This window comes from Miniopterus natalensis, chromosome 1 (assembly GCF_054644295.1).
Source record: "Miniopterus natalensis isolate mMinNat1 chromosome 1, mMinNat1.hap1, whole genome shotgun sequence".
NCBI lineage: Eukaryota > Metazoa > Chordata > Mammalia > Chiroptera > Miniopteridae > Miniopterus > Miniopterus natalensis.
In genome coordinates, this window is record NC_142081.1 from 186,243,094 (window position 1) to 186,315,182 (window position 72,089).

Genomic DNA, 72,089 nt, shown 5'->3' on the forward strand with positions numbered 1-72,089 from the left:
CTTCCTAAATTCAGCTGAGTTTCTCCTGAACCGAGTGAACTGAGAAAGGTATTTTCTACGTTGGGCAAATAGTACAGTAGCTCTGTGAAGTGACTTCCTTATTTTTTTAATTCATCTTTTCTGAATACCCTTCACTAAATATTTACTAGAAACTGATGGCAAATTCTATTCTATTGTAATAGAAAGGAGGCAGGAAAGCCTGGATATAAGGTTTTACTATTCAGGCAGAATAGATTTAATATGTTTTTCATCTATTTATGCTATGAGTGGCTATTGATATTAGTGATACAATATGAGAAAACGTATACCCGACAATGTTGTTTATTGTCTACAGGCATTTACCTGTCTTCCTGGCTGACCCTTTCATTTGTATGTCCCACTTGCTACTATATAACTCAGGAAAGGTAAGCTCTGTTCCTGGTCCACGGGTCAAGCGTGCTTAACCTAAGTTTAAGCCAATCACCGTGGTTCCATTCGATTTACTGGTAATGAGTAATTGGCCTTGTTGTGGTTAATGTAACATGAGGGGAATTCAGTAGAAAAACTTCTAGGAGATTTTCATTTAAAAGGCAGAGGGGGGAAGGAAGGAAGGAAGGGAGGGAGGAAGGGAGGGAGGGAGGGAAAATGTCATCACTGTTTCTCAATCTTAATGTGATTCACACTTACACACCCTCTTCTGGAAATACTAAAAGAGTTTTACATTTCTAAACAATTCATCTAGAGCCTATTCTGGTTCACTACATTTAACCACAATTGATCAGTAATAAGATAGATAGATAAATGATGCCTAGATAGATAACAACAATATTCAGTAGATCTGCAATTATGTTTTGTTATCTATACTTTTTAAAACATTTAGTGATAATTCTGATATAGAACTTTATGTACCCATGTATTCACAATAAATGCAAATATTTGAGTCTGCTAAAGAAAATAGTAATCTTATTTATCTTAATGTCTAAATAAGACTTTATAGCTAATCAATTATGAAGATCAAGATCCCAAAGATCAATATAAAGTGACCTTCCATTGGTATTAACATCATGAAAAACAAAGATTGTGATACAATGTTCAGATTTTGAGGTGAAATTATATGGGTAAATGTTTGAATTATACAATATCCTATATGAGATTTAATCAGTGAAAATTTTAAATCAGTGAAAATCAGGTGGGAAGCCTGGCCGGGCGTGGCTCAGCGGTTGAGCGTCGACCTGGGGTCCAGGCGATCGGGGTTTGATTCCCGGTCAGGGCACATGCCCTGGATGCGGGCTTTGATCAGTGACTCTCATCATTGATGTTTCTGTCTCTCTCTCTCCCTCTCTTTTCCTCTCTCGGAAATCAATAAAGATATATTTAAAAAGAAAAAAAGAAAATCAGGTGGGAATAATAAATACACGCTTGTATCAAGAATTCAAAATAAAGTTAAATCTCAAAGTCACTTTTGAAAACATTTTTGTGCTTTGACTTGTGTACGTTATTTTTTAGCTAAATACAACTACTTAAAGAAGAAAAATGAACACTTCACCCAAGTGGTCACAATTTTAATTCACTCTCAGTTTGTGGGGCACTTCACCTCATAATTGTCTTTAAAAAGAAAAGGGTATTTTGTCAATAAACACTAAAGCTGAACTTTAGGAAGATGACAAATAGGCACATAAAAGTAATTCTTGTGTCTCTTAAAGTACCTAGAAATAAAAGAACATTTTTTTTTAAATATATATATTTTTAAAGTGTACTCTCAGGGAAAATTGAATAGATTTAAAAAAATGAAGAGCTCGTAAAGATAAAAAGCAGGCAGATGTATTCAACTAAAGAAAACTTCAAATACTTGTCTAAGAATCACTATTAGGAGTTCCAATTTCAAAAACTATAAACACAAAGCACAGTGTAAGGACCCGTGACAAGCTCAGAGTGATAATTAGAGAATTACACGTGGCAGCACTGATCTGATTAAGTGCCTCTTTACTCCACTGCTTGTGCTGGCCTTTGGGTCACTAAGGTCTTTGTCCGCAGATCACAGCAGCCAAGAGTTGGGTGTTTGAGCTAAAGAGAAACAAGGTGCCCTTAGTGCAACCTTCTCAACATCCACAACAAATGCTACTGTTGGAATTTTCCTGGTAGCACATCTACTTCCAGGATTACTAGAAATAAATTCCTCAAATAAAAAAGCCACTTTTTCCTTTTCTTTTTTTTTTTGTTTTTTTTTTTGTTTTGTTTCAATCTCTAAATCTTGCTCAAGTTCCTTTGGTCAACTCCAGGAACATACAATGGAGGGGGTTCTGAAAATAAAGAATCCAATCTATCTCAGATGAGTACACTTCAACACATTGCCCAAAGGGGCTTGAAAAGCGAGAGCAAAGATAACACATTTTTGCCAACTTTTATCTTATAATAAATAAATAGGTAAATAAATACACTTTTTTTTTTAAATATAACAGACTCATTCTGCCTCATGAAGAAAATACTCTACAATTCAGGTTACCTATTTTGTCAAAGAGGAGCATTTTAAGTGAGAAAATAGATATTGCATTTTTCTATACATTAAAATACATACATCAGGAATAGTAATATGAGGTTTTAAAATAAGTTTTCCCTACGCAATCATGTCATGAACACATTAAAAAGTCAGGTTGTAAGTGGCTTATGAATTTTACGTGTCCTCTCACTAATCTAGTCTGAAAGCCTAATAAGATAAGGGTTTCTGAGTTTGTCGAGACCAATTTACTACCCTTGGAAAGGAAGCAGATTAAATAGATACACCACATTGCCAGAGGGAAAGGGAGTGGGTGGAGAGCAAAAGAGTTTGGTTAAAGGGGGCTAAATATATGGTGACAGAAGAAAAACTCGACTTTGGGTGGTGAACACACAGTGCAATATATTGTTATGTATTATAGAATTGTATACTTGAAACCTATATAATTTTATCAACCAAAGTCACCTCAAAAATTTTAATAAAAAAATAGATACACAAAATTCTAGGCATTTTATTCAAGAGAAAAAAGACAGAACACAGACCCACACAGACACACACATGCACATACGTCCTGCCCCATGCTAGGGAGAATAGTGGCCCCCTCAAATGCCCATGTTCAGGTCACTGGAATGTGTTAAGATGTTAGGAGAATTAAGGTTGCAGATGGGATTAAGGTTGCTAATCAGCTGACCTTAACCTGGGGAGACTCCTGCTCACCCAGCCAGGCCTCAGGTCATCGTAAAGTGCACCAGTTGGAGACGGAGGCAGAAATGGAGGCTGGAGTCTTGCAGTGAGAAAGGGCCTCAACCTGCCCTTGCTGGATTTGAAGGTAAAAGAAGAGAAACATGAGCCAAGCGATGCCCAGGTCTTGGAGTCACATGCATCTGACTGAATAATGTGAACAAGATTAAAACGAAAAATGGTGGCCATTCTTTTTGGACGAACAATCAAGATTAGAGGCACAGAGCCTCAGACATGAAATATACACAGGACTAGTGAAAATATGATCAAACTTTGGAATATTTCAGGAATATATCATCCAGTCAAATAAAAATGTACCAGCGAAAAGGAAATAATTAGTGCGGAGGAGAGATTGTTCCATGACATGTCTGATGCCTGACCTTGCCTGACCTTGCCTGACCTTGCCTGACCTTGCCTGACCGCTGCTGGCCCCTGGTGCTAGGTCCGGCTCGATGGGGCCAGAGCTGAGGCTGCTTCCCGTAACCCCCTCAGAGACTAGCCGACCCTCCCCTCTGCACCAGGCATGCTGGCTCCTGAGACAGACCCTCACCCCGCACTGGGCAACTTAAAAGCACAAAGTCATTGCTTAATTACTGCTGTTTAAAAGAATTAAATAAGTAGTGATGTTTAGGAATCATAGAATTGTAAAAACTGCAGAAAGTCATATGATCTTCACATTTTAAAGGACCTAAAAAGTCATCTAAACTAAACTTTTAACAAGTGCAAGAACTCCAAGTATAAAACAATATCATATTGTTACTAAACACAGACTCATTATTTCAAAAATTGAGGAAATTCCTATCAATTTTGAAAAGCTATAATTCTCAGTATGTCCTTCCTGATATTGTGCTGAAATGTGACCTTTCCTATATTACACATATTTATCAGTTCAGAATAACAATAAAATTCATTCAGTGTAGCTTCTACACCAAACATTGCAACGTGAACTTGAAAAGCATATAAAAAGATTTATATAACTAAATCAAATCTCCCCAACTTTAATATAATGAGATTTTGAAGTGAACTACTGTTATCTGCAAAAAATTATGTAATTGTCTGAAGAGATGCAATATTCACACCACATACATAAATATAATTTTCTCCAACCTTTAGGTTAAATGTTAAACTCAACATCACCTGACCAAGACAGTATAATTTAGATGCAAAACACCTTGGCTCACTGAAACCAATATAATTTACTCACACCAATAAAAGAAATTGCTGAAAACAAAGATTTATTATTCAGTCAATCCAATATATTATAAACACAAACCAATATACAGTGAAAATCAATTTATTATACTGTATAAAGCATTTCATGTGGAAACCAATTTATAATAAACCAAAGACTTAGTGCCAACCACATTTTTAAAAAGCTTGATATCATATTTACATAAATTCTATGCAAAAAAATAAGACTTGACTTTATAGATATCCCAGAGAGAAACACTGCCTTTCTTTCTACTGTCATCAACTTCCAAGAAAGTCAAAGATTTGCAAAAACTCGGTTTCTTCTATTTTTTCCATTGTAAATATGAAAGAAAGGAATCATTAACAAAACAGTAGTGACTCTCCTTGAAAACACTAAGAATTTTTCAAATCTGATAAGCAGTAGAAGTCACTATGAAGCAGCACCCATAGAAACACAGTTTTGCTGACTTCAATTTTATTTAAAGGAATAATTCAGCAGCATGGATTTTGCAAACAGTAACACATTCCTCCAATTCACTTTTTAGATTTGCCATAGCCAAAAGAGCACTTGCAAAGTAATACAGCCTTTGCAACTTGAAATGGGCAGGTGTTTCCAAAACATTTCCATTATTCTCTGGGTGGGCCTAAGAGACCTGGCCAGACACTGATTTAATGTATGCAAAATAAGACACTGAGAGGCAGCCGCAATGTCCCCTCTCACACAATCCTATCTCTTCCGTATTTTCTACAGTAATAATTATGTGCAGAGATTTCTAGGGATTATAGAATAAGAAAAAAAAAATCAGGCAGGGAAATATTAGAGGAGAGCTTTGCAAATTTATTTCAGTGTGATTGAACTAACTCATGCTCATTAAGATTCATTAGGATGTATCCATCTTACTGCTGGAGAGATCACTAAAAATAATAATCCTAGTAATCATGGTGGCAAGCCATTGACCCCAAGTATCTTTTGGGATATCCTCTAAAATTAATAAAAAGAGCATTTACTCTCAAACCTGTGAGCATAGATGATGGATTAACCCTAATTTTAAGACACTTAATTTATACCCAATATCAGTTATATTATAAAATTTAAATCAGTTGTAACTTCTAGATAATCTGCATTTTACCTGGTGACATGGGCAGATGATGCTTTCTCTTAAAGTGATGATTTATTTTATAAAAGTAAGCTTCTCACGGTTCCTTAATTAAGGCTTATTAAATTAAACAAGATGTTCATTAGACTGAGGGGGCTCCTAAGCCATGGTGGCCTGCATAAGGGAACGAAAATCTAAGCCAGTAAACATCTCAAGGTTATGAAATTCAAACTGAAGAACAACCAATCACAAATAGCCAAGTAGTTTTTAAGCTAGAGCCAACTAATAATTTCCTTACTTTGCTTCTACTTTTTCTCTATAAATTTCTCTCCCAGCTTCTGTCTCTGGAGTGCTTCTTATCACTTCCATTTTGGTGCTGCCTGAATAGAATTGATTTTTCAAAGAAAAAAAAAAATTCCTAAAAATATTAATATGCCTCAGTTTATCTTTTAATAGGCTTTATTTTATAGCCTCAGTTTAATATATTCTTATGTAGTTTATCAGATAGTCAAAACAAACTAGTCACTTTCTCCCTCTCCAGTGTTGAACTTTATTTTACTTCCTTTCTTATACGTACCTACCGTTTCTTATTATGAAACCATAGAATTTTTTTCATTATTTTTTAAAATTTATCTTTATTGTTGAAAATATTACAGATGCCCCCTCCTTCCTTGCCCCAGGTGGGAATGCAGACTGGTGCAGCCACTATGGAAAACAGTATGGAGGTTCCTCAAAAAATTAAAAATGGAACTGCCTTTTGATCCAGTGATTCCACTTCTAGGAATATATCCTAAGAATCCTGAAACACTAATCAGAAAGAATATATGCACCCCTATGTTCATAGAAGCACTATTTATAATAGCTAAGATCTGAAAACAACCCAAGTGCCCATCAGTAGATGAGTGGATAAAAAGGCTGTGGGACATTTACACTATGGAATATTATGCAGCTATAAATAAGGATTTTTTACCCTTTGGAACAGCATGGGTGGACCTGGAGAATATTATGCTAAGCAAAATAATCCAGACAGAGAAACCATAGAATTTTAAATTCAGAAAGAACATCTAAGAGTTCAAATGTATCCCTTAATTTTACGATGTACAAAATGCAGACTGGGGGTGATAAATTACTCGGCCTATCCTCAACTAGTGGTGAGGTTATCTTTTCACACCATGATAATGCTTGTATATAACAATTTTTAAGATGATTTCTTTGAACTCTATTGCCAGGCACCTTTCTGAGAACTTCATATTCAACATTTTATTTATTAAAAAAATAAACTTATGAGTGAAGGTATATTATTTTTGTGACCATTTCAAATAAGGAAGCTCCTTTAGCTAGTAAATTTATTAGTTGATTAAAAGTCCACCATATTTATAATAATTGGTTAGTCAAGATCTATAACTCTTCCCTTTTTCCCACACTAACCTGAGTGTGTAACACAGAATGCAAAAAATTATGACTCAGCATAGCTCCCAATCCATGCCCATGTTTCCTCATCCTTCCGGCTTCTCTATAACATTTTCTATTTTTAAGCCACTGCTTTGTTAGGAAAAACAAACATATGCACATGAAGAGATAAACAGGACAAGTCAAGAAAACGCACCTTTGGTGATATATGAATTTATGAGAATTAATTTAAACATTCACTTCCAGGAGAGTTTGCTGAAGAAATCAACCCTTAGGACAACATTAAAGTAGGGATACGTGTAAAAGTAACAGGCTCAGCAAGGTTACCACTAGCACACAGAGTAACTCTGAGTGTTAGAAAAAGTGCTCAATGTAGGTAGAGAAGTAAAACTGGATGAACAAAGCCAAAGACTATAGAATGAACCAAGCTACATTTGTTGAGTGCTTACAAGAATTTAACTCTGCAGAACAGGTGGTAAGCATACGGCTAGGAGCTTATGTAGTTGTAGAAGTAGGTACAATACCTGTAATGTTATTATTAAAGACTATAAAATACTAGAAAATGATCTCATTATGATTAGCATTATAGACACTAAGTGTTACAATAGATGGAAGACAAGGAGAGATAGTGGCTGAATGGGCCAAATACGGTGTATTTCACATCTTCCCACATCAATTCCAACTTTTCACCTATTGAGACTCATCCCTCACTTTCATTCTTAGCTGGTTTGCTTTTCAGGCCTTGTCTGGGCTTTGTGTCCTATAGGAACTGAACAACAAATTAACTGCAAATCATGGTTGCTGTGCAATTTTCTTCCCAAGTTAGGTGATCTTGTTTCCTGAGAGTCTGAATTAGAAACCCAGGATTTATGAATGTGAGCTTTCCCAGGTGGACCCTGAAATAGTCTTCTTTGAGAATTCCAAGCCCTGAGCAAAGAGCAATTTACATTGAGAAAAATTCCTCTTTCTCAGAACTTAGCACTTGGGGGCGATTTATTATATCTTAGCTCTGCTTGTAACTGTCTTGAGAGCCTTACACATGTACCCATTCATATACAAACTTGAATTTATTTTAACTCCCCCAATACTTTTATGCTAACTGAATAGAAATCGATAAGCATATTGTTTGCTTTATATCCCCCAAAAAATCCATGTAAAAAACCTGAATATTAATATTTTAAAATCTAGCACAGTAATAATTAACATTTCTAAGCCTGTCTGATTGGTTACTGGTCATTGTAATGCAGTTGCTTCAGAAAAATAAACCATTACAAAATAGATTTTATATCTATTAACTCCCAATTGATATTTGCTATTAACTAGAGGAGAAGAGAAGAGGAACTAATAATTATTTAGAATCCAAATTCCCCCAAACAGAGGCGTTCTAAAAGTAGCCAATTACTAATAGTGTATAATAGTACTACAAATAACATGAAATACTTACTGAAGGCTCATTATGTGTCAGGTACTATTCTAAATGCTAACACATTCAATGTGTACTAACTTATTTAATGCTCATAATGATGCTAAGATTTTTTTTTTTTTTTAATGATGCTGAGAAAGGCTATGTAACTTGCCTAACTAAGATCACACAGCTAGTAGCCATGGAGTCAAGAGTAATGCCCAGGGTATGTGATCACACTCTATGCTCTTAACTTATATTGCACAGCTTCATGTTGACTTATAGTTGTATATGTAATAGGTTTAGAAGGCAAAAACAATGTATATGTTTGCCTCATTTCACTCTTCTAGCCCCAGAAAAGTTTGTCATGATGCAAAATAATTTTTCATCAGAAATGAGAGCACACTGAGATCATTTCAGATATTGTCTTATCTAGTAACAACAACAACAAAAAGATAACTTCAGCCAAGATGTCAGTCAGAGGAGTTTCAGACTCGAAATCTTTTGAAGGTCGAGATGAACAAAAAATACTGCTGGTCCTTGGGCAACCATCATCTTACTAGGAAGGTCATGCTTTAAGATTCCTATTCCAAGTGTTTAACTGGAAAGAAATTCTTACTTTTAAAAAAGCCTGAAATTCAATATAACTCTTAATTAAATGTGCATAATCCTAACAAAAAGAGAAATGATGAAAGTTTAATGCTAAATACAAAGTTTTGTTAGGTAATGAAGATGTGAGCAAGTTTATGTTTTTTAGGTAGAGTTGGTCTAGTAAAAAAATATTTTTGGCTTTAAATATCATATAAAGAGTACACCAGTTTGCAAATTCTTCTAAGACATGGATTACAAAGAGGTGGTCAAAAAGGGAATTAAGAAAAAAACAAAAAACCTGCAGATATAAGGGACTTTACATGCATTTTAAATTTCTTGGTTTTCATTGTCATTACCCAAGTCATTACAAGCCCTCTCTGCTGTAGGCAGGTAAGAAAATTAGTTGACTCTCACACAGCCCTTCCCTGATAGCATAGTGACACCTTGTAGGGGTGTGTTTGACACACTCATTAACAAGATGGTAATGCATTTTCCCCCTCATTATATTTAGTTGGTGGCCTTGATGTGTTTAAAAAATTACTGCTCTTATTCAAATGGGGAGAAAAGATATTTCAAAAGTATTTTAAATATATAAAAATTTAAAAAATAAATAAAAAGCAAATAGTGGATATGAAAGTATGTTAATAAGATGTGTACATATGTAGAAAGTATTTTCCAGGTTTTATTACTTTAAGAAGGCTGTTGAAATGTTTTATTAACTGATTTTTAGACTGAATAATCTTCTGTATCTCTCTCTCTATAAAGCATATTTTAGCAGTTTAAAACTGTCACAAACATAAGAGTCTTATTCTCCAAGATCTCCTAGTATGAATTAATTTACTATATTTAACAGACTTTACATTATATTTCTAAAAGATCAAAAAGTCTTTGAAACTTTCATAATACATTTACTATTAGAGAAAAGTTACCACCCTGAAATCAAAGCTATCTTTTAAATTTCTTCTTTTTTATCACTAACACCATTATCATCATCATCATTTTTTGTGTCAGCCACCCACCATCACCAGCTTCATCTTTCATCACCTCTGCTTACCAGCATTACATATTTTTTCCAAACACTTAACCCTTCATGTACACCTGCATACAAATGATTAATGCTAGCTTTCCCCAACAAAAGTTAACCTGACCCATTTCTTTACATATTCTAAGAAGTAGACTTTGATTAGTTCCTCTTCTTTATATTAATCTCTATTTTCATTGTCTCTCCTCCACATCCTATCTATTTTCCTCCACTCCTTCATTTCACAATAATTGTAATGAGCCAAGTCCTTCCAAGATCTGTCAAGGGTTCTTTGGATATTTATAACATTATTCGAGGGCCATACCAAATTGTGGGTGGGTGGGTGGGTTGGGAGAGATTAAGCAAAGAATTTATATGCATATATACATAACCCATGGACACAGACAATAGTGTGGTGAAGGCTTGGGGCGAGGAGTGGGTGGGGGATTGAAGGGGTTAATGGGGAAAAACAGGGTCATCTGTAATATTTTCAACAATAAAGATGTTAAAAAAAATAGCTATGAAAAACCCTCCTAGATTTATTATTAATTAATTAATTAATTAATTAAAATATATCTTTATTGATTTCAGAGAGAGGAAAGGAGAGGGGAGAGAGAGAGAGAGAAACATCAATGATGAGAGAGTCATTGATCGAGCCCGCAACCTGGGCATGTGCCCTGACTGGAAATCGAACCCGAGCCGGGCCCTCCTAGATTTATTAAATTTCAAGTCCTGCCAGTGGTTGCCTTGGCAGGGCAAGACAAGATTTTGAGGGACATATACAGCCCGTAGGCCTGACGTTCCCCACCCCTGATCTAGAGCCTAGTAGGGGAAACAGACAAAGACACAGGCAAAAATACAGTTTGACAAATGCTAAGTTTGGGTAAACACAAGGTACTGTAAGAATCTATAAAAGGAACCTGTATCAGTCTTGAGGAACCAAGATGTGACAGACTAAAAAATATATATTTTAAGCTAATTCTGGAAGGTCACCTAATACTACCAAAAGTTAATGATGGAAGACTGATTCCAGATGCTTGGTTATAAATTCATTCCAGAATTTTCCAGCTCCATATTTCTGGAATTCTCACAAGTACATACTAGTCTCATGAGTTTGTAATTGGCTTTTAGAATTCAGTTGGTAAGAGCTGACCAGTTCACCTTTAAGGTTACATTAGAGTCACAAAATAGGTCTTGATCTATAACTACTAGGTAGTATCATCTTTATCAGCAACAAGTGAACTAATGACAAATAAGGCACTCTAAGTTTTTGTCTTCTTTTGGCACATCTCTGAAAGAAAATGATATTGCTTGAGAAATTCAAAGAACACGCTCTCCTATCACTAGGCAGTCTTCAGTTAAAATTGTGCGACGATGCACGAGAATATGGAATGGTAAATGTGAACCTTTATACTGCATTAAATAACATTTTATGAACAGAAATAGAGTATATAATATCTGAGGCAAAGAGGTAGAACACGAGGCTGTGGAGTAAAATGTAATTTATTTTCTTAAAATGGCTCTTGTCTATTGTGTTTCACTTCCATTTCTCTTTACAATTGATATTCTTATCAGACATTTATCTGCCATCACTTTCTGACACAATTCACATCTTGTGATTTCCAATTTTATCACATAATAAACTTCCTTTATGTTCTCAAAAATAACATGAGTTAGAATTGACTAAAAATAATCCACAGTATTACCATAGGTATTTCAAGCTGAAAAACTGATTCTCTGGACTGTAACTGCCTATAAAGAATGGATTTGGAGGACTTTGAAGGATTCTACTAAAACATCCTCAAAGGGCTTTATAGCTTTTATTTATAGTTAAATTACAAAGAGAATATTTTCTCATTGTTACATGAAAACAAAAACAAGACAAAAAAGATTTATCTTTATATTTCAGCCTCTTTTGGCAGTTTTCTCCATATGAATAACTGTGGTTGATATAATATCAGTATTACAAAAATTCCTTGAAATCCATCATTGTGTTAATTTGCTTGTGACACTCCTTAATTGAAGATTGACAATGACTTTCTGCCTGCTTCCACTGCAAAACTAAAAGTAGGCTGAATATCAAAGCATTACATCAAATGATCCCAATCCACCAAATCTGATCATTTTTGTCCCATCTGTGAAAAGTCTCTTTTTCTCTAACTTTATCTTTACAACCGTCATCACCATCATGTTATTAATAGCTTCTAAATCCTGTTTTGTGTATAAAGCCTTACCAATAAAGAAAACAGATCTGTGTGTTGTGCTCTCAATTAGTCTGGAGATGCCCAAGGATCTTTCCTCCTAATCTTTTCTTACAAATGGAACTAAAATTATGTGCTCTCCTACTCTTGGCATACTTGACTATTTTGTAAAATGTATAACAATAAATAGTAATTATTTTGTCTGTAGATGGCCTATCTGGACACAAGACAGATTGAATCTACCAGATTTGATGAATAATTTCGAGAAGTTAAACATTCAGATCTTATACCCATTTTTCTGTGAAACAAACAAAAACAAAAAACCTTCCTAGGGAGCATTTGAGACCTTGTGCCGCAGCACAATTTGTCTCAAATAAGAATAAAATTACCTAAAAAAAAAAAAAAGCCTAAGTGGTAAATAGTTTCTTAGCTTTAACAAATTACAAAATCATCCCTTATTATCTGCCCATTGTCTATTTTTTTAAATGTCTCTTCATCATCTAAATTAAGTGCAGCTTACCATCTGTAATAGTATAAATCCACTGCAAGTGGCCTGACACTGTTAGAAAGTTTTTGAATGAATGTCTTACTGCATCAGTACAAATTTCACTCTTCAGTATGACTCTCATGTCAGACAACCAGGGTTTGAATCCTGACCAAACAACCATTGGCTTTGTTATCTTGAGTGCAAAACTGTAAATGGGTAATAATAATAGCAACACCTCAAACAAGTTTTGGGGTAAATAAAAGAGATAAAGCCCTTAGCACAATGTGTGCATATAGTACTTAAATGTTAACTGTTACTTTTGTGACCAAAGACAGAAGAGCTCTATCAATAAATGGAATGTTTTGCATATAAATTTGTTACTATATTAATTTTGTCCATTTATTTCATATGTTTATATATGTAAATACATAAGTATATAAAATTATATAAAGTATATAAGTATATAAATATACAAAAAATAAATATATATAAATATGTATATGCTAAACTGAAAACTACTACAGGGCAGAGATGACTCTTAACCTTTTCCTACAAGCCATCTAACATATAATATCTATAATTAATTTCTTACCAATAGCTTTTATAGATTATGCTATGAACAAATACACAAAATCCACTTATTTGGTTTTTAAGAAATTATAACTGGAGAGAACTTAGCCTATGTGAGCGTCTGGGAGGAAAGTTGGAGGACAGCACAGATGTGGTTGACCATGCCCAATATACTCATGGATAAAAATTTGAAATAAAACCAGGCTGAAGGCCCAGGTTTTACTTTTGTTAGTGTTCTCTCGATTGGCTGGTTATACTGTCTCTGAAGCACTCTTGAATGAAATTTGAGGTGTGTTGTGTGTTAATATAAAATAAATGCTGATGTCAAAGGAAATACACTCAAATCCATGGATATTACATAGTTTAAGGGATTTATATCAAGGGTTTTTGTCTAATATTGACTCCACTTTGATATGTCAGTCCTAAAAGTATTAAATGACAAGGGAGTGATCCCCTATATTAGCATTATTTGGTTCCTGTTTTTCTTATATATTGCTCATTTCTAAGTTAACAGTGGAGATACAGCGTTGAATAAGACAGTTTTCTCTTCCCATGGGGTTTACAGTCTAGTGAGGGAGCCTACAATAAAAAATAAACTAGTAATTATACTTGGTGATGACTGATGTGGTAGGAATGTGGTGGGAAGTAAGCTTTAGATAGGAAAATGGGTCAGGAGAATGTCTTCTACTGAAGTCATATCTAAGCTCCCAATTCTGGGAAGAGAAAGAGCCAGACATGTGGATTTGAGAATAAAAGCAATCTAGACAAAGGGGATGACAGCAAGTGCAAAGGTCCTGAGGTAAGCATGAGCTTAATATGCTTGAGATACAGAAAGAAAGCCAGCCTGGCCAGACTCTCTTAAAATAAGGAGAAGCTACCAAGATATGGATTTGGAGATGGAAGGAAGAGCCAGGTCACATAGCATCTCATGCAAGGTCAAAATTTGGATTTTATTTTAAGTGTAATGGCTATTTATTATAATGTTTTAATTAAGAATGATTTTTGAAAAGCATTATTTTTAGTAAAGAATGGTTTGTATAGTTTTAAGAATGGGAGCAGGGAGTCTGACCATGAGATGATGTTGACTTGGGCTAGGATAATGACAGTGGAGATGGAGGGAATTAGATAGATGTGAAAAAAATACCTTGGGGTTGGAAATAACAGCACTTCCTGATAGATTCAAGTGTATTATGTTGATATGAAGAAATTAAGGATTGCTCAAGGTTCTGGATATGGGCATTGATTGGATGGGGATGCTCTTTACTCACATGTGGAACTAGAAGATAACAGGAATGTGGTGTGGAAAAGGATTCTGAGTTCTTTCGTCTATGTAGAGATGCACAGGGGCCAGGTACCACTAGACTCATCTTGGAATGTTCACCAGGAGAGAGATCTTACACTTTCCAAATGCCCAGGGTACTTGTAAACCAGTGCAGATAAAACTTGTACACTCCCTGGAAAATGGAATATTCAGTGACACCTACTAGTGACCAAAAAGCCTTGGATCAAGAAAACTTAGAGCCAGGTCATCCCAGAGCACCAAGGTCTTCAATGCCAAGGTCTTATCTCCATGAGAGAAGAGCAAGTATCTGTTGACACTATTTATTGGGTATCCCCTATGTGTCCAGTAGTTTGTAAGTACTTTATATATAGTAGCCCACTTAATCCTGTTACCATCATATAAGGGAGTTACTGCAATTAGCATTTCACAAGTTAGAAAATTTAAACTTTGAAAGAGAAAAACAAATCTTCTTATAGTCACCTAGGCAGTAGTCATGGGCGGAGCTAGGATGGGAACCTGATTGATTCCAAGCGTTGAATCACTTTGAATAAAAGCACTATGGGGAATTAATTCTTTGTTGGAGTTGGAGGGCATCCGAGTTGTACATAGGAGAGGGCTACTACAAAATGAGGAGACAGAAATCAGCAGAAGACATTCTCCATAAGGGTGTTTATTTGCTATTATTGGCCCACCCTACCAAATATTCTATGTGGCTCTGCCCTTCGGTTTAGTCCCCATTAGGTTTTGTGTCCCCCAAATCCCATGGTGAAGCCCTGCCCTTGATACTTTCATCACTAGGCTATAATACCTATTCTCTGTACTTTACAATTCAAAAGTTTTTTTGGTGTGTGTGTGTTTTTTCCAGATCTATAAATACTGTTCACTTTGAGTATTATGAGTATTATTTCCTGATTTAGGAGTAGGATTCTACAGATGCACTGGAAACATCCATTCACTCAGGAAAGAAAGACCTTTAATCATTTCAAAGTGTAAAAATAAACAACTTTATTAGTCATAATAGGGGAAAAACTAATAGCCCTGAGTAGGAGCTACCATCTACACCGGTAGGTAATTTTTCAGTGCTCACTCACCATCCTGCTTGACACTTGACCTTAGTTTCTCAGCCTTTTCACTTATAGTCCTCTTTTGAATGAAGAAATACAAATGGCTCAGAAGGATGTAAGGTTCTGCAACACAGACTTTATTCCAGGGCAAAGACTGGAGCTAACCAATAAGTTTTGCTTCTGCCTATGAGTAAAAATATATTTGAAATCAAGTGCCCACAAATGGGATCAGCTAGAAGCTTAGGATACCACCTACCACATTGGTGGTTGGTGGTGGGAGTATAGGCTGAAAGCATTAAGAGAGAATGGAAGAAATATATGAATAACTTCTCTGACATTCCCTTGCATTTCATGCATGAGCTCAGTGCAGTGAATAGATTAGTTTTCAATTCAGTATTTGAGGTTTGTTATGAAAATAGAGAGATACAAATGGTAGGCAATTATTCATGCTGCATCAGCAAGCCACTATGAAGTCACTATTAAAATACGGTTTTGATTAATAATCATCATAGTTTCTGGAAAATAAACTACTTGGTAGAAATGAAATCCCTGGTGGGCTCAGATGCTTACTAATGCATTAAGCTAAGACAAAGTTAAGATGCCAGTGTCAATAACCATAAAAGCAGAAGACATAGGCCACTATTTTCTCTTCTAAAGTCTTCCAGTGTACACCAGCACTTTTATTATTATTATATTATTGTTGTTGTTATGAATGTGCCTTTCTAATATTTCTTGGCTCTCATGTAGCCTTACTGTCACTATGATATTTCTTCTTTTTTAAAAAGTGACCTTTGTTTCCTCCTTGTTAAAGCATTCATTTAATTGGATTTGCTCTTAAGAAACTTTGCAAATACATAAAACATGACTTTGCAAATGGTAAGAACACATAATTCAATAATATATTTCATTATTAATAATAAGTTAATGAGAGCCAAGTATAAGGTAAATGCTATCCAACATGCTTCCTATAAATTATCACTAACTTTTCATAATAAAATACCAAAATGCTATGGACTAAATTCTGTCTCCCCTCCAAATTCATACGTTGAAGCCCTAACTTCTAATGCAACTATCTGCCTTTTAGGAGGTATTTAAGGGGAACCCTAGTACACTGCTGGTGGGAATGCAGACTGGTGCAGCCACTATTGAAAACAGTATGGATGTTCCTCAAAAAATTAAAAATAGAGCTGCCTTTTGACTCAGTGATCCCACTTCTAGGAATCTATCTTAAGAATCCTGAAACACTAATCAGGAAAAAATATATGCACTCCTATGTTAATAGCAGTGCAATTTACAATAGCTAAGATCTGGAAACAGCCCACGTGCCCATCAGTAGATGAGTGGATAAAAAAGCTGTGGGACATTTACACCATGGAATACTATGCAGCTATAAAAAGGATCTTGTACCATTTGGGATAGTATGGAAGGACCTGGAGAATATTATGCTAAGTGAAATAAGCCAGGCAGAGAACAACAAAGACCACATGATCTCAATTATATGTGGAATCTAAAGAACTTAATAAACTTATGAATAGAAATGACTCAGTGACATGGGAGCATGGATCAGACTGATGAATCTCAGAGGGATGGAGGGGTATGGGTGGGTGGAGGGGGAGAGATTAACCAAAGAATTTATATGCATATATGCATAACCCAAGGACACAGACAATGGTGTGGTGAGGGACTGGGGAGAGGGATGGGTGAGGAGTGGAAGGGGTCAATGGGGAGAAAAAGGGACATCTGTAATATTTTGAACAACAACAAAAAGATGTAAAATTATTTGTATATACTGCTAGATTGTTTGTTTCTACATTTTAATATTCTAGGAATTTCACAACATTGAAACAGAAGAACTAAGCTACAATAAAGAGATCAGAAAGCTGAAAAAAAAATGAATGAGTTCATAAAGGTGGGGTGCTAATCAAATAGGATTGGTGTACTCATTAGAAAAGGTAGAGACCCAGGAGTGCACGTACACAGAGAAAAAGACCTTGTGAGGACACAATAAAGAAAATAATCATCTGCAAGCCAAAGAGAGAGGCTGCGGGAGAAACAAAAACAGCCCACACTTTCATCTGGAATTTCTAGGCTCCAGAACTCTGAGAAAATACATTTTTGTTGCCTAAACCATCCCGTCTATGGTATGCTGTTATGGCAGCCCTACCAGACTAATGCACAAGGTAAGGATTGATGTAACTATTTGAAAGAAAAGGGAATTGGCCTGTCAAAGCTCAGTCTAGCACATAACCCATGAGTGACAGTTATGGGAATCAGCCCGGGCTTGATCAATCTGAAGCCTTTCTGATTTCACAGCCTGGGTTGACCACCCCATACCTACACATGCGCTCTCAGAGCTGAAAGTTACTCTAATGTCATCCAAGTTCTCTTGAGGTGTATGACACTTGGGGAAAGAGGATTATTTTATAAGATTTGTTCTTGTTTTTAAAATATTATAGTGTTTGATTCTATACTTCTGGACTGTGAGAATATCCTGTTTGAGACCAGGGTAGACAGGAGATTGTAAAACTGGTGGGTATTATTATTTTCTTGAATTTTAAGTGACTTGATTGAAAAGAAATTAAAAAAAATAATAAAGTGAGATTGAAAATGTTTGGATAAACTACTCTAGAAAATATCTGGCAACCAATGCAGTCAGGCAATACAAAGTTAAAAGGAGTTATAAACTGTATTAGTGTCCTCGAGAAAGAAGTAATTAATCTGTTTATGTTCATAAGTAGCACAAAGTTCAAAAGATTTAACATTACATTTTTGATAGGTTTACAATAAGAAGTTAATAAGAAGTATATATTTAAGATATGTTATCACAGGTATCCAAGTACTGATAAACATTTTTCTCCCTCACATTTTAAAGGGAGTTATGCTTGAACAAGAAGTGTTCTTGCTATGCAGAATTTCTGTGCAGAATACTCTAATTTAGAAAGGCAATCCTTTTCTGACAGTTCTATTCAAAAACTGCTATTCCACCTTTTTGAGCAGTGTAATCAGCTCTCTTCTTTCATTTCTTCTTTCTACAAAGGAGGACCTGTTTTGTTTTCTTTTCTCTTGGCAAATGGGAATAGAGGATAATTGCCAACTCCCCTCTTGTGCTTAGAATAAAATCTTTATAGGGGATTCTTTTCCATTAGAAAGAAATAATTTTCTAGGATGTATTTCTCTTTTTTCATTTTTTTTTTCACTGAAGAGTTTATAAAGTCCAGTTTAAATTTAAGATATAATTGGTTTCTTTATTAGTTTGTGCAGGCATTTTGGTACAAAATGAATTTAAATTTATTTTAAGTGCTAGGATTCATCTGACTTTGAAATGTTAGAATGTTTGAGTGAGACTTTGGCATTCTTAATGTGGTTATGTGAGTAGCTTCTTCAAAAAAACATCATCAATTATTATACTATTTTTATAATTAATTAAAAATGTTTTTGTTTTTATCCAGATATGACCCAAATCCTAAAGAAATTAGATGCTATTGTGTCATATAGAAGATAGTTCATCAAATTCTTAATCTTTTAATTTCTATAAGTCACGTGTAAAACCACAGGAGTAACAGGTGATTGTAATTAAACATCACCGTGTCTCTTTTCCTTTCCCCCACCCTGAGTGACATACAAAGGGAGAGAGAACATGGAGAGATGACATGCTGAGTGCAGTTAGTGTTTTCTTATTTATTTGGGAGAAATTGAGTTTTTCTCCATTAGGACCCAATTCAGCATCTTGAAAATATCACTTATTATTTTCTGAAAACTGGAAGCTTGCTTACCCTCTCTGAATCTTATATTGAGGCTAATAAATCTACCAGTGTTGTTATAAAACTTCAACGGGATAAAGTAGGAGCACATGTGTTATAAACTGGAAGGCTCTATGTCAATGTAGATTGTACTTGGGTTTCTTGATATTTGCCTCTGTTTCTTCTCTGCATAACACTTGACACATTGAATTGTATTCTTACCTAAGGGTAAATTTGCATATTAATTTTTAAAATGTTGACAATATAGATAGTATAAGTGCTTGAGGAATTAAACTTACACTTGGGTGCTTTTGTTTACGTTGATCTCTGACATAATAGGTGCCTCCTTTGTTGCTGTTTTTCTTCATGACCCAGAATGCATGTATTTTCCATGGATTTATTAGATATCTTCTTGATCATATTATATTTTCAACTTTTTCTATCCTACCAATTTATTTCATAACTTTTTTCCCAGCCTTTCCTTCACAGTTGTCACTGTAGTCACAGGCAAGGATTCAGGATCCAACATATCTAAGGGGTCAAAAAATTTAGTTAGGTCCCCAAAGGTAATAGGGGGCACTTTTAGTACAGTGCCCCTTTCCACAGCAGGCCTGGCATTCTTCGGCACCTGGGTAATCTGGAAAAGACAAACATCTGTCTGGTTGCTGAGAGCCAGGGAGAATTTCATTGCCCTCATTTAGCAGAGGGACTCCACAGAGAGAGCAATGTGACATATCACAATCTTTTCAACAAGTGCATTTTGACCCAAGATTATACATGTCACAGAAACATTTTCTCTCCTAATGTAGCACAGTGGGAGGCAAGAGTTTGGTTTCTCTCCTCTGCTGAGCCTTATCAGCTTTCTGATTTCCATGGCTCACAACATACCTATCTTGAATTCTCAATGTTTCTAACCATCTCAGACTGCTGGAAGAAAGATTAACATCACGCTTTAAAAATTGCAAGTTTTAGTAATGTTTCTTAGATGAACATGTGTGGTTTAATGTGGGAATTTATCTATGAGCCTATCAGAGGCAACCTTAATGAAAACAAAAAAACCTACAGACTGGAAAGATGTAAATGGCTCTGAATTATTTAAAAATAATTAGCAACAAATACTATTCACTGCTTAGGAAAGTGATTGGCAATAAATACTCAATAATTATTTTTTAAAGAATAAATAAATTAATAAATGACTATTTCTGATATCTTGAAGGTTCTTAATAAATAACATACTTTATTATAATAATTATATTCAAACTAAAGGAAATCGTTTCTATTTTAAAGATATGTCAAATAAAATATGTTTTACTTTTTAAACCTTATTCTTCATAATAAATGTTAATTTACATGTTTAACATGCTCTGTAGTGGAGCTGACTTAACCCACAGATGATAACTATTTGTGGGGAATTTGTAGTCAGCATTTCACAAGAGGACAAATTAATAATAAATGGTTTCTCTTTGGCATTTCTTTGTATCTATTAGATATGAAACTTAAATGGAATTCTCATGCTATCTTATCAAAAATATCTACTGCAAGCAATCTTTCAAAATTATACTTAAGATCAAGATATCTTGATACAGGTGCTTTTTCTCAAAATTTAAATAGACCTCTACCACTTCCATCCTAAGTATGCTATAACTCCCTTACTTTCTTAAAGGCCCCATGGAAGATCTCATATAAAATTTTGTGATTTGATTTAACATAAGAAACACTGAGTATAGGCCAAGCATTTACTTTTAATAACACCACAAAATAATATTTTTATTACTTGCAATCTATAGATTGTAAGTTGAGGATCAGAACTAACTTTATGATTCCTCTTCCTTCCTTTTTTCCTCCCTCCCTCCCCCCCTCCCTCCCTCCCTCCTTCCTTCCTTCCTTCCTTCCTTGAATGCATCTTTAATTCATATGTTCTACATGGTTAAATTTCTGATTCACATACAAACAACTAAAGACAGGAGTTCACCTTCTTGGAAAAGTGTGTATCTGTGGATGGATACCAGATATTGTTTCTGAAACAATATCTCATTTGAGAATTTATCAACACATTTCTAATTAAATCACTTCTAAATGAAATAGAGATAACACCAGAAATCCATATTGTCAGGTAAAATGCATTTGATAAACTGGTAAAATAAAACTTATTGTACTGCAGATAAAGCTTACTCTTGAATGCCATTTTGTCAAACACGATTTTTTGATTGTGGCAAAATACCCTAGAATTATAAGATATTTAAAGTTCAAGATCCTATCAGTAGCCTTTTCAAACCACTAACTTTATAAATGAGGATAATGGTTTATGTTCTTAAAACTGTTTAGCCCTGGCCGGTGTGGCTCATTTGGTTGAGTGTCATCCTGTGCACCAAATGGTTGCGTGTTGGTCAGGGCACATATGAAGACTTGGGGTTCAATCCCTGGTGGGGACATGTACGGGAGGCAACCGATCTATGTTTCTCTCTCCCCCTCTCTCTCTCTCCACTCTTCTCTCTAAAAATCAATAAAAACGTATCCTTGGGTGAGGATTTAAAAAAAACTGAAAACCTATTTAATCACATTACTTCCATTAGAATCTAGTTTTCTTGACTCCTAAGCTTGTTGCCTTTCTAGTAGACATGTGCCCCTTATTTGTGATCTTCCTCAATGGTCTGATAATACCCTGCACATATGTCAAATTTAAATTGTTAATTATTTTGAACTTTTATAGGGCAGGGACTGTTTTGTTCATTTTAAAATTCTAATTCCTACCAGGAATTATACCATATCCTGACATAAAGTAGTATTCAGTGATAATAAATAATTGAAGTGAAAAAATGATAACTAAGTTCTTGCTTTACAGTTATAAATGCATTTTCTATATGTAGATACTATTTCAATTAATAAAAATGAAGATCCTTTGCATGAGAAAGGTTGCCTGTAAGGTTTCTGGCAACATAATAGTCTCAAAGCAATTTTAATGACAATAGCGATGTTTGAAAATATACACGAAACTAAACTGTAATCTTCAACATTCATGAATTTAATTTTAGTAGTTCTTCCCCATGCAACACTCTTCTCTCTAAACCTATGTTTCATATATATAAAGACACTTTAGGGGATATTAAATGATTCCTTCTACAATTAAAATATACCTTTCTTATTAATACAAATATGTACAAATTATTTTAGCATTTTAAGTTCATGAGTACCTTTAGAAACTTCCAGATTTCTCAATCCTGATTTCGCAACACCCCCCCAAAATCTCCTTTCATTAGTTTGACACTAGGAATGATTTTGTAAATACCCCCTGAATGTATTTCACAGGTCAGCAGTCTCTCTCTAATACAGATCTACATCCTAGATTAGATCATAATTTGTTTTCTGCTTTACCTTCACCCTGACGTGCTATTTCATATAATGAAACATTAAATCAATAGAATCCTTGTGGTTGGGATTCTCTAAAAACAAACAACCTGTGTTCTACTTAATTATAAACTCATTAAAATAAAAACATGGCATTTCCAAAGCTGATTTATCCTTACAAGTCAAATCTCCCTAAAAGCTGGGAGGCTTACTCTCCTGAAAACAATCTTGCTTAACTAAAACCATGCACAGGCGAAGTCATCTCTAATCTGGTTGGACCCAAGGAGCCTACTGCTTTGTTCTCCAGGTGATTAGGTACAGCAGGTCACGGGCAAGTAATCTGCTCAGTGATAGCTGGAATTTTCACCTCGTATAGTACTTTGTAAAAATACAACAAACATTATATGCTGAGAGAGAGAGAGAAATTCTTTTTTTCCTCATATGATTTCTGAATGATATGATTACAACGGGGGAAAGACTATGTCTTGAAAAAAGAAATCATAGATATGTTTAGAATTGGTGCTCAAGGGTCCTACTGCTCACTTATAAATAGATAATTCATAATTTATTATGCACAGGCAACACACTTTAACTTGCAAATTTTGTTCCTCTTCTCTCTGATCTCTTATCGATAGATTCATATTTTATTTTATGGAGTAGAGAATCACAGACCATGGAAGCCTGGAGATTGGACCAAGGTCGAATAGGTAGGAAATGACAGAAGAAAGTGCTGCTCTCATTATTCCTGTAAAAAAAGATCACTCAGTGTGTCCAAACATTAGGACACAGAGGGCATCTTTCCTCAAAACATATTATTTCCCATGCCTGTGATTGTCCTAATTCACTCATAATAAGAGACTCTTCACAGGACTCACTCTACTGGAGCCCTCCTTTGAGTCTCAGTGATCATATTGCACTGGTAAATTAACTTGCTACTGTGCATTACCATTTGTAGGAAACTTATTTTAAAATGTAAGCTAAAATGCAGCACATTTAGAATCAATCTCCAATGTCAATAAATATTTGAAAATGCAAAAGCAAAACAAAATAAAAAACAGACCCATGAATTCTACTGTTCTCCCTTCTGATTGATTTTTCTTAACTGATCTGTTTCGTAGTTTGGGCATAAAGGCTTTAAAAATAACTCCGGCATGCTTTTATTTTCTGTCGCAAGGTAACTCTCTGGGGTTTGGCACTTGGTGGATGGTGAAAATATGTAGAATACCACTGTACTGGTAATTGATTTACTTTGGAATTGACTTGCTTAAGTAATAATGAAATAGTGTTAACTTTTAGGTTTCCTGTTACATTAAAAGGTTAATGTATTAGAAGGGACAGTGGGTTAAACAGCTGGACTGAAACAGATTTCACATCATCATCAAAGTGCAGTGTCTTCCTGTGGCACTCGGATGAAAACCTGTCCTGAAAGCTATTACCCTTCCATATAGCTGACCTTCCACGCGCTAAGTCTGTCTGATTCTCAGGAAACAATGAAAAGAAGTATCTCCAAGGAAGTAGGAAAGTCTCTTGGGTCGGTGATGTAATTGCATTAGATATATTTATGTTCCAGCAGATGAGGGTCAGAGCTTTGAATTGGCTTTGAAATTGTGTTATAATTCTCCCTAGCTGAAAAAAGAAAATTGGAAGAAATTATCTCTGGAATTATATATTTAAAATTTGAGCCACCAAGCCTACAAAAACTTTGCCCTGAAATATACCTCTTGCCAGGGTCAATATTATAAATAAGGAAGTTGACATTTATTCCTCACTATAAGTAGTGATAACAATCCACTGAGCCAAAGAGGAATATGTTTAAGAAAGCAGATCTCTCTTTACCTTTGTTATATCGGCAGAGACAAGGTATTGGGGTGAGAAGTAATTGCTTTTGAGATATTACAGCATTTGAAATGTTATACTTTATATTTTTGTGGTTGCTAAAAATATATTTGAAAATACTTAAATACATATATCAATATATATAAATATATCAAAATGTATATTTACATATGTTTTCAAAAAGAAATGGACATTAGTCAGCAACTTTTTATTCTTCTTAAAAATGGGATTTCTTAGAGAAAGAAGGCTGCTGCAGCAAACGAAAGGGGACTTTTGACCAAAACTTAGTAGATTCAGAATATACATATTCAAAGCCAAATGGATGCAGAAATTAATAGCTTGGGATACACATTTTTGAAATGCTCATGTAAGAATTTGGACATATATAATAATAATTTTTATTACCCTTCAACCTTTTGGCTTTACCACATATTCTACCAAATTTCCACAAAACAGGGGATGCTAACTTTATTATTTCTATATGAATACAACACAGTTATTAGGTAAGAAAACTATAGTTTTCAAAAGAAAATGGCCTAAAGGATCAGAAGAATGATATATGATGGTTTCTGTATCAAGGCTTTGCATTATGGAGGAAAACAAAATGTTCCTCTGTAGTGAAGTGGAACCAAGGGGCACTGTGAAAGTGCCTATGGAAGAAAGAATATGGAAATTCATGGTTTATTGATAAGCTGAATGTGCTTTCACTCTAGAGGCAAGAAATAAAATCAATACTATGCTTTCATTTAAAGGTTATACCTGCAAGGTTCAAATGGAGTTTTGATATTTAAATAGAATGAGCAGTTTGACATGTATATCACTCAGTGCCTTCCATTCTGGGGTGAAGTTCCTCAGGATCTACTGGTTCTGATATTTACTTCATTGCTGATGGGTGTCAAAGCATTTTACCTGTAACCATTTTGCCAAACACTCTTTATCTTAGTTTCTTCATCCTTGGACTCAACTATTTAGTCATTAAACTTAACAAGAACAGAGCTTTTGTCAATATTAATTAAAAACTAAATATCAATATTTTACCTTTTCTGTGATCCCAATGTGTCCCCCTGAAATTCATGTGTTGAATTCTAACCACCAAGGTGATTGTAGCAGGAGGTGGGACTTTTGAGAGGTAAACAGGTCATGAGGGAGGAGCCCTCATGAATGGAATTAGTGTTCATTTCAAAGAGGCCCCACTGAGCTCCCCTGGCCCTTTCTACCACGTGAGAACCCAGTGGGAAGTAGGCAGTCTGCAGCTCAAGAAAGGACCTTCACCAGAACTTGACCATGCTGGCACCACGATCTTGGAATTCCCAGTGTTCAGAGATTTCTATTAATTATAAGCCACCCAGCCTGTGGTATTTTTGTTGTTGTTACAGCAGCCTGAACAAAACTAAGACTCATTTCCAGATGTAAAAATAAAAAATATATATGTATATGTGTGTGTGTGTGTGTGTGTGTGTGTGTGTGTGTGTGTGTGTGTGTGTGTGTAAAATACCTAGCACAATTTCTGGCACATATTTAGAAAAAAATATATAAAATAAAATGCAAGTATGTGCGTGCACATGCCCATGTGCATAGAAGCATATACATAGTTAATATAGGAACAAAATATTTTGGATAAAAGAATTTATGAAATGTTTAGTTATAAACATATCCCCAGGAATTTAATTTACACAATGAGATGAGAAATTTTTGTTGAATAATACATCCATTTCATTCTGTCTCCTTTAACAATCTATACCAAGTAACTAACTGAGTTAAAATACCAACCATCTTTCCACTAATTTGCATCTTAGTGGAAATTATGAACCCACTTAACTCTCCTTATATTCCCCTGGGGTCTCCAAGATTTTTCAGCGGTCATGAAGGGGACATTAGAAAAAAACACACATTCCAATATGTGTCATCTAGATAAGAGTTTTTTAGAACCCTTTCTATCCAAAGATTTTTCAGTTCTACTTGGGGATCATGTATCATCCTGATTTGTCTGTAGTGCCTTATGTATATCTTATCTTGCTATAACTCTTCCTCAGCCTGTCCTCCAGATAAGTGATGGTTACTTTCTTTCTCTTTGTTTGGAGAATTCATATAGCCCTTTGCAGATATATTTCCAGCAAAATATTACTCACAGCTTATAGTGCTCAACTTAATGAAGAGTCCCTTGATTAAACAACTTGCCATGTTATAAATAAATATCACATAATAACTTTCCTACCCAAATCACCCTTCACAAACTTTCAAGACAGTCTATGAGAATCCACTTTTTTCCATCTTAAAAACTGAGCTCCTTCAGATCACTGTGTGTGTGCATCTTCTAATACTCTCAATATCACTTGATAAAAACACAAATGATTAACTATGGAGATATTCTCATATAAGGCTAACAATATGCATACTGATTGTGACAGACTATTCAGATAGCTTTGCTCTGATTGTTTCTCTACTCCAACTCCATGAAAATATCTTAGAAAAGTACTGAATATTCAGTGAGCATGAATAAAAATTAATGAGGATTCTTATCACCTGAGACTTCACAGTATGAAAAACATAAATTAAGACATGGCATTTTTAAGCTAAAAGTCAGATATATGTTCCTCCCTGTGGAGTGAACTTGATATAATACCTAAGAAAATATAAAATACAAAATACTTGAGACTGAGGACATGGCCTTTATATTTCCTCTGCCCATTTCTTTCCAACTAAATGATGTCTTTTGAATCTGAAATTCAATTATCATTTGAGGAAAGATTCTGGCTACCAATTTAATGTAATTCTTTTTTTTCCTCTTTTTTAGCAGTCTGCAATACATGGAGGAAATGTAACTATGTCCTTATTTAGTGCTAAATTATCTACTTCATGTAATAAGCAAATGTTGGAAATGAAGAAAGGATGTTCTGTCTGATTTTTCTCAAATGACACAGATTGGATGTCTCGTAATTGGCCCAATGCCCTGATTTCTGGTCAATTACTTAGGTTTGAGACCACATTTTATATATCAACTTTAGCTTTTCTTTCTTGAGCTTTTGCCTATCTCTGAGGAATTTAATGTAATTTAGATTACTCATTAATCCTGATAATATAACTGCAACTTTTATAATTCCTTTACCATGATGGAAACTAAGCTATAATTTTAGTGGCTCTTGTGAAGTCCCGCTGTATCCCATTTGTGACAATTTGCTTTCTAGGAGGAATTGTCACCTCATATGCATTCAGCACTGGTAGGTCACCATATTCAAAGTTTCCATAGAGACTGCTCCAAACTTTTATATTTTGCAGCTCATTAGCTGAGAGAGTTGCTTCAGTTCTTGCTACTGCATGTAAATCCGGTGAGAACATTCTCCTCTGCAGTCACTGAAGAAGGCATGAGGAGATGGAGAGGGCTCAAGAGCCTCACTGGTGAAACCAGGGCAAATTCAATTTCCTCATTATTAAACCCTTATATTAGGTTGTGAAGCAGGTACAGTTGGTCCCCAGCAGAGGCCTAGTAGATTAACGTCTCAGGCAATAACATATCGTGCCAGCAAAGAAGCTCAGGATCCAGGTTTAGTAGAAGGGTCCTTGGAATCTTGTTAATGGCATTTCAGTTGTCAATGCATTTAGTAAAATAAAGGCTTCAAGACCTCAGTGGGAAACAGCACAGATGACAGTCACACCCCTTTGCAACTTGTGAGTCTCTGAGTCTATTTTTTCCTGTGTACCAAATGAAAAAATAAAAAATACACACAGAGTCTGGATCTTGACTGTTTGAAATCATTCTGAAAGCAAGAAATCAGGTATCCAAACTAAAATCTGTCCTATAGAGACACTTTTATTTGAAAGAAAGAGAGATATATAGTATGAGGGGATGCATCCAAGAAAACTTTAGTAAGTGAGCACATGTAGCAATCATGTTGAATTTACAATAACCAAACAGTAATAATTATAACAATTGCTCAATGGTACTAAAGAAATGAAAATGAGAACATAGGATATAAATTCCAGTTGTTGATCTGTAACAGAGCATGGATTCCCAGTACCTGCTTTAGGATGCTATTGTTTTGCTAGAGTCATTTCTGCAGATTCCTTTGGTACCTTATAATTTTCCTCTTTCTATTAGTGGCCCAGATTTGATCTAAGTCACTAATACCATATTTGAATGCTATCCTTAATTTTGATAGTTTTAGAAAATAAGCTGTACTACCATATTATACAGCTATTGAATGGCTAAAAATTGTTACAAATCTGAATGTGTTCTATTTAATAGAGCCATGGTTAGTACACATTTGTAGAATAATTTGAATAAAACAGAGAAAATATGCTCACAACACACATTTATCATACCCTTCATAGAAGGAGATAAAAAAACACACTCCCACACTCCATTCAAGAAAGTAAGCACCACAGCATGCAGTTAGAGATGTAACACAGACGACTTTGGCTCCCGGCGATGAAACATGAACATCTTTGAGGGATGGGAAGTGATACAAGCAGAAATGATAGATGGAGACTTCCTGCCTGAAACAACGCACAGAAAGGGTTATCCAAGCCACCCTCTGTGAAAGCACATGCTAGTCATTGTTCTCTTTGTAAAAGCAAGAGGAGAAAATCAATACATAGTTGCAGAATATAGTATTAATCGTTTAATTCTTTCTCAGCCTTGTTTTTCCAAACAGGTCTTTTTAAACATGGTAAATTGTCCTTATTACTATACCAATGTTGTTGAGATTTTAATAGTGTGATTTTTTTCCCAAGTACAAAGTGAGTGTAATGCAATATATCAGGCTCTCCTGGATAATTACTGCCTCAGATATACTGAAAGCAACTTCGAATTCCAGACTTTTCTTCTAGATGCCCTGAATAGGACTGCCCAGGGCCTTTTGCTTCTGTGACAAATTACCATAAACTTTGTAGTTTAAAACAACACAAATGTACTCTCTTACAGCTCTGGAGCTCAGAGTCCAAAAATAGGTCTCACTGGGCCAATGTCAATGTGTCAGCAGGGCTAGTTCCCCCTGGAAGCTCTGGGGACAGTCTGTTTCCTTGCCTTCTAGAGCATCTAAAGGCTTCCAGCATTCCTTGGAGCTTCACCCCATTCTCCATTTTCAGAGCTAGTAGGTCAGCATCTTCACATTGCCCTTTCTGCTTCCATGGTCACATTGCCTTTTTTGATTCTTTCCTCTTGTCTCCAATTTTAAGGGCCCTTGTGATTATATTTGGCCAACCTGGGTAATAGGACTGGACAAGATCTTTATCTTACATCTGCCAAGTCCCTTGTGCTATATAAGATAACATAGTCACAGGTTTTGAGGATTAGGTTTTTGACATCTTTGGAGCCATTATTCTGACTACACATCAAGTTTTGGTAGAACTAGATGATCTCGCTTAGCAATTAAATTCTCTAATTCTATGTATTCACCAACATGTTTGTTGGTACGTATAACTACTTACTTATTTATCCATCCAAACATTAATTTATTCATTCCTTCCTTTATTCATTAGTCAACAAACATTTGCTTCACACCTACTGGATGTGAGGCACAGAGCAAGTCCATGGAGATATAAAATGAATTAAAAAAACAAATGTCTACCCTTATGGAATTTTATCTTTTAATATAGTTCCTAAACTAAATTCATGTATTAATTACCTAATATGTGCAAGGTATGGCCCACTTACAAATAAGTAGACACAATCAACTCTCATGTAGTAGACAAGCATGCAATATATTATTTTTATTGAAATTATAGTTATTTTTCCTGAAGCAGATAGTAAGATAGTGTAAGGAGACATCCATGGGGATGTATCATAGAATTGCTAAATTCAGAACAAAGGAAGTCTGTAAGACAATGGCATAGGGAGCTATGCCGAGTAACTGACATACCGCAGGGAGCCAATGAAATCAAACTTCACCCGACAGAAGAATGATGAGCTCTTTCCTCTCACACTCAAGGGAGGTTCATTCAAGAACATGTATTTCATGCATGTTCCTCACCGCTCCCGATAAAACAAAAGTCTAAAAGTGGTCACCTGGGGGTGGATTTGACTTTACTTTTTACTTTTTCTTCTCAGAAGAAATGGGTTGCGTAACTTCTATTGCACACAGAATAGCATAGTAGACATTTTGTTACTTGGATTCCTGGCCAAGTGATTTAATGAATGTTCAATGAAAGAATCTGTGTTTTTTGTAATTATCAGAACTGGTAGGAAAGTTCTCCTACTGTTAAAAATGTCCACAGTTAGGCAACACTCTGTTAATGCCCCGTGAAAAATGCAAACTAGCAAATCCCTGGAAGCACGAAGCTCTCAGTCTCCACAGACAGTCCCAAGAACTCCCATCTTGTCTTGTGGGTTCTTCCTCTGCTTCTCCAAGTTTCTGTCTTCCCTGGGGCTACCACACATTTTTATCATAGCTGCGGCCCACTCCCCTCCTGGGACACTAGCACAGATGCTCTGGGTACTACTTTGACCCTACACCACATGAGCAATTCTTTTGACTTCTGCTGTCTGTCTTCAGGTATTCTGTGCTTTGAAGCTGCTCCGAGATATTTAAGCATCCTCTCAAGTTTGCTTCGTACGTTGAACTATCCCTGAGCTCTTCTGTTTCTTTCAAGTTATCTGTAGTATTTTCCATTCTCCTTACAATTAAGTGAAGAAAGCCTGATGAGGTGATTGAGGCGATGAGGTGATTTATGTTGATATATGCTATTGGCTTTATGAAATTCCACTTTCAGGAAACATTTTAACAGGAGCTATCAATACCAAAAACCTGTGCCCAAAACATCTGCGGATTAATGTGTGACATATCTGCCTGAAACATGCATTTTCCTTCATTCAGATTCAATGTACTATATAGGTAAACTAAACCACAGCTTTTGCATGATTGAATAGAATATATGATTTATGTTAGATGTTTTAAAGCCAAGTCTCCAACTGCAAATCAATTTTGTCCTTGCAATAGATTATTTCAGGATCACTTAGCTCTAGAACCCTTTGTACAGAACCCCACAGAAAACATATTTGACTCATCTGCTACTTGTGGCAGCCACAGGTGTTGTGAGAAGTATTACAGACCAATGGCTAGACAGAGAATCAGCCTATGAGACTCAGACAGATATTACAAATTATCTAGAACCACGCCCTCATTTGATAGTTGGAGACAGTGAGGCAGGATGAAGGCCGAGAGGTTTTCCTTGCATCTCTCATCTCCTCTTTGGAAGAAGGAGGTACCGTGCTAAGGAAATTCATCAAGAAATACTTCTATTATAATTCAAAACCCCCAAACTGAGTCAGCTTAAGGTAAAAAAAAAAAAAAAAAAAAAGATCAGGTCATGTTAAGCAAATCATGAAATGAGTGGAGGTGGAGCTGCACTGAGGTCTGACTGGTAATCAGTACTTGAATTTCGTCAGGGCTGTCTCTTCTCTCCACATCCACGTCAGCATCATATGCCCTGTATATGAGTGTACTTTTCCTGGAAATCAAAATATAACAGTAGGTGTCTTGTTCTTTATTCTAATATCCACTCACTTGCAAAGAAATTTTCCTGTTCCAGAATTTAAAATCATAAGAAAGAATTCTAGTTGGTCTGACTTGAGTCCTACGACCATTCCTTCCTTGGACGAAGGAGAGATGAGTTAGATTATTTTTTCTATTCTGTTTAGCTGAGAAAGAAACAATTTTTAAAGGAAAATGAAGATGAGAGGGTGTTGGGCAGAGAGAACAAAAGCTTCTCCCTTAGGTTTTGGGTTCCAAGAGAAGACAAAAGGGAACACTGGGCTTCTGAAGTGTGTGTGCTAACCCTCTAGCAGGAGTGTTTTACACCCAACATGTTCCAGTTTTGTCTACTCAGAGTATTCATCATAAAAATAAATTTCAATAAGGCTGTCAAATCAGCTGGGGTTCGAAGGATCAACTTTGCCTTAAGTTACCCCTTTTTAAATTTCGTTGCATGAAACCCAGTAGCCATACATTATATGAAACAATGTGCCCAGACAAGTGAAATGGTTATTTCAGATTGCACCAAATTACCCACTTTTCAAGAATAGCCTAATTTAGATTTCTATCCAAATGCTGTTTGTCCCTGCAACCATGTTTGATGCTTTCTTCAAACAGATCATCTTGTCTATTTGGAGATATAAATTAGGAAAATGTTTAAATAAAACAAACCTATCTGTGCTGTTCATATACAGACTTTATCTTCTGAGAGAGTATCTTATAGTCCTTTAATTTTTAAAACAATGAACTATTGTTTCCCATAGGCATGCACCTAATGTCTATAAGAAATGCATCAATCCCCTTAATTCGGTGGGATATTAAAAAGGACAAGCCCAATGTTTATTGGTTTTCCAACTACCACTAGCATTCTGTTTATACTAGTGATTGGACCTTTTAAAAATATTTTAAAGAAAATGAAAATTATGTTGATATAGCTGCTATTTTCTTGCTATTTAAAATTTTGAAGAAGAAAAAAACAGCTGTCTGACTTCTATCCACCAATGGGATATAGGAATGTAACAGATATGGAAATTTGTTAAATACATATATATATACTTGTACATATATGTATGTATATAAATCTGTGCATATATATACCCTATATATGCATATAAAAATGCATATATATATTTTTTAACAACAAAAGCTTACTTATAAGATCAAACTTTAGACCCAATTAGTGAACCTTAATGAACCCAATACAGTTTTAAATGTGGGTTCTACTTAGGGAGAAAAGAGGCAGCAAACTTAGAGAAGTGCTTTGTGGATGTCATCTGTGACCTTGAAAGTAATACTGTCATAGGTACAGGACCCTTCCTCCTCATTCATGCTTATAGCTCTTTTGTGTTATAGGGTAACATAAAGGAAAAAAGTAAAGAAAAATGTTCACCAAAAAATTAATCTTGGGGTATTTTATTAGTCAAATTGTGTTTCCTGTGTCATAGGAAAGTATTGCTCTTCCACCTGCTCTTATAAAGAGAAACACTCACTAACATCTCACAAACTAAAATATTAGGGTAGCTTCTTTAGTCATCTCTCAATTCAGTACCTCTTGTAACCATAGCAACCCACAAGTATAAAGGAGCAAGACAAGATGCTTCTAATTCTGTCTTGTCTAAGTGTACCATCTAATATTTGATATTCCATGATTTATAGCTCCCACAAATGATGCATGTCATGTTATTATTTTCAAATTATTTAATTATTATTCTTGAATTTGAATTTACAATGAGACTTTTGAAGACAACAGATTATCATCTCTACCTTGTTTAAATCTTGTCTTGAATATTTTGCCTGTGTTCTTGTAACTGAGAAAAAATACCATCTGAAAGACTGGACCTAGTATCTCCACAGAGTTTTATGAAATGGCAACTTAGTCTTCTCAGATAGAGAAAGAATAAATGAACTAGAAAAAGAAGAGAACACATGGTGCAGTAGAAAGAGCATAAACTTTAGAGTGGGGTTGGTCTGTTTTGAAACCCAATCCTACATATCCTACCCAGAAAGAATTGAGGTTTGTTGCGCCATATCTGAGTCTCTGTTTCCCTGTTTTCAAAACAGGGATATTGATAAACATTTTTGAAGTACATTGAGATAATTCAATGAGATTACATATATAAGTCCCCTAGCATAAAGTGAACTGAACTACAAAAAAATCTAGTAAATGATCTAAATCACAGTCTTCCCTTCCTTTCAATAGTCACAAGGCAAAGAAGAACATGAGAACTGTAACCCTGTTTGGATGACTGACAAATACAAAGTAAAAGTCCAGAAAAATAATATCTCCTCAGCTAAATCTGGAATTTCTGTTGGTATATTGACATCAATTCCAATGTGACAAAGCCAGATGTCGTTCCCATTAGCAACTGGGTGTGTCTCTTGAACAGTCTGTGAATCTCCTGAGTCCTCAGTCAGCTAGTCAGTGCAGCTCTTCTTTTAGCAACATCTGGAGAAGGCAGCTTGGCAAGGTAGTTCCACTGAGCTTTCTAGGGTCATATTGATGCTCTAAAGAAACTCTTTAAAGGAGCTGATCTTTTAAAGGTCCAAACTCTCTAGAGTTACATTAAGAAAGCAGATCTAGAGATGGGAATATTGTACATCAGTGGTTCCCTAAGTATCTCACACTGTTTCCTGAAGCAGATACAACCCAGCTGAGCTCTGTGTTCAACATGAACTCTCATACTTTAACATGGCTGATAGAACAGAATGTTACAGCACGAAACCCATCAGTCCTTCCTTTCCCAGGCACGTAAGGGGTTGGCAAAAGTCACAAATGTCTCTTCAGGAACAGTCCCAGATATCCCCAAATTCCTTAAGAGTAGCTGTGCAGAAATAAACTTCTTCAGCCTCTGGATTACTATTTCAATAACCATGTTATATTCTAAGAGGTGAATTTTAAGCCACCAAGGTCATGCTGATGTGTTAGTAATAATTTTCTAGCTGTCATGGGGAGGAAGGGTTGGCATAGGGCCCCGCATTCTGTGTCAGCTGACAATGGTTCTAATCCCAGCTCTGTCACTAGGCAATTATGTGAACATAAGTGAATCATTCAATAGCTCTGGACCTAAGGGCCCTCATCCATGCAGACTAAATTATTTCTGAACTCCCATCAAGGACTAAGATCCTACGATCCACACTCTCAGTTTGCAATTACTTGGCTAGCCAGTGGATTGAATGCTCTTTCAGAAGTGTTAACGATCTTCCCTGAGAACACTTGCACACAAGGTTATTAGGTAAATAAAAAAGTGTTTCTGTTTGCAGAAATAAACTCTTTACACTATGCTGCACATTAATATTTAATGCAGTAATATAATAAAGTTCATGTACACAATATTTTCTATTCATTTCATTTTATTCAGCAAATATGGATTTTGTGAACATGATATGCAAGACAAATATATCAAATATATGATAAATATATCATTTGTCAGCTTCAAGGCTCTTTAAATACTTCCAAAGTAGAGACACCATTTAAAAATTTTCTTTTACTGGCATCCAAATTGGAAAGGAAAAAATAAAACTGTCGCTCGGCCGATATGGCTCAATGGTTGAGCATCGACCTATGATCCAGGAGATCCTGGTTCGATTCCCTGGTCAGGGCACATGCCCAAATTGCAGGGTCAGTCCCCAGTGGGATTCTCTCTCATCATTGATGTTTCTGTCCCTCTCCCTCTCCCTTCCTCTCTCTCTGAAATCAATTTAAAAATATATATTTTTTAAAAAGTAAAACTGTCATTATTTGCAGATGACAAGGTACTGTATATTGAGAACCCTGAAGATTCCACCAAAAATCCACTAGAACTGGCACATGAATTCAATAACTTGGCAGAATAAAACATAAATATTCAGAAATTGGTTACATTTTTATACACCAATAACAAACCATCAGAAATGGAAACTAAGAAAACAATCCTATATACAATTGCATCAAAAAATAAAATAAAACACTTAGGAATAAATTTAACCAAGGAGGTAAAAGACCTGTACTCATAAAATTATAACAAACTGAAGAAAGAAATTGAACAAGATACAAATAAATGGAATCATATACCATATTCATGAATAGGAGGAATTAACATTGGTAAAATGTCCATACCACCCAAAGCAATCTATAGATTCAATGCAATTTCTATCAAACTACCAAAAGCATATTTTGTAGAACTAGAACTAATAATCCAAAAATTTATATAAAACGACAAAATACCCTGAATAGCTCCAGCAATCTCAGGAAAGAAGAGCAAAATTGAAGGTATCACACAACCTGATATCAAGCTATACTACAAAGATATAGTAATCAAAACAGCCTGGTACTGGCATAAAAACAGACACACAGATCAATGGAACAGAATAGAGAGCCCAGAAATAAGCCAATGTCTAATGGTCAATTAATATTTGACAAAGGAGGCAAGAACATACAATTGAGTAAAGACAGTTTATTCAATAAATGTTGCTGGGAAATTGGACTGATACATGCAAAAAAAGTAAAACTAGACCACCTTCTTACACCATATACAAGAATAAACTCAAAATGGATTAAAGACTTAAATGTAAGGCTTAAAAACCATTAAACTAGAAGAAAACAGGCAGTAAAATCTCAAACATATCTCTTAGCAATAGTTTTTCTGATATATCTCCTTGGGCAAAGAAGACAAACAAAAAACAAATGGGACTACAACAAACTAAAATCTTTTTGCAAATGAAATCACAAATGAAATAAAAAGACAACTTACTGAATAGAAGAAGATATTAACTAATGATACATCTGATAAAAGGTTAATATCCAAAATTTATAAAGAACCCATACTACTCGTTGCAAAACAAATACACAAACAAACAATCCAATTAAAAAAAATAAAAATAGCAGAGGACCTGAATAGACACTTCTCAAAAGAGGATATACAGATGGCCAATACACATATGAAAACATGCTCAACATCACTAATCATCAGAGAAATGTAAATTAAAACCATAATGAGATATCATCACATCTCTGCCAGAATGTAGTAGCTATCATCAATAAACCCACAAATAAATTTTTGTAAAGATGTGGAGGAAACAGAACCTTTGTGCACTGTTGGTGGGAATGAAGATTGGTGCAGCCACTATGGAAAACAGTATGGAATTTCCTCAAAAAATTAAAAATGAAACTGCCTTATGACTGGAAGATTTTACTACTGAGGATTTATCTGAAGAAATCCAAAGCACTAATTCAAAAGAATATATGCACCCCTATGTTCACTGCAGCATTATTTACAATAGCTAAAATATGGAAACACTTATCAATAGATGAGTGGATAGAAAAGTGGTGGTACATATATATATAGTAGAATATTATTTGGCCATGAAAAAATGAAATCTTACCATTTTCAATATCATGGATGGACCTAGAGGGTATTATGCTAAGTGAAATAAGTCAGTCAGAGAAAGACAAATACCACATGATTTCACTTATACGTGCAGTCAAAAGAACAAAATAAATGAACAAACAAAATTGAAACAGACTCATAGACTCAGAGAGTAGATTGGTGGTTACCAGAGGGGAGGAGTTTTGGGGGACTGGGTGAAAGAAGAGAAGGGATTAAGAAGTACAGATTGGTAGTTACAAAATAGTCAGCGATATAAATTACAGCACAGGGAATGTAGTCAATAATATTGTGACAACTATGTGCCAGGTGGGTACTGGAAATATCGGGGGGAACACTTTATAAAGTATATGATTGTGTAATCACTATGGTGTACAGCTGAAACCAGTACAAAATAATTTTAAATGTAAACCATAATTGAAAAAAAATACTTTCTTTTACCTCTAACTACTTAACAATTGCCTTCATTTTTGTTTTAATGCCCAAAATTACATTTTTAATTAGATAATTTTCAAATTCTACATATATTGCACCAGCATCTATGATGAATCATTTGTTCGCCAGTTAAATCACCAGTGGATAATACAATGACTTTGGTTCACCAGAACTGCAGCCATCAGTCATGAATGAATTTCTTCATGACACAGTTCTAGCAATGCTCATGTGTTCTGATGCCAGTAATTGTGGATCACAGCTCCTACTGACTTTTATCCCTGTGAACTATATGTTATACTGCTTAAATTTACATCTATCAGGCATCATTTCCATAAAATTTCATTGGATCCAATTCCTGGATATGGTACAATATTATCTGCAAACTCCTGGCATCCTGGGCTCAAGATGAATGATGACAGACCTGAGGCTAATCACTTCCATAATTTTAGCTCAAAGGCAGCTGTGAAAATACTTAGGCAAAAACACAACAATGATCCATTTGAAATACCTTTGCAGGGGCAAAATGTTGCTGGTGGTATATTTATAGATACAATCACTGAGACAGATAGAACCTGTATATATTCAGATCTACTTGCCTATGTCCATTTTTTATTTTATTTTATAATTTAATTTGTTAGAATTAGTGAGCTCCTTTATAAAGCCTGTATTCATAACCACAGTAATAATAGGTGCTGAAGAACCCATTTATAATGAAGAAAGCTGGACTGATAATTGCTTTATCAATCTATACAGACATATCTGATCTTAATTTGAAGGGCTTATGCTTTCCTACACATGAATTGCACATGGGCAGAGACAGCTCCAGATAAAGAAACATCTAACTTATTGTCTCAGGAATATTGTAGGAGTCTTAGGTATATCAACCATAGTCTCTGGAGAGAACACAGAGGAAGGTGTCTTATCTTCTTGTGCATAATAAAATAAGTTGATTTCAATACTAATATCATCTATGGGGTACCTATCATACATCAGCCACTCAACTTCACATAATATACACAATGAAGAGAGATTCAAGGCCTTGGTCTCAAAGGTTTCAAGCAGTGAAGAAAACAAGGAAATAGATGCCAATTAGTAAGATCAGTGATCTTGCAGATGTCACATGCAAATTACCTGCTACGATGCCCAACTCTACTTGACTAGAGCAGGAAAGGCTTCACAAGGCTTCACATGTATCATTGTTTTGAATATCCCAAAAGTTCTCGGATGGACAAAAGTACGACATCATAGAGGTAATAGACTATTAATAAATTTGCATCTTGACCTACATATACAGATTTTGTGAATTTTACCTACATGAGTCAGCCGATCAAAGCTGGCTCATCGATAAGTAAGATTTCTAAAGCAATTTTCTACAGCAGTAAACCACAGCATAGAATTTAGGGACAGTGTTGACTTTGCATGGAAGTACAATAGTAAAACCACAAGGCTTCTCTTTCATTCTTTCTTAACATCCTGGCATCTATAACATAGATGGATCAAATAAATAATAATTAGTTTTCTCAACAACAACAAAAGCAATGCACACACACACATACATAATATGCATCTAGAGCTGGGTATACCTAGTCCCTGTTTCTAAGATAAGCAGAGAAGACATTTATGTTAAAAAGCCCGGTACTATTTGACATGTAGTTTAGTGGTTATACTCTGAAGAAACTTTAAGAGCAAAGGGGAAGAGATGGCTACATGATCTCAGGTCTGATTTATGTTAGTGATTCTGACTATATGTACTTTTGCATGATTTCTCTCCAGTCAATGATAGACCATAATAGAGAATTGATTTAAAATGCCCAATATATCCAGCTGGAGACATCCAGGAAACATTCAAACTGCAAACCAAATGCAGTATTTATAAAGCAACTGGTTTCAGAATCATGCACATGATATATGCCCCACATGTCTTCTTGAATACATCCCTTAGCATCACTGATCAAGCAGAATGTGGACAAATAAATCTAAAATTTCTACCAACATGTTATTAGAATTGGCTGAATGCTTTCATTGAAACAATGCCAACCCTGGTAAAAAGTCACTAGAGTTTAAAGAAGTCTTAGAAACTTTTCTTGCTAGAGTTAAATATGGGTTTCTATAAATAGGAAAGGTAAAAATGTAAACACTGTTTTTACTAACAAAAGAAAAAAGTTCATGTAAAGATATAAAGCTACCACTTTTAAAGGGAGAACATAGAAATTGAGAAAAAATATATAGTACTTTTATTGTAAAAAACAAACACAAAGAAAACAAAATGATTTTGAGACGGAGACTTAAACCATACACAGACAAAGGTGAATACTATGATCCTATATCAGGAATGGTTCAGCTTAAAAGGATATTTCTTTAAAATTTGGATGTTTCCAGGTTAGTATATTTTGTTTTCATTAATTCATTTGTTCCTCTATCCATTTACCAAGACTTACTTAGTCTTATTCTATGTACATTCACTCAACATTTATTGTTTATCCATGCTGACTGTTTTGTTACATCCTGGGGATTCTGAGATTCTCTTTATGGAGGATGCATAGACAATGGCAACTCAACATAAAATTACAATATGAGAGATAATGATATTATTCTTGAAGAATTATTTCACCTCTTATCTGACATGATTTTTCTGTTGTTAACCAGAGAAGGTTGATGTATCTTTATAGTATCCAGAAGCTAGAAGAAGTTTCCTGTTGAATTTGCTTGCTTCAAGGGAGAAGGGTCTATATTGTTCATTAGAAGTCCATTTAATTAGTTAGTAGAAAATGAAATTATGTTTCCTTAAGCTCAGGAAGTAATAGTTCTCAAAACTTAAAATTCTAAAATAAGAGTTAATTTTTAAGACCTAGACCACATTTGCTAAAGGTTATAAAAAAGACAGTGTCAATATCATCTTTGCCTATCTAGTTCAAAAAAAAGTTGAAATGCTTTTATTTAAAAACATACTTAGATTAAACACGACCCCCGGGGCCATCTGATATCTTTTGTCTTTTAAATTCATCCTTCATTCTAATGTTAAAACTCAAGTACTTTCTCACAAAGGCAAATTTCTGAATTTTTAACCTCAAGAGCTTGAAAGAAAAAATGCACAGTCTCTTAAGCACATCAGGTACATTTCTCCAAAGTGTACTTGACATGGGGAGATGACACTTAAATAACGATGACAATTAGAACTGAGAGAAAAATACACATGAGCACATATTAGTTTGAATGAATTGGTCAATAAGCATTTATTAAGTAATACGCTTTTGAGCTCTTACTCAAAAAGGCAAAATACACCCATCATAAACAATTAAAACAAGCATGTTCCTTGATTTGGCACTTTTTTGTGTGTATTTGACAACTAAGGATATTTTTTCATTTTTAATTTTTTTTTTAAATATATCTTTACTGATTTCAGAGAGGGGAAAGGAGAGGGAGGGGGAGAGAGAGAGAAACATCAATGATGAGAGAGTCATTGATCGGCTGCCTCCTGCACGCCCCCGGCTGGGAATTGAGCCCGCAACCAGGCATGTGCCCTGACTGGGAATCGAACCCTGATTGCCTGGATCCTAGGTTGATGCTCAACCGCTGAGCCACGCCTGGCCGGGCTAAGGATATTTTTTTAAAAGGCAAGCCATTCTACTTAGTATTGGTAGAAAATTATTGCATTACTTGTAATATTCCAGAAGTTTTAATATGAAACATAGATTATATAACAGATTTAGCTCTGCCTAGGTGGCATTGCTTCCAAGTGCTACAATGAAGAGCAAAATGTACAAGGTACAACTCTTGTTATATGTGTGCTGATTATTTAACTGTGGAGGCAAGTCTAGACACACGTATCTACAATAGAAGAATGCATGTGCTAAGAGACAAATGATTGGTTCAATTGAGTAAGAGATCTTTTCTGATTGCTAGAACTGAAATGCTCAATTCTTTTCTAATTCTATACAAGCTATTTTGTTATTTGGAATAAGGGTTTGCACAGAATACATGTCTGCCTCTTTTTCAATATTATTAAATGGTCATTAGAGGCTGCTGCATAAGAAACATATAAATGAAATCATATGAGAGGTGTAGTGTTTCGGTAGACAAGATGACAAATTGCTTTGAGTAGAGTTGGATCAAAGAAAAACAACAAGGGCCTACGATAGATGCAGCCTTCATAGAGAACACAATAACTCAGCTGTCACGGGTAACTGTGTTCTTGGAGGGCTGACAATAAAATAAGTGCAAAGCTAATTCTATAGAATGACTCAACCATACGCTTAGAAGTACAGTCTCTTACTAGAGTCAATGTTGCCACATGCTCATCTGGACCACTTCCCAACAAACATGGAAATATCGTCACTCATGAGATTCAAAAGGGCATCAACTGGCTTTGGTCCACAGATTTAGAGCATGGACAGGATATTCTGAATTCTGAAAGAAAAATAATGTTAGACATATGTTTTACTTGATTTTACAATAGCCTTCTTACTCCTTATAGGTGTTCCACTAGGATATGAAAAAGGAGTCAGAGTGACAGTGAAGTTAAGACTGAAGCACTAGGACTATTTTAATTTGGTGGGGGGTGGGGGAGGGGGGAATCACTCTTCCCAGGTTGTTTTCCTCCCTCCTAGAGTATCCTGGGAATGAACAAGTGAGAGTGGAGAGAGAGGGAAGGAGAGAGAGGTTGATCTGGAATCAATGTCTCTCTTTCAATGCAAATGAGCTGGTGCTTCTTGGCCTAGAGGAAGTATAAGTACAGCAGAGGTGGATAATAAATAATACAGGGGTAGTTTTTTAAGGCAGTGTTTTTCAATCCTGACACTTTAGAATGACCCGGAAGAGCTAGTTTATAATAGTTCAATTCTGGGTCCAAACCCAGGCCAATTAAATCAGAATTTCCAGAAATACAAATCTCCATAGGTAATTTTAATGTGAATCAAGGTTTGGGAAACTACCAGTCTAAGGGTATATAGAACAAGGTGAGATATATCATGATAGCGTTGAATATTTTTCATGTTATTTGAATTTGTAAAGTTTGAATTTGTAAACATGTTATGGTGATAAATAGCCTTCATGCCTCAACCACCAGGTATAATGTTTTTAATAAACATTATAAGAAGACCCATGGACATCAAGACACTTCATATAAATATAATGAGGTTGCACCAGATGCTAAATATTCTTTATACGCTCTGACACAAAGCTACATCTTAAAGGTTAAATTTGCAGCTTGTGTCTTCATGCCAGCATATGTGTATTTGATCATTTGTCAGACATTTTACAAATTGGATTTTTTACATTTTTGTTAGTTTTGTCATGTGGGGTAAAAATGCAATGATAACTTGAAATATTATTTCTAAGATGCTTGCTGTTGTCCTGAATTGTCCCTAGACTTGAGTTTTAGTTTAATTCTTAGCCCAAGGTTTTGGTAACAACGTGACGTATCTGAATATTATCACTTTATTTCTAAAACTGAGTTAATACTACTTACCATGACCATAGAGTATAGCCATTTTAAAGAGAAAGTTGCACATAAAATAACAATGTACAGCGTGTATACAAGTAATATTTAGGAGGAAGCTATTTTGATATGCTACTTGGCATAGGTTTTCCTTGACACTTATATTGGACACACACATTCATTTGGCTTTAAAAGCTGAGAACCAGATATAAGACTAAAGGTTTTGGAGGAATATGTGATGAGGCTGAACTAGTTTTTTCTACTCCCTGGAAATACAGTTTCCACTTAGAGCCAGGGGTGATAAGGGTGAGGCTGTAGTCTCCCTGAAAAGTGATATTTGATCTTATCCAGAATGAAGGGAATAGAGGGATAAGGGAAACTTCAGATAGGTTTGGAGGAATCTGGAAGGAAAGGTGCTAACTCTTCACATCAGAAGTGTATTTGGGGAGATTAAAGTCCTGTGCCCAGAAACACACGGGAGAAAGAGGGTTGAAATTGACCTGGATGAAGTCGAGGGAGTCTGAACTCCATCAGAGAGTTTCTAGAGGCACCAGAGTGGACCCAAAAGAAATAACAAGGGAACATTGCTATACCTGGTTTTAGAGGCTATGTGGGGAAGAAGATACAATATAACTGGAACCTTCTTGTAATAAAGATGAGGTGGGACCAGTCACACCAAGGTGGATTTCAGAGTAGACAGGTGGCCAGCAAGGGCCAGATGTTCCCTCCTCCAATCCTGGGGCAGAATGTAAGCATCACCACCACCACTCCTTCATACTTGATAGCAAACCAAGCAAATGGTAGGAAGAAATTCCATCTGGTTAACTTTTTTTTTTTTCTATCCAACTAAATTGAGTTTAAAATAGAAATGGTTTAATTGTGTGGTGTCAAAGTCAAACTTTATGCTTGCCTGACTTTGTGGCCTAGATTTGTACCTAACTTGGAATGCATATCTGTATCACAAACACACACATGCACACACACACACACAAATGTATCATGGAATGAATTTCTCAGAATCTCTAAATTATTGATAATCCAGACTTCAAGTAAACTTGGTCATACTAAACCTAGCATATAAACTTTCATTAAATTCTTGGCCTATTTCTGGATTTTGCATGTTGCTTCTTGTTTCACGGTTCTCTTCACTGTTTTCTCAGCGTTAGACTCACCTGAATCTCAAGCATGCCACAGCTTTCAAGTTGATTCTGGTCAACAAGGCCACCAACCCGAGACCATGTAGCTCATGCATTAGAAATTCAGGTTGAACTATACACTCTTTATACAGTACAAGCCAGTAAAACAATGAAGAGTTTAACTCACACGCGCAAGGTTCACCACAGCTCCACTATGTATAGGTAAGACATGAAATGCTACAAACTAGCATGTGAGAGAGTTATTTCTTCAATATATTAGTTGATTGCAGTATTGGCTTTTCCCTTAGGGAGACTAACAAAACTGGGTCCACAGAGAAGAGTAGTGAGAAGGTCAATTGGTAACTAAAATTAGATGAAAAGGGAGAGTTCCCTGGGATCAGGAGAGAGCTGGGTCACTCTATTGCAGAAGAGCAAGAAGCAGATCAAATGCCATCAGGGGGTGAGCTGCTTCAGAGCAAGGACCTCCCCCCTACTCTGCCCTGCCATTCAGCAACTATGTGTGCATATGTAACCCCACCACACACATCAGCAAACACAAGACCAAGTGAGAAAAGGCCGGAAGACCTAGATTCCCTGATAGAAAGCGAGTGCATAAAGAGAATATCTTGACTTCCATTTCAGAAAGTGACCATTCCTTCCGCTAAACACTATTTTTATCTAAGCTGAAAAGTAAAATGCTGCAACAGAGAGACTCAAAATTATAGTGGCTAAAGAAAATAAAAACACACAAGTGTATTTCTTTCCTATAATAGTACTTACGTCTCAGGTTGCAGTACAGCAGGAATGTTTAAGGACGCAGGGAGGGAAGAAGACGTGCCGCTCACCTCTGGTGGAGCTGAACTGATCCAACAGGGGTGTCCCTACAGGTGGGGTCCGCAGTACCACCACCACTAAACAAGGCAAAAAAAAGCAGCATAGTCTGTGCTTTCTGCCCAATAACTCAGAATGGCTACGTGCCAGTTTCCAAGTATAAGATATTCATGAGCAAGTTAAAATCTGTCCTGCTAAATGCCTACGGGACGAAGGTCAGCATCTGTTCTGTCATTTGAGTTTGATAACAGAAAAGACAAATCTGAACAGAGAGTTCTGAAGTGGGCATCAGAAGAGAAGGTTCTTTTGTGGGGGGGGGGGGATCCATTCTGCTGTTAAAATCTCACTAGCATCAATCATTTAGACCAGAGATTTTCAGTCTTTTTCATCTCATAGAACATATAAACTAATTACTAAAATTCTGACAAAAAAAGGTATGATCCCAATTGATTTACAATAATAATAATAGTAATAGTAGTAGTAGTAGTAACCATCCTTTTTGCTTCAAAGTGACTTTTTAAAAATCAGGTGCCTATACTTGTATATAAGCATTTCTGGTATCAAGGATTTATTAATCAGATGCAACCTTATTATGCAATGTGACCAATAAGATGTAACTATTATGTGACTGATATATGTATGGTTCAAGACACATTCACAGCCAGTGGCTCTTGTGTTGTGGCTGTTGTCATTTTTTTTTTTGTTTGATGATCTGAGGGAAAGAGGTCAATGCCCCTGGCTAAATAGTCAGGTATTGAATGTTTTAAAAATTCTTGCTGCACAAAAATCACTGATTTAGGCCCATCTGTATATCCATGAACAACTTATTATAGGTGGGGACTAATTGAGCATATTTTCACTCTTTACACACTTCCATATATAAAGCATATTTCACTTAAAGCTGAATTTCATTGATTCATTTGTAGATTTAATAACTTTACATATTCTGAATATTTACATTCCTTTCTCACTCTGCAGCCATAAGCTGGCGTCAATGCACTGAGGTATACCCAGCATTATAAATATACTGCAACACCAAAAAGCCTGGAATGCACAGAATTTGAAGAGTGAAAATGACTGGAAAGCATGAAGTCTTATTATCCATAGGGAAGCAACCAATATCTGTGTCTAGATATTTAAATATAAATGGTTCCTGATATCTGGGCTGTGGCAGATGTAAGTCACATTATCACTTCTTAATTGCCTCCATTAGTAACTTCATTACTTCCTTTTGGCTTTAAGAGGAGCCTGTGTGAGCTCATGGGGCTCAACTGCTTCGGGTGAGAGAGAAATGAGCACTTTTTCATGGGAACATGGCTGGGATTTTGTTGATACACATCACACTTCAACCTCAGGTCATGCTAAATGAGCGCCTAAATGATCCTTGGGGAGCTTACGGTGTATGTGGGCTCCCTTAGAAACCTGAGCGCCTAAAGCCAGCCCTGCTTATCACATTTTCTGGTCTCTTCCTGTTATATCATCTTATCTCCTGGAGCCCATTGTGCAGTCTTGTACCCAGAAGGGCATTTTGGTTTCTTAGATAACGGTCTATTTTAACATCAACATTCATTTCCTACCATTGAAATACAATTTATTTTTTAAGAAAAATACCCATAGTGTCATGCTATGTTGAAGTAATGGGACTTTAACTTCCCCAGAAGTGTATAAAGGTTGAAGGGTTGAATTAAAAAATACAAGATCACATTTCCTTAGTTGCTGATAGACATGAAACAATTAGCTCTGTCTCATACATACTCTTCGGGGCATATTTTTTTGGTAGCTGATATTTTTCAATAATATCCTTTCTAGAGCTTTCCTGTCTCTGATTCTCAGCTGATAATCTTCAAATCCCTTTGCTCTTTTCTCTTTCATGCAGATATTTAAGCACCTTCATGTATAGGTTTACATAATTTATTCACTGAATGCTCATCAGAGCTGCAGTTTCTATTTTTTTACGAACGTTTCTTGGGCAACTGCTAACTAAAATTTTCACCTGCATTGAAAGAAACTTGGTCTATGTTGAAATTATGTCAAAACAGCTCATTGAAAAGTGAAAAATTCAAGTTATCCCTTTTAAACTCTACCAGAAATTACTTAACAGGCATTAACAGTTTGTAAGTGTGCTAAGTACTCTGCTAGTTACTAGGCAAATGTAATGTCCAACACACACACCCTGGTTCCAGTGTAGACAGGTAGAAAGCATCACATGAGCAAGGTGTGAAAATTAGCCACATGCAATGTAAGGTACTGATCAAATGAGTAACATCTGAGTCAGAGCTTGCTGTGGCACCTCGGACACCTTAATTATTTTGAACCTGGTTTCCTCATTTTCATAATGGAATAATAAAAATAATGCCTGCTATGAGGCAGAAATTGGAGCATAAACATGAAGTTCTTAGAATAGTATCTGACACACAGTCAGCATTAAATAAATGTCAGGTATTATTACCATTATCCTTAAAGCAGAGTCAAAATACAGGATTATGCTTAGAACCAAGGGAGCTAAGAGGGGGGAGGAAGGTATCTCTAGATATAAAAGTAGAAATCATGAGCCACCACAGAAGCTATGAATGAACTGATTGGATTTTTGTGGATTAGTAGGAACATCCTCCGGTCTGGTCAGCTGTTAAGATGAGTATGTGTGTTTGTCGTATGTGTGAGTGAGTCTGTGGGGTGGGGGAGTGTTCAGAGACAGCTCTCGTTTGCATTTTGTTTCATTTGTTTTCTAAATAAAGCACTAGTCCCATTAAATCCATTATATCATTTATGTCTTTGTTTGAAACGTAAGCTTTGACTAATTATTATTATTTAAAATATATCTTTATTGATTTCAGAGAGAGGGAGGGAGAGGGAGATAGAGAGAGAGAAACATCAATGATGAGAGTCATTGATCGGCTGCCTCCTGCACGCCCCCAACCTGGGATGAGCCTGCAACCTGGGCATGTGCCCTGACCTGGAATCGAGCCTCGATCTCCTGGGTCCTAGGTCAATGCTCCACTGCTGAGCCACGCCAGCCAGGCAGCTTTGACTCATTATTTATGGAGAAAATGTACTGGAGGTTGGAGGAAGGCACAGGATCAAAGGGAAGAAGAACCAGGCCCAGAAAAATAAGAACCCAAGCACTCGTGGTACTAGGGACTACTCAAGATTATCCTGTGGGTGCCTCTGCCGGAATGAACAGCCTCCCATGCTTTCTTTATGCTTCCCCTCAGGATTCAAGGTTCCTGCTACAATCCTACCTCTGCCTATTAACAGGGTCTGCCATTCTCCACACTGTAAGGGTGTCAGTGTCGGAAAAACACAGACACAAAAACAAAAACAAAACACAAGTTATTAAATGGTGTATTACTCAAGAATATGCAAGCAAGGGGAGTCCCTGGGTGAGGGACCCACCACTGGCAAGAGGAAGAGGGGAAGGGGGGAAGGGAGAAATCGTGGTCCTGGAGCAGCCCAGCCACAGGATGTTCTCATGATGTGGGTGCAGACTAACTGCAGAAGGCCTCTCCTGTTGCAGGGGAAGGAGAGCAGAGCGACAGGGGAGTTGCCTTACCTCGATGTAAAGTCTAAGAGAATGAGGTGGCTGGGACATCTGATGGTACCTACCCGCCAAGGCAGCTCTTAATGGCTGAGCTGACTGCAGTTTTGCTGCAAGTGACTTACTGCTTCCAACCCCATTTCTCCCTAGTTCCCATGGGAGAGAGACTAATGGGCCATGCTTTGGGAATGCCACCACCCCATGTCTCCTGCAGTGATTTTCACCTGACTTACAGTGCCCCACGACACCACAGATCGAGGATGGCTGTTCCCCAAAAGAGAAGGAAATTGCTTGGCAGCCCCAGGATCAGAAGGAGCAGCTCCTAGCCCTGAGGGCATGATGACTGCCAGTCTTTGAAATCTTTTGAATTTTTCTTTTTTCTTTTATGCTTTATAATAAAAACAAGAAAGACTAGGGCTACATTTTTTGGGGGGAAGAAAAGTTATGTTAAAGAGATATAGAAACAGGAAGGTAGGAGGGAGGGTGTGAGATAGATTTAAAAGTATATAAAAGTAAAAATTAGGATGATATTTAGACTTTAAATTTAAGTCTTCTCTTTGAAATTGGCACTATACATAAACATGCACATAAAACTAATTCCTCAACACTGCCTTTATGTTTGTTACAGGACATTATGGGGTATACTAATTCTCAAATAAATTCTTGAGATGCAGTGTTCACCATAGCACAAAAAAATGTATTCAATAAATAATTGAATTATTTTTAATGAACTTTCATCACAATCATGTTCATGTGACAGTGAGATTCTCAAAGAACACTTCATAATATACACATATAGTATATATTCAAAGGATACTTTATATATAATGTATTTATGTTTAAATTTTGCTAGCATTTGATTCAAAGAGCTGTGCAAAATGTTTTGAAATAATACAAAATTTATAAAAAACACCCCATACTTCAAAAATGATTAAGATGTTTACTCCATTCATGTAGTTCTTTATAAATTAATTGACCATGTTTTTGTCTTAACCACTCAACATTTATTAGGATTGGGAGAAGGAAAGATAACAACTTTTCGAAAGATCACAACATTAAAAATAAGAGAATAGACTATATTTAACATAAATCTTTAAAAAAGAATATATGTTCCACCAAAATATAAAGCTACAATTTTTTTCTTTCTTCTCAGATTCTACTCTACTTGGTAAAACTCAGAAACTAACCACCAATTCACGTCCATGATTTATGACATTACTGCTTTCAAACCATATTCAAAATTGATGCAAAACTAGATGCTTTCATTCTGTGTATAACTGAGGAGAAATTATTTTTGTGACACCTCTTCTGATTCACAGGTAAAAAATAATCCCCCACTGATTTTGGTTTCATAACAATATGTTAACTATTGTAGCAAAAACGTAAAAAATCAGCATATGTGATTTAGTCACAGGCCTCTATCCTACTGTCATGTCTGAAGGAATTAGAACAGCTTACCTGCATCCGCCTGGTCTCTACACTCAGGACCAGGCCAACCGTTTTATTAGAACCCAATGTGATTGGTTTTTCTGTTAAATAATCAAACAGTTGCAAAATGGTACAAGGAAAGAAAGAGAGAATTAGGCATAAAACATAATTTCTTTCACTCTCAGGTCTACTGTTGACTAACTGTGAGCACTTGGGGAAATAACTTTTCTTTTTTTTTTCCTGTTTGTTGGTGAAAGGATATGAAACTCTCTGAGTTGTTTTAAAGATAAAAAGTAATAAAGTATATCTTAATAGACATGCAATATATTGTTATTGAATTCAGCATGCTTCTACATATCCTTACGTTCAAAACCCTTGTATTCAACATCCAAGAAATATACAAAGGCAGTTCTGGAAATTAAAGAAGAGAAAGATCTACACCAGGTTTGAGATTTTCCTTAAAATATTGACAAACTGAGCACTTAAAAATGTTTGCATTAAGCTCTATTTTAGCTCCTGTCTACGAGTCATGGGAGCCCACAAGGTGAGAAAACTTGGAAAAATTCTTTTTATTGAGTACTTACTATGCCTAAGAATTCTGCTAGCTACTGTGGTTATGAGTAAACCAACAGAAAAAGTCTGTTAATCTAGCGAGAAACACAGACAAGTAAATAAAAATAATAATAACATGCTAACTCAAAGGAAGTACAAAGAATGTACTCTAGGGGATGTCTGAGTCATTGCTCTCAGGATATTTGCTCTTGAGCTGTTATAACAGATCTATAAAACCGGTGGTGTGCTGTGGCCACCTCCTACAGGCGCAGGCAAGCTGACTGGCACCTCTTTCCAACTTTGCCGTCAGTGAGCTCATGTTGTTAACTTGAAATTGGCCCCGGTGGGATATTTACACCAAGGAAACAGACAAACATTGCAAATCGAGACTTTCCTTTACACCATCCCTAGAGTCCTTTTTTTTTAAAATCCTCACCGGAGGATATGTTTTTTAATTAATTTTAGAGAGAGAGGAAAGGAAAAGAGACAGACAGAGGGAGAGAAACATTGATGCTAGAGAGAAACACTGATCATCTGCCTCCTGTACACACCCCAGACTTGACCGGGAATTGAACCTACAACCTCTTGGTGTACGAGACAACGCTCCAACCAACTGAGCACCTGACCCAGGGCACCCCTAGAGTCACTCTTAAAATGTCTGTACAGTGATGTTTATACACTATTGCAAACAATTAAAAGAAAATAGCTGAAAAGAAAAGAGAAATACTTTTTATGTTTTTAGAATAGGATGAGCTTGAAATGTTACATTTTTTTCACATCTCTGTGAAGAAGGCATGGTTTGCAGGCTTATGATAGTTTTAGAGTGATTGTTCTATTCCTTTACTTGTTCCTGGGAACCTCCAGAACAAGTAGCAATAATTAATTCAAAGCTCCCGATAAATGATTTTCTTATTAAGACATAAGATAAATTCATCTGAGTGATAACTTTGACAGGGGGTTAAGGGGTTTTTAAGCATTTCCCCCATACCTGATGGTTTCATCATTACATACCACAGATAATAACTCTTGTCATATGTTATAGATCAATTCATGGTAAAAATGAAATACTCAACTCAAAGACTACTGTGCAAACTTGTCGAGCACTGGCTGCAGTGTTCAAATGACCCAAGGTGGCAATATTTGCATAAATACCAACTGAAATTCAAAGGACAGCTTTGCTGGATCTAGGGCAGGTTTTGCCTAGTACAAATTAATTTCCCATTTCCTTTTTTGCCTGTGATCACCAAGGATCCGTGTCCTACTGCCAATAAATAAGACTTCATTTGTTTCTTAAAACCATTATTTGTGTGAAAAAGAACTTGCAGAAGCCAGTTTTTATAGCCCGCAGCTATCTGTCCTCCAGTGGAGCACTCTAAATTCCTTAACTCTTAGCAATTACTTTTGTACCAGACGATTATCTTCCTAACCCAATCAATTTGTCTACATTTTCATCACAGCACAACCTTTAAGCTGTGGAGAAAATCTGCCTGGATACCTGGGAGAGGGCAACTTTCCATTTTAGAGTTGTTTTTTGGTTTATAAAATTGTAAAAATCAAATAAAGTCTTTAATAATGTTCTTTTCTAATAACCTTTCCCCACCCCTCTCAGGCTTTACGGACCATGGAAAAGGTTTTAAGTAGTTTTCAATGAGTAAATAGAATATTACCCCTGAATTACTGCAGGTGAGGATAGCAGACAGGAAGGATTGCTGGCACTTCTTAGCAATGTTTACATGAGAGCTGGTCCCTTAGGCTCCCAGCATTCTGCTGCAGACTGCAGCTGCTTACACCTGGGGTTGGGCTGCTAATTGCCAGCACTTCCCGAAGGCAGGTGAAGGGTAGCAAGTAAGGGAAAGAGAAAAGGTCAGGAACACATAACAGCACATCTCCCCAGAGCCTTAACAGAAAAATGTAGAAAATGGGAAATTCCCACTGCATTTTTCAGAGGATGTTTCAAAGGACTAGTTGTTACATTAGAGATTTATGGTTCTAAAGACACGAGAAATTATGAAAAGGACCTGGATTTATAATGTTTTTTTTTATCTAGGTCTCTAGATTTGTGAGATGTCATCTCCACAGTCGGAGGGGTTAGTTACCCTAGAGGGCAGAAGACGATACAGATTGCAAGACTATTCCAAGGGGAGTGAGTACTGGATTAATTCAGTTGAGGCATCTACAGAGACTGCAGAGCCAGACAGGTTTGCCTGGGAAAACTGACTCACAATTTAGTAGGTTTGCACCCTTGGCTTACTTTCTCACTTCTCCAAGCCCCAAGTGTTGGATTTATGACACTGTGGTAAAAATATTAGCTGGTATATATCAAACATTTATATGAGTCTGGCATCAAATGAGTAAGTTTTACCTCTATCTGTTTTAATCCTTTCGACAATTCTATGAGGTATATCTTGCCATTATCTTCTATTTAAAATGACAAATTGGAGTTTTATAGAGATTACACAGTATTCTCAAAGTTACATCTCTAGCAAATGGCAGAGTTAGAATCCAAACCCAGAAGTCCCATTCCAAAGCTCACATTGTTATCCTTATGCTTTACTAACCACTGTATTTCTCACCTAGTTGATAGTGATGTGAAATATATATGAAAAGTACTAGTTGACTATTGCTGTGTAATTAAAACACCATACTTTTAATGGCTGAAAGCAACATCTATTTATTAGCTCACAGTTCCACAGGTCAGAAATCGAGAACAGAATCTGGGTTTTCTGCTCAAGATTGAATCAAAGTGTAGCTGGACAGATTTCTCACTTAGACACTTGGGGGGGGGGGGGCGGGATCTACTTCCAAGCTCATAACTGTAGTTGACAAATCTCAATTGCTTGTGGTTGTAGGACTGAGGTCCACATTTCCCCAAGCACTATTATCTGGGCATTGCTCTCAGCTCCTAGAAGCTTCTGTTTCCTGGGAAGTTTACAAAAGGCCAGTCAGAGTAGGTATTTCTGACTTCTTGTTGACCAGTGGGAGAAATCTCTCTGCCCTTAAGGGTTCATGTGATTAAATCAGGCCCACTTGCATAATCTCCCATTCTTAAAGTCACATAAGTGCCACATATTTGAATCTAATCACAGGAATAAAGTACTTCCTATTCACGGCCCTGGGTATTATGCAGGAGATCTACAACAGGGGCAGGAACTCTTGGTCACCACCTCAGGATTCTTCTTACTACATGAGGGGTAAGTGACAGTCTCAGAGGGCTGTGAAGATTCAGGACATTAACTTTAAATAATGAATTTAACACCGTGATGAGCATATAGGACTATGTACATGCTAACAGTGATGGTGCTGCCATCAAGAGAAACGTATTCTCATGCCCAAGGGACACACATGGAACCAAATGCAGGAAATAAAATCAGAGATTCAGAATCCAACAACCCAGGTAAAGAACAAGACTAAGATGTGCAGTGAGCATTCAGATTTTGTTGTTGTAGACCAATTTTTATAACTGCAGACTCTATTTGTTGGATACTGATAGCCTGTCAGGTAGGGGCTAGATTACATTTTGAGGCATAGCAAGGGGGTCAATGTTATCCTTATTGATATTTAGGCTCTGTATTGCTAGTTTAGTTGCATCTGCAGTATGCAGCTTCTCTTCAGTTCCACCTGATATTCTTGGAATAAACCACTTCCTGAATTCTGTTAGTCTCCTTCATATATTACCAAACCCTCTAGTACTAGCTCATTCTTATCTACCTTCTGCTATTATCAATTAATATATCTCCTAATAGAAATGTGATAGCATCTGCATGACAGATTATTTTGTAGACTAATAAATATATATAAATAACATATATGTATGTGTATATGTGTGTGTGTGTATATATATATATGTAAAAGCAGGCCTTAATATATACAAGTGATCAAGTGGTATAAGAGCCATGGTAGTTGGCTAATATAAATTATGACCAGGTCAGACAAAGCTCTGATGTAGTTTCTATTAGATCAGATTACGGCAGCTGTATGGAAGCTCATAATTCTTTCTCCTCTATATTTTATCACAGTTTATATAAAATCAAACTGTAAACAAGAATATAGGATAGAATATGCTATTATTAATCATCAGATTTTGCAACAAAGCAATAATTATCGAGATATAGAGATTCTATATCAAGAATCTTTGGCATTAATGAGAACATTAATTGTTGAACAAGAATGAACTTCCTTCTTTCATTAATGAGAGCCTCCTTTGGGCTAGGTACTGGTGATATGTTACAGTGATAAATAATATCTGCTCTCAAGGAGGTTATGTTGTATTTAGGGGTAAAATAGGCAAGTAAATCAATAACTAAAAAGTTTGATGAGTTATGCTCAGAAAACTATAAGGATAAATGTTATTTTAAAATCCTAGAAATGCTATAACCTTTGAGTGTAGATCATATGTGCCATCAAAACACAGACTCCAAATTTATCCCATTTTTCACTTTTTATATCATATTTTAACACATATAATAGGTGTATAATCATATATTCAACAACAAATGAGAAAATAAATTTTGAGAAATAATTGTCTATCTACTTGTGAGTATCTTTCTTCATTTCTTTTAATTACCCTCAGAAATTACAGTCTACACACACCATTTTCCCCCCAGGACCTGGCTTCAGGGAAATCCTGCTCTATTCCTGGTTTAGGGTTCAGACTTAATTCCATCAGCCCCTAATGTCTTGGTTCTGAATCAGGAGCATTTTTCCACTCCAGGGAACCTTCAGCTCTACCTGGAGACATTTTTGTGAGGAGGGAGTGGGTAGAGTGGGTTGCTACTGGCATCTGGTGTGTAGAGGTCAGGGACGTTACCATACATCTACAATGAAGAGGACAGTCCCCTTCCCAATGGAAAAAAAAAAAAAAATTATCTGGCCAAAGTGTCAGTAGTACAGATATTGAAAACCCTGATCTAATCTCATCTTTCTAACCCCTGGAATTGGTACAGAGAGGAGCACCTGATCTAAATTGACCTCATCAAACCAAAGGTTAGAGGTTTTTCTTGAGGCTCAGGGGAAATGAAGCTCTAGCAGTTGGATATAAATGTGGAAGAATCCACTGAATGTGGAACTATCTAGAGCTGAAACCTAGGGAAGCAATTTGAGACCATGAAGAGAAAGTTATGTGAGAGATTAGGGTCCACATTATGGAGGTTTAGCTAAGAAATACAAAAAGAGATTAGTATGGTTTGAGCAAGGAGATTAAACATAGCCTGAAGCTTTCCCTACCTCTGAACGTTTTAATAATGTAATCCAATAAATTCTTTTTAAATTATTTAAATCTTGTGGTTGTAATAATTTGCAACAAAAGTGCTTCAGTTTGATAAAGAATAAATGAATTATAATTAGGACAGGCAAAAAAAAAGTGAAGGGAGGGACAAGCAACTATGAAGGGAGTTGTGAGTCCGTATGATTGCTTCTAGCATCCCCACTCTGACATAATCCAAGCAGGATCAAGAGCATGATTTTATGGAAAGGCAGAATTGTTGATGCCACCAGCATGTTAAAAAGAGTTCATTGAATTTTAGCACAATTCACTCTGGCATTCAGGGATTCCTTGATCTGAAAGACACTGTGATCCCACGCCCAATTCCACACATGTCTAAACATTTTCCATAAATTCTATCTCCTCTGAGAAGGCTTCCTGGATCTCACTATAGTTTGGAACTATAATCCACATTAAGAATGCAGTTTAAGGACCTAGAACACAAGTGTGTGTGTGTGTGTGTGTGTGTGTGTGTGTGTGTGTGTGCACATGAATCTGTGTGCATGGATTGCTCTTACTCACTGAATTTCACTGTAACATTTTCTTTCTTCTTCTTCCTCACCTCCTTCCTATTCTGTATTTGAATAAAAGCTACCGTCTTCCCCACTAGTCCACGTCTTTCACATTTAAGTAAATGGCATCACCACCTACTCAACTATTCCTACCAACATTCTGGGAGTCATATTGATATCTCCCTTTCCCCATCCCTCCCATGTAATTGAAGTCTAACCTATGTGATTAGCTGCATCCACAGCTTCCATCTCAACTCAAGCGTTAGTCCAGACCACAACCATTCCCCATTTGGGCAATGGAAATAACCGTCTCTTTGCCTTCACACTTCCATAATTATCTTTCCAATAACTTTTTAAAAATGCAAATAAATTCAGGCCATTTCACTCTCTATTAGTTTCCTAAGGCTTTCATAACAAACTACTATATTTTCTTAGCAGAATAAATCCATATGTCTAGAATACTGCCAGAATTCAGTATGTTCAACAAATAAAGTAAGTAATTATTGAAGAAACAAAGGGATAGATAGAAAGAGGGAGAATCTCTTGATGCAGTATAAAATAACTATTTTGTGTTCTGCCACTCCAACCATGTCTGGGGAATAACCTTAGTGGAACACTCAACTAAAGTTAATGTTCTGGGAAGGGCTCAGATCAATCTTTTTCCTTATAAATGCTAGAAAACAAACAAACAAAAACTTACACTGGTCTCTTTATTTTTTAACTCAACATATTATGCTTACTTTAATATAATAATTCATATTTTAATATTGTATGTAAAATAGCCATTATATGGCTCAAAGGAAATTGCAGAGCATCCTAAAAATATCAAGTAATATTACATTAAGGTCATAAAAACACAGTTTTATATAAACAGTAATTAATGAAAGAATATATAATATAATTCCAAATATATCCAAATGATAACAGAACTAGATATTTTATATTGATTAGTGAGAACTTATAGCCTACTGATGGCTCAAAATTGTTAACATTTACCTGAAAAGCAAAGTCAGTCATTACTTAAATATTAATCTTTGTTTAAATCTTAAAGTAAGAAAAATTATTTTAGTCCATTTAAGTATTAAAACATACTTTTTAACATTTTAATTTAATAAGTGAAGAAATAGTCCTCAATCTCTTTAGATATATTAGCATTATTCTAAGAATAATTAATCACATAGGTTAGACTTCAGTTATAAATATTTTTGAGTCATTGCAATATTCAAATGTTGCTCAACTATTTATCTAGAATTCTGTCTTTGACCACAAAAATTGGAAACAGAACAAGAATTATGATTTAAAGGTGCATTGTTTTTTCAACTCTCACACTTTAAAACAAGTTTGAGGAAATAGAAAATTAATCAATCTAACAGATATTAAAAAAAAAGGCATTGCACCAAAGTAACTCAACTCAGTATTGCTTTGTATTAAGTATTTGCTATGACAAACTGGATAATGCATGCTAACACATGTATTTTGATTTTGAGAATCACATAAAAATACAAAGTGAAAAGAAATACTTGGATTGAAGTAATATTTAACTCTGCAGAAAAGGTATTTATTCTTTTCATAGACATTTATTGGGCATGATCACTCTGTAAGTTATATAAATATCTAATAGCTATGTTGTATACCTGAAATGAATATAATATTGTATGTCAACTGTGACTGAAAAAATTAAAAAAAAAACCCATATGGAAAACAAATACATTGGGAATTGAGAGGTGGAAATAAACAAGAACAAATTGAGGAGATGAGCATGAAGCAGCTTTTAGAGTCCGGAGCATATTACCTGCCTCTTGGCCCTGTGCAAAGCCAGCAACAGCTGCTCAGTTTCCCTCTCACACCTGACTTTCCCCTCCTCTCTCCTACACATCTCCTCTGCCATCCTCTGCTGCTGTTAAGGGCCCAAGTGACTACACTGGCCCATTTATATAGTCCAACTTATTCTCTTTATCTTAAGGTCCGTTGACTAGTAATCTTAAATCCATCTGCAGTTTCCCTGAGTTCAGCATTTGATTGAATAACCAAGGGACAGAAATCCTGGGGGGCGTCTTATGAATTCTGCCTACAAAATGAAGCAAGGAGAGAGGCTAGAAGCTGTTAGACTGATGTAAAGCAAGTGACAAGATGCCTGAAATGGAGGAGTAGCACTGGTTATGGAGACAAATGTAAAGAGGTAAGTGATATTTAGCAAACTGAATGTAGAACGAATGAAATAGTTGGGTGTAAGATTTTAAAAAGCTGTATTTTGGTTTGGAATCTGGATGAATGGTGTTTCTGTTTGTTTGCTTTCTGTGACAGCAAACATGTTATGAAAAGTTTTAAGGACCTTGATTTCAAATACGCCTAATGAGTTTGTGAAGTTTATGAAACATCCAAGTGAAAATATCCAATTAGAGAGAGGCATATAAGGCTTTGTTAGCCAGCAAAGGGGATACGTTCTGGACACAAATTTGGAAGCCGTTAGTATGTAAATATCATATGAAATCTTGGAGTGAATGAATTCGAATAACAAACCTGTATCATATATGCACTTGTTATGCAATTCATTATGACATATGGTTTACTTTGCTTTCCTTCATTATATGTCAAAGCAACAGAATGGTTTTTAACTCTGCTATATCTAAGCTATGCTTAGAAGTTATGGCAATAGTGACTGAAGAAAGAAAAAACAATGAAGAACAAGCAAAAAGAATTAAAATACGTCATCTAGTTCATTTAGACACCTAGGTCTGCTCTCGAAGTTCAAATTTTGTTGTGTGATTGTAAATAAAGAAATCAATTCCCTTAAGTAATAATTCTCAACTTTGGTTGAATATTATGTATAATTACTTGGGGAGTTTTAAAAAGCTCAATACCCAGGCCACACCTCAGAGCAATTAAGTTGGAATCTCTGGGGTTGGCATCCAGACTGCAGTACTTTTTAAAGCTCCCCAGGTGATTGCAATGTGCAGCCAAGGATGAGAATCACTGCTTCTCAGTGATATTATAGATTCTTTATTAAACTGTATATGTGTGTATGCATGGATTAGTGTATATGTTATGGGTTTACTTCTTGAATTTCTATTTCACTGATTTGTTTTCTGATGTCATATTTTAATTATTGCTGATTTATTCATGAGTAATATAGTTTAGAACTAGACATTTTTATATTTTTCCTATTTTTATAGTCCTGTATTAATCTGTCTTTTTTTTTAATTTTTAAATTTTATTTTTGTTTAAAATATTACAGATGTTCCTTTTTCTCCCCAATGACCCGTTCCGCCCTGTCCCATCCCCCTCCCCAGTCCCTCTCCCCACCATTGTCCATGTCCTTGGGTTGTGCATAGATGTATATAAATTTTTTGGTTACTCTCTCCCCCTCCACCCACCTGCCCTCCTCCATCCCTCTGACATTCATCAGTCTCATCTCTGCTTCCATGTCATTGAATCTATTCTGCTCGTCAGTTAATATTAAGTTCTTTAGATTCCACATATAAGCGAGATCATGTGATGTTTGTCTTTCTCTGCCTGGCTTATTTCACTCAGCATAATTTTCTCCAGGTCCATCCATACTGTCCCAAAGGGTACGAGATTCTTCTTCTTTATTGCTGCGTAGTATTCCATGGTGTGAATGTCCCACAGCTTTTTATCCACTCACCTACTGATGGGCACTTGGGCTGTTTCCAGATCTCAGCTATTGTAAACTGTGCTGCTATGAACATCGGGGTGCATACATTCTTTCTGATGAATGTTTCAGGATTCTTAGGATACATTCCTAGGAGTGGAATCACTAGGTCAAAAGGCAGTTCCATTTTTAATTTTTTGAGGAACCTCCATACTGTTTTCTATAGTGGCTGCACCAGTCTGCATTCCCACCAGCAGTGTACTAGGGTCTCTTCAACAAGTGGTGCTGGGAAAATTGGAGAGATACATGCAAAAAAATGAAACTAGACCACCAACTTTCACCATACACAAAAATAAACTCAAAATGGATAAAAGACTTAAATGTAAGTCACGAAATCATAAAAATCCTGGAAGAAAACGTAGGCAGTAAAGTCACAGACATCCCACGTAGTGGACTTTTCCCTGATACATCTCCTAGGGCAAGAGAAACAAAAGAAAAAATAAACATATGGGACTACATCAAAGTAAAAAGCTTCTGCACAGCAAAAGAAAACAGCCTCAAAATACAAAGGAATCCCACGGTCTGGGAAAACATATTTGCCAAGGATGCATCTGATAAGGGGCTAATTTCCAAAGTGTACAAAGAACTCATAGCACTCAGCAGGAGGAAGGCAAACAACCCAATTAAGAAATGAGCAAAGGACCTGAATAGACACTTCTCCAAAGAGGACATACGGATGGCCAAGAGACACATGAGAAAATGCTCAGTGTCACCAATCATCAGAGAGATGCAAATTAAAACCACAATGAGGGATCACTTCACACCTGTCAGAATGGCTCCATCAACAAATCAACAAGCGACATGTGCTGGCGAGGGTGTGGAGAAAGGGGAACCCTGGTACACTGCTGGTGGGAATTTGTCTGTTTTAAACACCTCAGTTACTTTAATTTCATTTAATTTAAATAATTTAAATTTAAATAAATAAAACAAATAGAATTCACTCCTACAAATCCATTTTGAGTGCTAGCTTCTATTCCTTCCCAGCACTCTTAGTACCCTCTAAAATTCTTAGTCTAGATCTTATATTTGAGCTGCCGTGTGGTCAGTGAGTCTATCACACTTTCTCTTATGTTCCCATCCAGAGCAACCTCTGTAATAAATCATGTGACTGTTTAAAGGGAAGATGATACCTGATCATTTAGTTTTTACCCATCTTATTAACAACTGTATTGTGATTATAGAGCATTTCTAAAAATTATTAAAGCTATAACATTTGCTGCTGCACAGGATCCCATCAATTTCCAGGGAGAATCATGAAATTTGTATTGCTCTTCTAAGACTCCTACTTCATAAGTTTGTAGAAGCCATTGAATACATTTCTTGCATAAATATAATTCAACCACATTCTCTAAAAGAATGAAATATTTTTAAAACCTACTAGTGATTTCTCAGCATTTTCTACTTAGGCAAATAATTTCATTTTTAACCACTTCATTAGATGACATATTTCTTATCTCTGATTAAGAACAAACAAGGAACAAAGAAAATAATGATAAAAAAATGAAACTGAGGGATTATAGGTAACAGGGTTAAAGATATATTTTTTTCACCAAGGCTCCGTTAAAGGGATTTGCCTTCCAGCTTACTAAGTACACAATACTTACTGTTTTTGAAGGAAGCCTTAAAAAATTCAAATTTATTTGTGGCTTAAAATTTACCTGGCACACAAACTGTAGTACAGTAATAATTATTAACATTCATTGAACACGCACTACAGGCTAGGCACTATGCTAAGTGTTTTAAATAATAACTGATTATTGTTTTTAAATGTCAGCAGCCCTGTGAGGTAAAGCTATTATAATTTCCATTTTACATATGAGGAAAATGAAGCTCAGAAAATAAAGTAGCTTTTTCAACTAGTAGGTGGCAGATCTAGGATTTAAAACTTTTCTCTCTGATTCTAAAACTCACATTATTAATAATCTTGCTATTTATTCACTTGTTCAGCCATTGAAAGACGATTTATTGAGGTCTTATTAGTGCCAGCCTTGGACTAGACTCTAGAGGCAGAGAAAGCAAATGAGATAAAGTGACCACCCTCATGGAGTAGTAAATTATGCACCATGTGACCAACAGATATTTGTCAATCCTGCAAGTTAATATGTTGAACCTGCCATTGACATTCTTGTCTAAGTCCCAATTATGTCCCTAGGTCTTTGGTCCCGCATACAAAGGACTGAATTGGCATATTCTCTTTTCTTATCACTCGGAATTTTTAAAATTTTAGCAATTTGTCTCAGGGTAATTTAAATAAGTAAACATATAAAACAAAGCTGAGTGACTGCCGGTGGTCTGAGCTGACACTTCTCCCACTCCTTCCCAGTGCCTGGCTTTGATGGGTTCCGTTAACTTTCTGGGGCTAGAAACACTAGAAACATCCCAAATCGGCGTCTCTCTGCATCGGGTTCTCCGACGCCTTTCCTCTGACCACTGGGCTGTGTTTATTCCTCCTGTCCTCATGTCAGCGTGTTAAATAATGGTCGCCACGATGATGAATGCGTTTAATTTCCTTATTCTTAAATCCAGGTCTTACTACAAGCAAATCCCTCATCCTCAGTCCTTCACTCCGCTCCTCTGATAGCATCTAAACACTTCAGACACCCGCCCCCGCTTTCCTCTTACTGTTACCACTGCTGTCCTTCGGGCAAACGCGCTGTCACCTGCCTATTGCATGAGCCTCCTAACTGCTCTCCCTGCCTCTAGCGCTGCACTTCACAGAGCACCCCTGTCCCAGGCCCTGTGTTATCTAGAAGCAACAAAGGGGGGCTAAAGGTGGGCTCTTGGTGTCTGGGATTCAACAAGACAGAAGGCTCTTGGGCTAGACACTAGGATTTAACACATTTCTGATTCTAAAACCCATGATGAAACTAAGTTGTACAATGAAGAATTAAAAGACTGAAAAATATAGGAAATTGATTATCTAATATATTATCAGATTTAAGTCCTATGGGCAAAATAAATAAAAAATAGAGCAAGTTAAGCATGATTCAGAATTCCAGAGGAGACGGCTGTAACGGATGAAGTACTAAACCAGGCAGTCAGAGTACATCCCATGGAGAAGGTGAGATCTGTGCAAATATGTGAAGGAGACGCAGAAGTGAGCCAGACATATAACCTCAGGAAAAATTACTCCGAGCAGAGAAAAGAGGTGTAGCAGAGCCATCATCTCATATGTGATATCTCTCTTTATCTGACTGTCATCAGTGAAAAATATGTCTAATCTCTTCTGATGGCCTTTTAAAAAAATTGAATGCTATTGCACATGAAATCTTATTTACCCTACAGGGCATGGCGATAGGATTTGTATTGTAATTTTCGTTCACTATATCCATTTCTGTTTCTACACAGATGCTCTATGTACTTGAAGGAAGATTGAGCCAGGAGGAGGGAGAAAGGCTGTGAGCTACTCAAAGCTGTTGTAGAGGCAGGTCAGGGCCAAGTGAGGGCCAGGGACACAGCACCAGATGAACTCAGAGTGGTCAAAAATGAGGCACCTAATGCTGATGTGGGAAAAGGCATTAGTGGAAGAGGGAGCTTTTAGGCATCTTGATTATTTAATATGAAGTCATGAGCTTAGGCATGAGGAAAAGTAGGAGAGAAAACAGAGGCCACAGTTTTCCCTAAATCATATCAAGTCAAGGAATAATTAGATTCACCAAATATTACTGTTCTGTGAACAAAGGTTTAATTAAGGATTCATAAACTAGTAAAACAGGTGCAAATTGGGGGAACAAAGAATAGGGACTCTTCAGAGTCAGGCGTACACATTGATGTGCTTGTCACATTTTAGAAACTATTTTCTTTTTCAGGAAAAGTCAAACCAAGAATACATTCTCTTTTCTTTCCTACATAATCATTTTGCTCTTACAATGGAGAGTAGAGTTTTGTTTTTAACACTTTACAAACACCTAGAGCCTTTTCAGAAGAATTTGCAAAGATAAATCTCTAAATATCATAAGTGAACATCCTAAATAGGACTACTTCCTTTACTTGCAATTTTAGAAAACAATCGTATGCACACAGCAACTTAGAACATCCAGAGGATACACTAAAAGATTGCCCTTGTCTTCTTATTTACTGCTTATTTTTTCCTTCTTTTATATTTCCTTATTCAGTTAGGTTACACAGGAAATCCTTTGATAAAAGTTTTATTTTTTTAAGTTATGCAGATGATTTGGGGTTATCTAGCTCAGATTGAGAAAAATGATGAATCCAGTTGTTTACCAGATGAGCAAACCAACCAACCAAGCAAAAAAAATGTATGTGGGGGACATTTTCAACTCAAGAAAGAGAAGCCTTTACTCTAGTGATTAGTTTACAGATGGAGACCACAGCAAGGAATGAATCAGGGGACACACATATGCCGGGGAAAGTGGTTAACAAAAAAGAATGGCAAAAAGAGCTCAGAGAAGCAGATGAAGATTTAGAAGAGAATATGCTCTCAGGAAACTTGTGAAAAGATTATATTTTATTTTATTATTATTTTTTTTCCCCCTCACTGAGGATATTTTTTCCATTGCTTTTCAGAGAGTGGAAGGGAGAGAGAGAGAGAAACATCCATGTGAGAGAGACACATCACCTGGTTGCCTCCTGCATGCTCCCGGACAGGGGCGGGGAATCGAGCCTGCAACTGAGGTACGTGCCCTTGGCCAGAATCGAGCCCGGGACCCTTCAGTCCACAGGCTAACACTCTAACCACTGAGCTAAATGGGCTAGGGTGGGAAAAGGTGATTTTAAGACAATGTGGCCAGTGCTTGTAAAAGTTATAGAAAGGCAAAGTATGGCATGAACTGAGAAGAGGTGCTGTGAGTTCTGTCATTAGAAAGACACCATGACTCAGTGCAGAGCAGTGAAGAAATGAGGAATGAAATGGAGATAAGGTCACCAGTGCAGTGAGCACAGAAATGCTGGGTTTACAAGGGGTGAGCAATGAAAGAATAAAGAGAAAGGACGGAATTATATAATTGGAGAGTCATGTGGGTCAGATAATTATCTATCAAGAATGAGAGAGCTTTAGATTTCACGTATAAGCGAGATCATGTGATGTTCGTCTTTCTCTGCCTGGCTTATTTCACTTAATAAATTGATGAACAGAATTGATTCAATGACATGGAAGCATAGATGAGACTGACGAATGTCAGAGGGATGGAGGAGGGTGGGTGGGTGGAGGGGGAGAGAGTAACCAAAGAATTTATATGCATATATGCACAACCCGGGGACATGGACAATGGTGGGGAGAGGGACTGGGGAGGGGGATGGGACGGGGTGGAAACGGGTCACTGGGGAGAAAAAGGGACATCTGTAATATTTTTAAACAAAAATAAAATAAAAAATAATAAGAAAGCTAATTAATTTTGGGAAGTGAGGTTAAGGTAGGTAAAGGACATGCATTTAAATTAAGGACTAACGAGAAAGATAGGATAATTATGAAGTAACTATATAATAACAATAATAACCACCATTTAAGTACTAGATACTAAATTAAGTGGTTTACATTTTTTATTTCTTAATTTTTCTCCAGAGCAGGAATTTTCAACCTTTTTTATCTCATGACACACATAAAATTATTAAAATTCTGCAACACACTCAAAAATATATATATTTGCCAATCTGACAAAAAATTAGGTATAATTTTGATTCATTCACACCAGACAGGTATTGTTGTGCTAGCTGTTGCATTTTTTTATTTGACCATCTAAGGGAAAAGAGGTCAGAGCCCCTGACTAAATAGTCAGGTATTGCATGTTTTAAAAATTCTGTGGCATGCCCAGCCGGGTGTGGCTCAGTGGTTGAGCATCGGCCTAGGATCCAGAAGATCGGGGTTCAATTCCCAGTCGGGGCACATGCTCGCGTTGTGGGCTTGATCCCCAGTCGGGGGCATGTAGGAGGCAGCCGATCAATGACTCTCTCATCATTGATGTTTCTAACTCTCTCTCTCCCTCTCCTTTCCTCTCTCTGAAATAAAAAATAATTATAAAAATAAATAAATAAAAATTCTGTGGCACACTGGTTGAAAATCACTGCTCCAGAGTAGTCTCAACATCTTCAATTTTCTAAAGGGAAAACTGAAACACTCATTACACGACCAAGATCACACAACTAACACATTGTGCACAAGATATTTAAGACTAATTTCGTTAGAGCAAAAACCATGTTCTTCATTGCAAGGCTCCTGGGGCAGGTAGGTGGAGTCAGGATGAAGGAGACCTGCAAAGCTTATTGTTGGAGTTGAGTGATGATGAAGAGATGAAGAGATAAGAGTACTGATAGTTGTGTGAGTGTGTGTGCTTGGGTGATACAAGTGGTAAAGAACTGATTAAGCCTGAAATGGTGCTGACGTTTAGAGAATTTTAAACTTATGGGATAGACATTGTAAGGAATCAGAAATACAACTGATTAAAGCTAAATTAAATATTTGCTGAGCAATGTTGAGAGCCTGGCTGGTGAAAAATATTAGATATGCAGCAATAGGGAGCCCAGAATAGAAAGTGTGCAAAACTGAGTCTTCATAGTCACCACATATAGGACAACTAGCTCTGGACAACTTCCATTGTACACCTGGAATAGGATAAGAAACAGATTTCCCTGAAGAATCTCAAGAATTTAAGACTAGCAAGAGAGGTTATGAATCAGCTGCTTCTTTATAATCCCCGCAATGAGGAGAGTGGCACCAGCTGCACTTGTGCCCTCTAAATGTAATTATTATGGTCTCAAGTACTGTGGAAATATAGAGATTTTTTTTTTTTTTTAATTTTCTTTCTGCAGTTTGGCTTCTTGAGCAAAGTGAATTGACATGTTAGAGAATGTCTTCTTCACTCCAGATTGATTTGTTCTTTATATTTCAAGTACCTTAGATCTAAAGCCATCTACTCTTATTCAAAAGATAATAAAGCTTATCTCTCTCAGAAATTTCAGGAGTTGTAAACTTGAAGGCTTGTCTTATTTTCCCTCTGAAGATATTGACTTGAACTCCAAAGGGTAAGAACCTAAAGTCCTTACCCTTCCCTTCCTCAAGAGAATTTGTGTACATTAGAAAGATTAAGCTTTTCTTTTTCTTTCAGTGAAGCTATATATAATGTGCCAGATTCATATTCCCAGGGCTCCTCTCCTACAATACAGACCCTGGTACCTGTAGGGTGACATCTGGCTCTCGTGACAGAAGAGAGAAGGGTTGAGCCAAAGAAGAGTCAATGTGGTTATTTCTGAAACAATAATATTTTCTCCCAGCCCAGGAACCTTGAGTTTTCTTTCAAAATAATAAGAGTAACATAGACATTAGAAACACATTACATAATAGCCATATGCTGCAGCTTTTTCTATTCGTAGGTAAAGCTTAAAAAAAAAAATTATTGTAGTGATAAGCAATCTGGATTTGGTGCAGCTATTTCCAGGAGTTGTCTGAGAAGTCCAGGCATCCAGCAGGGAGAGAACAGGGAACATGGGAAGTTGTGGTCCCTTCACCTGCAAGGGGGAGGAAGACACTGAGTTCATGGAAAAGCTGGCTTGAGTCTTCCCCTTCTATGTGGAGGACGCCTAATGGCTCAGTCTTCTGTTAAACTTGAGTGAGCGATCGGGTTGTTTTCAGACAGGCCTGTTGGCCTTGCATCACAAAAAACGAAAGTGTGGTTGGTTGACATACGTCTGGCAATGTAGAGGCTGCACATGGTACGATACAAAAAGAATCTAAGAATGGAGGATGTTAGTAGGACTATCGTTGAAGTACTTAGAAAATTTTCTAGATTAAATAGGAAGGAAAATGAAGTCTGATGAAATTCTAGAATGTTGAAATACTGGAAAGAAAAGTGCTATTTTTGTCATATTAAGCTGAACACCAACTTCAGTGGGAAAAGCGTTTGGACTGTGGAATAACGGTTATTTAGAATCAGTCAGAGGAATATTCGATTTTAAGACATGAAAGATGTTACATCTCTGAACGGTGAGGCAGTTTAGGATGTTATTCTAAGAATAGATTGTTTAAGTAGAAAAGAGCAGAAAGTCGTTGAAGAAAAGAGGTGAAGGGAAGCCACAACTTCAAATGGTCCTTTTGTGCAGATCTTAAAGTTGCCAAGCATTAAAGCAAAGTGTTGGAACTAGTCTATTATCTAGGCGCCAAAGGTGTGAGTGAAAAATGATGAGGGTGAGATGGAATCGGTATAACTAGGAGAGGTAATTGTCAAGGGGTTTTTGCAAGAAGCAGTCTAGAAGCAAAAAGAAAGTATCTAGAAAAATAGTAACCCAATGTCAAGACCCCTAACCTATCAGGAGAGGTGAGGATATGAAAAATGGGAAGCACATACCTGAGACTCTTCCATGAAACCTCTTTTCTATACATGATATAAACAACCCTTTAAATAATCCAGTAACGACTTTTAACTTGAACTTAAACCTAGTTCAAATGATTGAGTCTGAATTCATCAAACCAGGTTTTGAAAACAACTGTGCCATTCACTAGCACAGGAAAACTATTTAACTTCCTTATACATAACTTTCCTAATCCATAAACTATGGATGCTGATGCCTAACTTATTGTGCTGCTTTGGGTACTAAGTGAAATAATATGTATAAGTTATATCGACCAGTTAGCATAAGGCAAGGGACAGAGTTAGAGTCCAATGCATGGCTTATATCATTATTTTCTTACTATCTCTTCCCCAGGAAGGCCCTCATTGCCAAATCCATCGGCCTTTTTGTTTCTATCAAGTGTTCTTTTTCCTTTTTTCCGCTTTCATTATACCCTCTAGCAATTCTAAAGGTCACAGGTCATGTTCTCTAGCATGGAGGTGAATATCTGTTACAAATCAGCATGTGTAGAAGGGAGAGGAAGATAGAAGAATTGGGCAGGAAAAGACTGAATTGTGATGCAGGCGCTACAAGCCAGCCTCATGGGACAATCTGCAGTAAGTATTGCCTGTCGGCATTGGTCCATGTTGGGCCAAAATGTCCCATTAATATGCCTTACTCAATCGGTCACCAGATATGGTGGCCAAAGCAATGGAGTAACCTCCCCAGTGAGCTGTCTCGCTGCAATGGAGGCAAACTGAAGGGGCCAGTAGCTGGGGTCTGTCTGCTGACCACTGTCCCAGCAGCTGGGGCAGGTCTTTCCTGGAGGGAAATTCTGGATGGCTCTTTCCCAAATCTACCACGCTAATCTATGCCTTGCCTTAGGCACTTGTTTAAAAAGTCTTTATTTATACCATTGCTTTGTAAGTTTCATTCTTGCATTCCCAATTAAAATATAAGCTGCATATTTATATGCACTTACAGGAACCAAGTTTAATGTTTCTTTTGAAACCATCAAATCACCATAGACAAGGCCAAGCAAGGAAATATAAAGAAAGTATCTACTATTGAACCTTGGATCAAGTAATTCACATTATAGCATCTCCTTTATTCATAATAGTGTTGTTAATGTTATAGTCTGTTCTAAAGGGTGAGTCGAGTATGTATTTTCAGATAAGCATCAGCAACCCACAATTTGGGGCAGATTTTGTATAAGTACACTTTAGTCTTAACAGAAGATATTTATTTAATATACGTGTATTAACTTCTTATTATATGTCGAGTGCTCTTCTAAACCTTGAGAATACAGCGGTAAACAAAATAGACCACTTATATGCTCTTGTGGAGATTATATTTTGGCAGAATTACAGTGGCTTTCTAAAGGGGAGCACCACAGCTTCAGCCACAGAACAAAGAAATACCTTACAGCTGGCCTGACTAGATGGTGGTCTCAGTGAAGCGTGTGAGGGACAAATTCAGAGGAAAGTTCTCGGTTCCTGACCCATTTGTTAGGGCAAGCTGGCATGTCCTCTATTCCCACTGGAGATCACAGCGCTGGATTTTTGGTATTTCAGTAACAGTTTTGGTTTGACTCACAAAACCCAACAGTCTTCCCGTAGTTCCTGACTAAAGGCACCTGGTGGTTTCTGTATCCCATTTCTTTGCACAAAAACATATAAATCTCACCAGCATCCATATCCTACACACTATCTTTCCTCATACAAAAGGGAAGAGAGGTCTTGTACCAGCCGCTTGTTATCTACTTGGCATATGGCAACTCAGAAAAAAACCCCAACATGATTTAGTGGGTAGGGGTCTTGCTACCAGGTAATGTGGGTTTTCTAGGCGCCCATCATGGGACAATAGTCTACTTAAACAATTACAATCCTTTGATTTACGCTATTACCTTCATACCTAAATAAGATTTTGCATCATGTGACCACCAGTAGGAATGTTGTTTACCTAGCAAGGGGCAGCCGAATAGTATCTACAGGAGGCAGAGAAAGACTGGAGCCTAAAGCTAGAGTGTAAACAAAAGCAGAGGTGAAAACTTTTTTAAAGCCCTTCGCCCTGGGAATGTCTTCTGGAAGCATAAGCCAGCCCTCCCGGGAGGAGCTGGAGTGCTCTGAGCATTTGCACATCTGTGATTTTGTCCCAGAGAAGCCTGCAAACACTCGTCTGTGATAGCTATGGGGCTTGTCTTGCTGTGACTTAGTCATGTTTAAGCCATGTGAGTTGGTGTAGCGAAATACAGGGCAAAAGCAGAGAATGACACCCAAGCATCTTCCGAAGAGAGGAAATGAAATGAAAGAAGCTAAGCAGGTGCCACCTGAGCATATACATTGTCAGCTATTTGCCTAGGTTATTTCATGTGCTTATGCCTGTGAATGTTTTAAGGGTATTAAGGCCACTATACCTATATATTATTGTTGTTATTATTATTATATAATTCAATTTCAACCTGAAATAGAAATCCATTCTCTTTTAGAAATACTCTCCTGCTACAGGCATTGTCAACTTGAGGGGGAACATTTTATGACCTTCCCTGGTTGCCCCCTAGTGAGATAAAAAAAGAACGAAAAACGTAAAGCACCAGTGAAAAAATCTATACTGCTCTGAAGAGTCGTGTCACAAGCTTTATTTTTATATATTTTCTATGCCCAGCCTTCAGCAACGTTTTCTTGTCATCGGGGCCGCCCAAGCTTCTGTGCGGATGGTAAAATCTATTCTCCCTTCCTTTCCTGTTCCCTTTAATCCTTACTTCCCTCCCTTCCTTCTTTCATTCAGCAAATACTGTCAAGTAGTGTTATGTGGAAGATCCCTAGAAATTGTTTTATCCTACCCTATCCTACCCTATCTTACCCTATCTTATCCTACCCTATCCTACCCTATCCTATTCTATCCTATCCTAACCTATTCCATTCTATCCCATTTGCTATTGAGGAGACAATAAAGAAATTGGAGTGTCCATGTCAAGATCAACTCATTGGATACCATAAACCATAATTTGAAACAAAGATTATTTTTTGCAGGCTTGCTCCAAAAATTAAGCATATCCTTCTCATTGCAGTTATAGTGACTCTTAGCAGGCAGTTTTTTTCTTCATAAGTATATTAATTATAGTCCTCTAGACCATGCAAATTGATACTTGGGTTATTAAGTTTTGCCAAAATATTATTACAATTTTTAGAAATGCCTATAAAAATGCATGTTAAAAATATAACTGATAACAGATTTAAATTAATAAAAGTTCAAGAAATACAAACCATAAACTCAAAAGATTCTAATTTAAAATATTTGTTATGCTTATCCTAAGTTAAGAGTCAAGAATGTTTGATTCAATTAATCAATTACTCAACAGAAAAGTAAACACATGTTTTGTATTCTGAGTCAGAATTTGGCCTGTCAAATTTGCAAGGTAGCAGTCCACAACAAATTTGCTAGTGATAGCAGGTGTTTGATATTAATTTTCACTATAGTTTTCTGCCTTTGACCTGGTACACTTTTAAAATAAGCCACATATCTCAAAATTCTCTAAACATGATGTCAAACCATGTTAAACCCCTTTTCCGGTTATCACTTGTATGAGCCACACAAATCTCTTTTCTTACTGTGATATTTTAAAATATACATATAATGAAAATAAACAAACAAAATTCTTGCTTTGATGGGGTTGTTTTTAAAAATGAAATTTTAAAAAAATGATCTTGGCATAGTATCATGGGGAAAA